The 68,252-nt window shown below is 40.3% G+C and overlaps 1 protein-coding gene across 1 annotated transcript; it reads right to left on the reverse strand.

The window, feature by feature from the left end:
• Positions 1-15,395: 15,395 nt before the first annotated feature.
• On the reverse strand, positions 15,396-60,589 carry LOC140653143 (mucin-5B). Its single transcript, XM_072864868.1, has 47 exons — positions 60,508-60,589; positions 58,540-58,795; positions 56,951-57,065; positions 55,494-55,581; positions 53,371-53,504; positions 52,742-52,967; positions 51,824-51,949; positions 50,946-51,063; positions 49,536-49,674; positions 48,831-48,932; positions 47,714-47,783; positions 47,331-47,468; positions 46,295-46,459; positions 45,336-45,430; positions 43,686-43,812; positions 40,332-40,584; positions 39,242-39,294; positions 38,750-38,850; positions 38,297-38,448; positions 36,294-36,432; positions 35,452-35,562; positions 34,484-34,663; positions 33,852-34,088; positions 32,782-32,938; positions 32,464-32,592; positions 31,937-32,021; positions 31,689-31,726; positions 30,475-30,630; positions 29,041-29,133; positions 28,112-28,353; positions 27,419-27,596; positions 26,864-27,114; positions 26,253-26,436; positions 25,507-25,699; positions 24,654-24,832; positions 24,060-24,129; positions 23,785-23,906; positions 23,388-23,419; positions 22,774-22,951; positions 21,665-21,769; positions 20,986-21,026; positions 20,315-20,437; positions 19,258-19,353; positions 17,938-18,066; positions 16,977-17,016; positions 16,146-16,269; positions 15,396-15,570 (listed from the first exon to the last, which is right to left on the reverse strand). Exons 1-47 carry the CDS (start codon positions 60,587-60,589, stop codon positions 15,396-15,398), a joined length of 6,327 nt encoding a protein of 2,108 aa, XP_072720969.1.
• Between the last annotated feature and the right edge of the window lie 7,663 nt (positions 60,590-68,252).

The raw sequence follows: 68,252 nt of genomic DNA on the forward strand, positions 1-68,252 counted from the left end.
ACATGTGCTAGGAGCATTATGTAACCTTGTTTTGTAAGAAGCACACCAATCTGGCACTGAAAAAAAAAATAGATGTTGACTGCAAAAATGGGAGAGCCAGAAATGTATTATACAGGAATACGTCTTGCCAAAGTAAGCAAAGTCCAAACATCCCACACTTCCCAAATTATCTTTCTTTCCTGCTAAATGCACTGTAAATGAAATTCAGTTGGACTTTGCCATTATTGTGGACTGGATTCAATCCCATTTATATTGTACATAGGTAGGAATTGATCACAAAATGATATTGTTTGAACAAATAGCTCACTTCCTTTGCAATAATTCTTACAATTGTTAACATATTAATGATTATAATAATGCGTTGCATTTATAATAGCGCCTTTCTTCACCAAGAATCCTAATGCTCTTATGAAATAAAGTAATTGTACTGTGTGTATGCTATCTTAACTGAAAACATATCCGACATCACAGGTCCTATAAATCATAGTTTAAAACATAAGGAGGTTAACTTTCCTACCAATTAATTGCATTTTCAGGGCCTTTTTTATTGTTAAATATGCCTTTGCTCATTCCTCCATAGAGCTTATAAAATGCTTTCCACCAAAATAAACATGTAAGAAATCTGCAGCATTAAGAAATCTTCCTAGGGGAACTCTTCACTTCTTTACAGTGCTGCAGCCATTCTAGTTAAGTTTAATTTCCCTTGATTTTTGAAAAAACAAGACAAAAATCAGTGGCAGAAAAAAGACTCCTTAATGAACAATATTAGTATTTCAATGGTTCCATTCAGCCATTACTGTTGACACTCTGGGTGTGCAGAAAACATGAGGTAAGCCTTCATTGTCCAGTCTTGAGTGAAGCAGGAAGGTGCATGCTGTTTTTACTCAAGAAAGGTATGTGAGGTCAACCCTGGGAAAAACACTCTTAAAAGTAGCTCATGCTGCTTAATGTCATTACACTATACATCCTAGCAATTTAGGCTAGGTATCTCAATTAAAAATAAACAAGCAATCCCTACATCTTTATGTAACAAAAGTCTTCTTAATTCTTGATTCAGTAAACACAGACAGGCTTCCAAGACTCATATAGTTTTGTTTAGGTCCACAGGGACGGTCACATCAGAAACTAAAACATGGAGAAGTGTTTAAGGGAGCAGGGTATTTCTTTAAATCCAAAAATAAAAACTTTCCAATACAAACTTAATATGAATGATTTCTCTTTCTCTTACTGCTCAAGGGTTAAACACGGATGCTTTGGAGGAATTTGTTAGGAACTGGACAGTGAAATCCTTTCCACCATGTATGGCACATAGCCATTGTAAATAGAGTGTGTCCCATCACTGCCTTCACTGCCGCAACATCCCTGAGCGATGGGGATAAGAGCACATAATCTGTGCTACTCACTGAGAAATTAACTTTTTTTCTCTCTTAGAATCTGTGAGTATTATTATTACCATTATCATTAGCCAATGTAGATAGTAGAATTAGTCAATATTGGCACTCCTTACAAGCCCAGTGTCAAGATTTAATCAGTCTCTGTTCTTCTTGGTGTAGATTTTTGTTTGTGATCTTAGAGTTAGTATGCTAATGGTACCTATTGGCCCTATTAATCATATCTAAAGATCAGAAAATAGGCAAAAGAGAAAGAATGGCAATCACTCGTCATGAAAACAATGTCAGAAGGAAAAGTCAAACTGCATTTCTGAAAAATAAAGTCTGGAAACTATTTTTCCAGTAAAAACAAAACAAAACAAAACAAAACAAAACAAACCCCAATTCTCTTGTTGGCCAAGCATGGAAAATGCCTATTCCTTAGGTAAATGTTTGAATAGTTAAAAGGATGAGGGAAAGATGGTGTTAGGTAAAATGTTTTGTGTATGGGTGATATAATGAGCTTTCTTTACCAAATAGATGTAATAACAATGCAAGCTGTAGGAATGCCCTGCCCTGTGAGTCAACAGACTGACAACATGGCTATTATTTGCCCGTTTAGAACAAGAAGAAGCAAATGATTTGGCTACAGGAGCTGAAACTACAGGGCTAACATGGGTAAGCAAAATGGAAGTATGCATGCTGGAATATATCCAGGATGCCAGGTTATTAACACTTCTACCTCTATGAAAAATACTATAAATACTGTATTGCCCACAAATAAGGAAGAATTGTAAATGTTGTTCAAGATTCCAAATTATTCACAGAAAGCATCTAGAGACTTAACAGCAGCAAATACATGTCTTTTGTCTCAACTGTTATCAGTTCTTGCGGGTTATGGAAAAACTGGCGGGTTCATGCTTGATGCTCTATAGGGCCATTAGCACAGCCCTTGTCTTCCAACCCTTCCTGTCTCTTTTGAGCATCTCATGCTAGGACTGACACTCGTTCCTTGTGTGACCCTGTTATCCCAGAATAGGTGTACTTTGTAGAGGAAGGTAATTCAGGAAAAAAAAAAAAAAAGCTTTCTGAAGCAGGAAAGAGTGTCTTATTTTGAATTGGCTTTGTTCACAGACCACTCTTAATTCCCAGATAAGAGCAATCACCCAGAAAGCCAATCAATGACAAGCAGCACAGTTTAAATTCTTACACACGCCCTTAATCCAAATTCATTTCCGTAAGGAGATAAGCTTTCAGTAAGTTCACTAATCAACCAGTATAAGTGGAGAAAGCAGAACAGGAAGTGTGGTGTCACTACTTAGTTTATTTTCCAGGATTTAAGTTTAATTTAAATAAAGGTACGTTTAAAGGGTAAAATGAGACAAGTGCTCCGATACTAGTTTCCATCAGAAACGTTTCTTTTTTAACAAGCCAGCATTTGCTGATAAACTCAGTTGAAAAAGTAAAGTGAGAACCAAGACGTAAAATGGTTGCAAAATTATAAACAACCATTGAAAAGAACAGGCTGAATATAAAGAGGAAAAAAAAAAAAATTAGGAACTTCACTAGGCAGCAGGTTTTCCAAAGCCAAGGGTGTCACTGGGAGTGGTTTTATTGTATACTTGAACCATTCAGGACATTGAGTGATGTGCAATACATCTGACAAGCTTAGAGGCAAACCCTCCAGCCACTAACATTTGGCTCTGCAGAGACTCACCCTTGGTGGGTCATCAACAGAAACTGAATTCTTCTAAAAAAATAAGGAATCTTTAGTAACATCACTGGGAGAAAACACGAATGCAGCTACTTTTAGTCCATTTCTTAGGGAGATGAGTCCACCATCTTTGCAACTAAGTTGCTTCTTTAAGTGTGGTTCATTTTTACAGTGGTCCTTGTCTAGCAGACCTGGGTTTGTCTCATTACTGCTTTATTAGCATCTCCAGTGAACACATTAAAAACCTTTTGCATCAATATCTTTTTGCAATGCAACTTTTTGCAGTTGTCATCTTCCACTGGACGTTTTTTGAACGACAGGCCAAAGGACTTCTCCAGACCCCATGTAGATCATCTGCTGCTCCCCAGGTAGCTCCTGTCACTGACACTGACATTGGCAATTTACTAACCTCCTTTGATGTGGAGCTCACTGGTACATGGTGAAAAAGACTCAGGATTGGACATGGGTAGGAAGAATGAAGTCCGTAGTGCCTTAAAAGCCATTTGAAAGCACTTGCTCAGTTACAGAACATAAAAGTTTTGTCTGATAGCACTTTGTCCTGTTTTCAGTAATGCAATGACTTTAAATTGTGCTTCCTTGTAATTAACTAAGCACAAAAGCTGAACCCATGGAAATTGTACAGTAAACACTACTACTCTACTGGTACACTGGAAAGAACAATGAGGGCACAGACTCCCATGCTAAAACCTAAGAGCAACACAATATACTGTATTTTGGGGTGATTCCATTGTGCTGGCATTTGATTTAGGGAGAAATAGTTGCTTTTGCCAACACAGAAACAAATTTTCTCCTGCCATTATGTTTGAGCCGCTTTTCACCTCTCCTGTGTACAGTGTTTGCTGAAGTCTGCCTGGCCAGTTAAGCAGGAGGTTAGCTGTGCCACAGCAGACATGTGGAAAGCAATTAAATGATTTATTACCTCTATTGAACACAGGTTTTGAAAAGCAAACATTGTCCAGTGCAGGAACATCACTAGTGACACAGAGCAGTTTGCTTCACTAATGTTTTCCTTTGGGACCTACCAAAGCATGGCAGAATACCACTGGAGTAACACTTGGTCCCACAGGATATGCTATCCTAAAAAGAAAATATGGCTGAGCTAGGAAGAAGGAAATACGGTCACCTTTTTTGCAGCATGAACACCCAAGACAGTCTGAATTTGTGACAGTGAATTTCAAACAGCACATGAATCATGAAACAGAGACAGTCTTACAAGCCTCCACATCTCCCTGTCAGGCACAGCAACAAAAAAGCCAGGTTACTTGATTTAACTGCAGGCTTTGAGATCGGCACATTCATGGTGAAGAAAGGGTCACATGTAAGATAAGGTGACATTCAGTGGCATTACCACAATTATAATAGAAATTATAATGCTAGTGCTAAAAAAATAGTGTGGGAGCTGGGTAAGGAACAGTAGCTCAGGACGTAAGCTACATTAAATGCCCAGTCTGGCAAAGGTCCTGGACATGCCATTGCAGCAATGATTTATGTCAAATAACGTACTGAAAGCAAGAGGATGAAGTTTAACTTGGCTCTCCGTACAGAAATACGCCAACGGTCAGGAACATGTTCAAACAGGCAATATGGACTTTAATGTGCACTAAAAGCATCAACATGGCCCTCCTGACTTGTGCCACTAAAAGTCATGTCCCTGGTCTACCCATGAAATTTGTTAAGAACCTCAAAGTGGAAGAGAGTTCTCAGGTCACCGGTTTCCCTTCTTGTATCTGGAAGGAATCACATCAGGTAATCTCTCATAAATTTATTGATCTCTACCTTAAACCCAATAGGTTTTTTGCCTTTGCCATTCCTTAAGAAAAATTGTTACAGGGCCTTTCACTTTTGATGGCTTACAAACTATACCTGATTTCAGATTAAGGAAGAAAAAGTAAATACCTCTGTAAAACCTGTTGATTATTCTACCCTTCTTCTATTGACTTTCTGGGTGCAGATGGTGTGTGCACCAAAATATGCAAATTGGCTCTTCATCCTTCACCTGAAAAAGCTCTGTCAGCATCAGATCTTTTTGGTTCTCAACAAACATTCATATTTACAGACAGAAGGACTATGGTTGTAAGTAGGAATTAGGAGTACTATAATACAGGATACATAAAATAGCAGGACTGGTATACAATCAAATGGATGTAGTACTAATAAATCTAATGCTTTAATGTAAACAAAAGAATATCTCTCTTCACACCATTTCTTTATTGTCTCACTAAAGTTCTGTTGACTTCAGTGAATTTTATTCTAGCTTATATTGGCCTAAGTAAAAACTGTAGCACCTGCAATAGCAACATAGGATTGTTTCAAGTGGACTTAAAGGGTAACACAATCAGCAGTACTTAATATTTTCTCTATACATGCATATGCTATGCTAAAACTGATGTAAAGTCATCCATAATAAGATGTTCCATAACTGATGATATAAAAGTATCGAGAGAATGCCATTAGTAAAATGAGTGCACTAGACCCTGATGCAAGCAGAAGAAAAAAAAAAGGCTACGAAAATACATGGTAGGAAGTCATAAATTATATCTAAAAAACCATTTAAGAATAGTTAAGTATAGCCATAAGGATTATCGATAAAATTCTCATCATGCTAAATATTCTGACATTTAATGAAACGGAAGGCCAGCAAGTAATTTATCTCCAGAACTGGTTTAAAAATATTTTTTCTCCATGTTTCTCTTAAATCAAAAAATAATTTCCAGTAAATCAAGAAAATGCTTACCTAGGATGGAGACATAGTCAAACTGTGGCTTTTTTTTCTTGGAATTTCACCTTTGTGGATGCAGTTTAATCTAATCCTCTATCAAAACATGAGAAAGCATCTTGGTACTTTTAGGTGTAACATAGACTTTCAGCTTTTAATTTGTTCTGTTAATAGCTTCATTGTACTAATCGTGCTCTCTAGATATTGTAAAGGAAAGATCAAGGCCTGCAAGAATGAATGAACTGGCACTTTATAAAGTTTCATTTCTGGAATGCCTACAATACCCCTGGTATAATTTAAAAGCCAGAGCACAAATAATATTGTGAATATAGCAGTATAGTAACCTAATCTAAGTCAAACAGTTTTAAAAAATTCACTTCTGGATTTTTTTCACCTTGGCAATTTGTCACATTTAAAAATACTGCAAAAGGTTCAGACCAAGGTTATTTTCTGACACATTATTGCAAATCTTTGCTCAAAGAAAACTAGGATTTATGTAAAATAAATAAGATGCCATGCTGAGTATTCATAGTGAGCCCAGGAGTAACAGTGTCACTGAAGGGGAAGCACAGACTTGCAAGAGGTTTCTGTTCCAGTGATGCAATTATGCATGAAATTTTTTAACAGCAAAAATTACTACAACTTGAACAACTTTTAACTCAAGTTTAAACAACTAGAAAGCCATCTGGTGTGCCCTGGCAGGTTAGAGACAGAGGCCCAGAGGACAAGCTAGGAGGGATTTTTGGTGGTGGTGGGAGGTACTGGAGTGGTTTCCTCTGCCTAAGAGGGATGCAGAGCACTGCCAAGCTTTTCACTGGTCTTTGTGTTTATTAAAAATAAAAGCCCCCAAAGTAACCATTACTGATTTTCAGTTTGGTGAAAATAACTGCTGTTTGTTGTACGTTCTGTTAAAGAATGTGTCTCTGTAGGGAAGAAGAACACTTAGAATCATAGATTCATAAAGCGGTTTGGGTTGGAAGGGACCTTCAAAGATCATCTAGTCCAACACCCCTGCCATGGGCAGGGACATCTTTCACTAGATCAGGTTGCTCAAAGCCCTGTCCACCCTGACTTTGAACACTGCCAATGATGGGGCACCCACAACTTCTGTGGGAAACCTGTTCCAGTGCCCCACCACTGTTATCATAAAAAAAATCTTCCCTATATGCGATTTAAACCTACCCTCTTCCAGTTTAAAACTGTTGTTCATTGTCATGTCACTCCAGGCCCTGGTAAAAAGTCTTTCTATATCTTTCTTATAAGTGCCTTTTATATATTGAAAGGCTGCTGTAAGGTCTCCCCAGAGCTTTCTCTTCTCTAGGGTGAATAACCCTCTGATCTGTTCCAGCCCTCTGATCATTTTCGTGGCCCTCCTCTGGACCTAACAGGTCCATGTCTTTCTTGTGCTGGGTGAGAATCATCTCCCTCGACCTGCTGGCCTTGCTTCTTTTGATGCAGCCCAGGATGTGATTGGCTTTCTGGGCTGCAAGCACGCATTGCCAGTTCATGTCCAATTTTACATCCACCGGTATCCTCAAGTCCTTCTCTGCAGCGCTGCTCTCAACCTTGCATCACCCAGTCTACACTGATATTGGGGATAACCCAATACTTGTTGCAGCCTAAAGCAGACCCTCTTGAGGAAGGGGAGATGGCTCCTTTCCTGAGAGTAACTGCACAGGCTTAGCCGGGAGAAGATTTGGGAGGGCAAATGAATCTAGACAGGTTGTGAAAGATATGGGATGAGCCTGCAACAGGAGTGCAGACAGGGAGAGAAGGAGGAGCAGGGGCTTTGTGCAGCCGAGAGCAGACCCAAAGCCAAACTTCAGAGGCAAGGGAGAGAAGGCGGCTTCCCAGGGACCCTGAAGAGACCTGGCAACCCCAGTGGCGCTGGCAGGGGGTGGACTGGGTGAAAGGACTCACTCTTCATGAACACAGCTGATGGGACGTATTTAATCAAACCTTTTAAAATCAGATTTGCTCAACAGCTCTTCAGTTCCTCTGCTGAGACTCATCCTGTTGCAGATTATTATTTTGTACTCTAGTAAAATACTGGGAGTATCTGGTATTTTTTTGGCATGAAAGAGCCCTTTTTACTTTAAAAACATTCCACTTCAGTAAACTGGCTGGCTAGGGAACCTGTCACACCACGTTTCTGTCACATCATAACACCGCTTTCCATGTCAGCTCATATCGAATGACAGATTGGGGTTTTCACAGAGATCAAGGGCTTTTCTCATTTTCAGATTCTGCTGGTGTAAGCATATATTTCACTCAAAAGGACAGTACTGACCCATCTCGTGTCTCCAGCTGTCGTGCAGACTGAACACATAACTAATTTGTATTTCCTTCAAACAAAGCTGTGCAGATGAATCAGGACCTGCTAGTCCAGTCAGAATCCATTAGCAACAAAGATTACATATTTCAATGTTTGCTTCGTTGTTTTGACTGCAGGAACAAGGAGAAACAGTTCTTAATTACTAATAATCCCTCGCATGCATTATTAACAGACTATTTTGTTCAAATAGTTGGAGGCTGCAGTGTTTTACAAGCTTCATGTACAAAGTATTCATCTTTGCTGATGATAATGAAAAACTTTGCTATTTATTGTTTTGTTAGGAGAATCTTTCTCATGCAAGGCAGCCCACCTTATGAGAGAAATGAAAACTAAAAATGTAGCTCAGTTTTAAAGCTGTAATAAAAAGCTGTGATTAAAAAAAAGATGATTCCTGGATTATCCCAAATTTATAAACTAGAAACTAGAAGAGAATCAGGCCCAAAGCTATTAGAAACCAGAGAATTTGAAGTGATTCAGTACCAGTAAAACGTAACTATATTATGGAATCCCCCAGTATCTGCGAGCAAGGGTGATATTACACAGTGATGTTCATCTAATAAGATAAAAACTAATTTCTTCAGGCTTTTTATAGAATAGATAATTTTGTTATCAGAAGTGCCATGCTATCCCAGGACAAATATCAGTCAGGCAGACCTAAGACACAGCTAGCACTCATGTCCAGGATGCAAAGAAACTCCTTTCACTGAGTCTTACTCTGCAATGAAAAATCAATGTCAAAAGCAAGCAGCTTAATTCATTAGTTATTAATAAAAACATGTCAGGGAAGTCGAGCACACTCTCAAGCACTGCTCTGAAAGCAAAATATGAGAGTGCTGGAAAAACTTTGTTTTTTTAACTTGGGGGACTTGGGGGGGGTAAGATTTTTTCAAGTCATTGAGCTTGAGGGAAAGGTGAATTAATAGGCATAGCTTCTGTTTCTGCCAGAAATCTTTGCATGACCAGTAGTCAAATACCTAATTATCCAATTATGAAAGTGTGGATGTAGGGTGAGAATGTGCTTGAAACTGCTTTTCCTTTTGCAAAGGCTATAAGGGTCATTGTCATAATCTAGTCTGAGCAGCACAACACAGGATACAAAAATGTCACCCAATCAACTACTTGCTACTGGAAAGGAACAGATGTCTTTAGGAAGGTGTCCAGTCCAATTTATTTGGTGATGGAGAAGAACAAGCATCCACTCTGGTGCCACGGGGGCTATTCTGGTTGTCAGTAAACAGCCTTCAGACAGGCACTTCACCATAGAGAGCAAGCATTGTAGGCTATAAAAATTCTTTGAAGGATATCCCAAACTAGTTACTTAGGAAGGGTGTGATGAATTGTAGCAGTTCTTGAAAATTTTCCCTGAGTAACAGTAAAGAAAGATGGATTTATAGCATATATCACGTACCCAGGAAATCTTTTCCATGCCTAACCTGAAATGACTGCACCTGAAAAAGCCAGAGAACATCATCAAGAGCTAACAAAAAGTGTAAGCAGGCAAGCTAGAAGTAAGTTGGGGTGCTTGCACTTTGACAGCCTTTTGTTTATAGAACAATGCTCACTGAGGGTCAGATTAAATTCTGGTATTAAGCCAGGCTTTTATGGCATTATGAGAAATGGTTCAGTCAATATAGAAAAATGTCTGGATATGTAAAGAAGTGAAGGCAAGATGCTGTAAAGGAGTGGCAATGGGCTTGCCTCATGATTATCTTTGAATAGCAGTGTAGGGAGAGGTGGTGACACGGAAAAAAAACATTTCAGAGCTGGAACACAGAAGGGTTTATGCACTTCTTCAGTGGCCTTCAGAAATTCAAGCTGAACTTAACTTACATATAAAACACATAGAAATGGCAGCAAACTCCCTGCCTTCTAAGTTAGCCCAATTTTAAGCTCCCTTTGATTTGCTGGAGTCATGCTAAGGGACATTGGTGTAGGTCAAATATGACTCACTCTGTGTCAGGGTTGAGAATGAGATCAGTTACTAAAGACTACATTTAAAAAACAAAAGGGAGTAAAGGGAAAATTCACAAGACCACTACAAATGTTAGAAGTAAGCAAGATGAAGCCCTCACCAAAGAACCTGTCAAAAACAATGAAACTGTTCTCAGCATCATTCTTATTAGAAATCAGGGTGAAAGGCTCTTTCACTGTGGATGATTGAGATGTTTAAGGCAGGACATAGGGTTGGCAGAATTTGCAGCAAATATCTGGTGCTTCCTGTTACAAATATATAAAATTGGCATTTGGGATCAACTTCTTACATTGCTTTAAAGGATTTAGATGAGATAGGGCTGTACTTACTTAGACTGCGTTACTTAGACTGCCTTACTCACTTAGACTGCCTATGAAGTCAAAAGAGGGAGAGGTGGGGGCATTTCCAGAAGACAGTTGAGCTCTCAGGTTAAGATGCATAGCAATTTTCAGTAACTACACAGAAAGACTACAGTGCCTCAAGTCCTAATTTACACATACGTTTTTTTACGTAGGTGGGATAAACCAGAGCCTACCCACCCAGTCCTCTTTGATTTCATCACTCATATCAATGGGAGATCTCACTGGACTGGATCCTCTGGAGTATCAGTAGCTAAATAATTTTCTTTCCATCAGGGAGGATGTTTTAAAAACAGCCTTCACAGAAAGCAAGCTCTAGTGAAACAGTGATATCTATAAAGAGAGGCATCAACCTACAGTTACAGAAAGCCACTGGACAGATTCCCTTTGAATTAAAAAAAACATTAAATTAAAGCCAGTGAGTATCAATTAAACTGCCTTAGAAACTACTGATGAAAACTGGGTCTTCACACCTAGAGAAAAGTAAAGTGCATAAGAAATTACAACCTCTCTGTAGCTTCATGATCAAACCCTGGCCTACTTTTGACACAAAGCCAATTGCCTGGGCACACCGCTGATGTGCGGTTGTTTTCCTGATGGGGTTGTTTTCCTGAAAGAGGGATTGCTGTTGTCAAAGAATTAAATGGATGTGAGAATGGCCTTGCACAAGGTAAACTGAGACTCCATTGTTGCCCTAAAGATACTGAATAATCAGATCCTTTGAAGTGTAAAAACCAGAAAGATTTTCACAACTGATACCTTTGTCTTGGTGTCTTTGGAAAATTGTCACAGTTCTTTCTCCTAAAGGATGCTTGGGATGCCTGACAAAACCGAGTGCAGCAGCTTCAGGTTTGCAAATAGCCTGTTATATACTACTGCAAAAAGGTTTTATGAACTTAGATGTTACAATCACATAAAAGAAACAAAGGCCTACCTTTATCCTTATCTTAGATCAGAAAGCAAATAGAACAAGGCCAAGAACATGTATTTGAGCACACGAACCTGTAGAAGAGTCAGGCACAGCTCTCAGACCACCCAGTGCTTGGTATCCCCTCTATCTGCAAGGTGATCCATCGAATTTGCCAGATTATTTTCTTTTCTGGTTCATTACTTAATCAGATAACTTTCCTGAGTGATATTTAGACAAATTTCTTCATGTTTACATTGCAACTTTCTCATTCTTATTGTTAAGCTGGTACGCTGAAACAAAATAGGTGCAACATTCTTTTAAACAATCCCTTCTGTATTAGAGGGCATTTACAGTTCACAGTCTTTGGTTTCAGCTCGAGATTCTAGATACCAGAATAGATTAGTATCGATACGGCACACTGTAGATAACACTAGAGGTCCGATTCCACAGCCAGGCGATCTGCTCAGTGGAAAAGTTGGTAAAAGAACAGTGCCTCTCCCCAAATAAAAATCCAGAGCACCCCTTTAATTTTCTTTTCCTCCTTGCAAACACCAATAATTGGTAACAAAAGCCAGACAAAAATTTAGCTAAATTACGTCAAAGTAGTGTTACGAACTGACCTTTCCAAGCCACAAATCAACAGGCAAGTCAGAGTTCATCTCATAATGGCAACACAGACTCAGAGCACAGCAGTGACATGATAAAGTGTCTTAGGACTTGCTTACCTGACACGAGGCAGTATCTGCAGCAAATATTTATTTTAGCAATATGGGACAGTACTTCCTGGTGTATTGCCTCAGAACTGTTCAGTGAGTGGGAGTACCATCCTTGCATGATAAGAAAAGAATGGCTACAGGCTGAAACCAGCTGAACCCTGGCCCAACTGGCTCAGCTGAATGCTGGTTCTCCTGGGGTTACCCTATTGAAGTGGATGCTGGTGTAAAGAATTCACGCAAAAGGAAGAAACAGTACTTGGAACAATGCCACTGACTTTTCTTGAGTTACGCCAAGGAAATGTTTGACTTGCAGAGACTAGTCACTAACTGGAAGAGATGGCCTGGGGCTACAGATGAGGGCTTGACCGTGCACACGTGAGAAGCAGCCACACAACAGCAGCAGCAGGATCATGGTCAAATAAAGCATTCACAGGGAAGCTTTTCCTGGAAGAGCTGCCTGTGTTCAACTTTGCCAGTTCTGGTGGCACCTTGTGACAACAGCTTAGAGAAGGACACACAGACTTTAGCTGCAGTCCAGCTTGTTCTGTGCAAGCGGCAATGCTGCTGCATGCAGAGGCAGAGCTACTTAGCAAGAAGGGCCAGCTTGCAAGTTGGCCATTATATCTATTTGCTTCCAGTGTACTGTTTTCCCAAGATTGAGCAGGTTTCGGGCTGATTTTTGTTTCTGTGTATTTGTGTGTGTGTGGGTGAGGGGAGATGTTTGACCCATTGACTATGTCTGAGCTGAGGGAGCTAAAAGTTCTCATTAAACAGGCTTTGCCTAGCTGGCTGCATCTCAGCTAAATAGGACCCTGGACCTGCGAACAGAGGACCAATGAGGTTGACTTTAATACCCGGCCATTGGAGCTGTAAATAGTGAGATGCTGGACTAAGTGAGTAAATTAAGTGCCAGAGGTAAACTGGAAATGTAGAAGGAGCATGTGAGGTTTCACATGATCCTCTGTTCAAAAGCACTCTGGAGATGGGAATATGCCTTTGGTTCCAGCATTTCACTTGCCTGAAAAGCAAAATGCATGCCAAAAATGAACAGGAAAGTATACCTTTAAATCAATGCCATTCTCAGTTTCTGTATAAAGTCTCATCATCACTAAAACACACAGGAGAACAGAAATCTAAGTACACTTGGTAAGATTAGATTGTGTTTTATGCCATTCTCCCACCTGAAGATAATGCAGAGATGGGAAAGGTTTCTGATCGTGTTCTTGCTAAGCCATCCTGCTGAGAATGATTGATTTGCAGGGTTTACATGAGTGTGTATCTTACTACTTACAGAGCCTGTTTACTCTTCTGATGACAAAAGCACTCAAGAATGATTTCTTCCCCCTCAGGGAAAGGCAAGGAGGAAAGAAAGGAATGTCCTTTTTTGCTGCTGTTCTTTGCATTGTAAAAGAATTCATGCACTTAATTTGTATCAGTAGGAATATTTTCTGGGATAATGTGAAATTTATACATGAACCTCACTGTCAAGCAATTGCAACACATGCCTTCCAAGGGAGTTGCATTGCACTGGCAGTTAACTGAATTATTTGGAGATTCCTATCATTTATAATCAAGCAAACTGGTCCACTGACTAGTGCAGCAGGTGGGAATGGGACAGTTAGGTTCAATATGATGATCCTTATGGGTCCCTTCCAACTTGAGATGTTCTATGATTCTATAATTCATTACTTCAGCACAAACACCTTGTTGGATTTCGTTGTCCGTGTTTCCCAAAGATACCTACAGTGCGCTTATTCCCACTGTGATTGTTAGGTACACCTAGCATCTCTTTTATTGTTTATAAGGAAACGGAATAAAAACAAAGGATGAAATTCACCTCCTCTGACTTCAGCTGTCTAAGCCGGCTACCCTGGCTCTCAAAATACCCAGTGCTGAGAAACTGATAACTTCCCAGGGACTCTTACACCAGCCTTAGGCTGAGACAATCATTCCAGAAAGAGGCTGGAGAACGGGTTAGTTAAGACAATCTGAGTTGAATCCTGCAGAGGCGTAACATGGACTGCCCTATTGCATCACAGCGATGACCCAATAAGCATGGCACTCTCAGGTGAGAGTGGAGAAAAACACGTACCATTCAACTAGGCCTATTCAAAGCCAAGGATACCCACAATTTTAAGATCAGTAACACCATAATGAAACAGTACACATGAAAGTAACCTGACATCAGCTGAAATGATTTATTATGAAAAAGTGTTAAACTGAAGATTACTTTAGGCTCAATAGCTGCAGCATTTTAAAACTGAAAGCTAAAGGTTAATGCACTTCATATCTACTTGGTCAGTTCAAAAGCACTCCCTTCAAAACAATTCCCAAAAGCCCACACACAGCAGGCTGCAGGACACTGCACTTTAAGAACTTCACAGTCCTCAGTTCTCTTTCAGGTCATGAAAGACCAAATTGCTCAAGTAGCAGAAGCATCTGCCTTCCTTGTGTACTCTGAAGGTATTGTTGGACCATTTTGATCCCTGCCTACATAAGAGTCTGTCACCAGTACCATTGGACATGCTAGCTGGGAGTCAATCGTTTATAATACAAATCATAGTCATGTAACCAGTAGCAAGACTGAACATCAGTCTCTCACCTGACACACAGCTCAGAGTTTGATGTTGGCAAATAATAAAAAACACCAGTGAGATAAGGACTCACAATAAGGGTGCAAATACAGTAATTTTGTAGTGTATTTGTAAAACATGTTTTTACACTCATGATGTAGTGCTCACTGTGCAGAAGGAAAAAAGCACCTTGCTTTCCTCCAGTGACCCAGAGTCACAGCCAAAGGTTCAGGACCACTGGGGAGAAGAACGCAAATGTGCCCCTGAGCTGAGTCCTGCCTCTCTAACTGAACCGCAGCGGTGGAAGTGATTGCTGTTTCCCTTCTAAGGGAAATGAAGTGATGTGTGTGGTTATGATTTTACAATGTGCACTTTCTTCAGGCAGGACTTTTGAAAAGCATTAGCTGTCTCTAGTATGTCTTGTAATAACCTTGGTTTATACACCACTATGGGATTAAAGACATTAGCCACCTTGCCCCATTAGCAGCATCACTGAAACAGGAGAACAAGTCCTCTTTGAAATGCAGTTTATTCTACAAACATTTAGAGTAAAATCTTTAGCTAATTTCCATAACCATGTATAACACCAGAAGGAAAAAGCACAAGAGACAAGTATGGTCATTTGAAGGTTACTCACAGCTGTTTTCTAAACTACTCACTTGCTAGGGAAGCATTAAGTGGGAGCTGAAATGTTTTCTTTAGTTTATGCTCATGTTCTCCTCTTTGGGCATTTTCTTTCCACACATCCACATTCATCTACATGAACATATGTGAATTGGACTGTCTTATGCTCAGAGCAAACCAGTTCCACCTTCACTTCGTGACTCCTTTTTTCATGGCAGCAAATGCATTTGTGTTCCATTTCACTAGCCTCAAAGGAATACCTGTAGAAATGAGATTTGCACATCAATCTGCTGCCTGTTGTCTTCCCGATCCAGAAAACCGATCAGAATTTGCTGCTCCAAATGGACATACTTCTAAGGAGCAGAGGAGCAAAATTTCCTATCTATTTTTCTGCTTATTCATAACAGTCTTTCCTCAGGATGCTACTAGCCATTCAGGGCCAGATCCTCTGACATCAATGGGGAAAATCCCAGTAATTTCAGTGGATTTTGGGTTAGGCCCATTCTGACAAGACAGAAAAGAACAAAGAGCAGGAATAAACTCCATTAAACACCAGAGCTGTTCAAAAACCACATAAGGACATGTTTACGAACAGGTAGTTAATAAATTTAGCTGATGTCCTTTCAAAGGGACCTATTTTCCTAACTAAGATACGGCACTCCTGTCGCACTAAAGACATTTAGTCACACTGCTAATGACTGCTGTTCTGCACACCCAGTTTCCTAACCAGGTCCTTTTAAACAGCGGGGAAGGTGACAAACAGCTGCAGCCCATTGGCAACAAGAACACAGGAAAACCAGACATGGAGGAGGACAGAGAAAGGTTTCCTACTTACACAGAATAGGTACTGCATGTCCCTTCACAAAAGGGCACTGAGACTGGAGCAGCTGATTTACAGTTGTCGTGGACGATATACTGCTCTTTCACATTGCGTTTGCATTTATGTGGCAGGTCGATACCTGTGGAGGAGAACACTTTTGTTAGACTTCTTCAGACTGGGGAGTAAATGTTTTGAAAGGTATCTGCTAGGAAACCAAGGGCAGATCATCCTACTAAAACTTTTTAAAAATGCATAACCAAAAAACCGAATGAGAGTGCAAAGAGACACTAATTCAGCAAAGCAATTTCCTGCTGGTCAAGGCACTTTTCTATTTGTGGACTAGCTTAAATGAAGACTTATGTATAAGTTCATGTAAAGATATTGTTGAACCAAGACCTAAAGGAGACATGAAAGGTTTGGGTTTTTTAGAATTGCTATAAAATGACATTAGTGACTTTATAACAACCTATGATTTCTGGGTGGATGCTACAGAAAAAAGACCCTTTTTTCCATGCAATTTCCATATGGAAGAATACAGAACATATTTTCTACAAATTTTCTTATCAGGACTATAGTTCAAACTAACAGCATTTCAGTTATTCAAAAGCACAGAAAAAGAGATCAAAGAATTTTAGTGTCCCCATTGGAAGAATGAGGCAGATTTTTAGCCTCAGCTGTGAGTGGATTTTTAACCTCAGCTGTGAGGTACAAAACAGGTCTGCTGCTGGAAGAACAGTCTTCCAGCCTGTGGAAACTGCAGACTCTCAGTGCATGCCGAAACAGGACTACAAGCAGGGGAGAACCTAACAGTATTGGCTTAGGGAATCAGTGATTTAATGCACTCACATGTCTTACAACAGCCATCTGAAGTCACATCAACTGTCCCCTGTATTGAAAGCAAACATAACCATAACAGTTCAGATGCACATATTGCTAAGCAGCTAGTAGCAATGATGAGAGTTCAGGTATATTCCCTCATCTCTAACCAACACAGATTCCTCATCAGACTTATTTGTGTACCAATTATGTATAAAACTACTTTAAAAAAATCCTGTAAGGAAGGGATTTAATTTTCTTAAAACTACATATCCTCTCACAAGCCAGGTAAGATGTCCTGTAATACATGCCTGACCTTATGTAGGTCCTATTGAAGCCAGCACAAAACCCCAGCCCCAGAGAACAGCAGCTGCTCCTGGAATTGAACAGCCTGACCTGCACAGAACCTACCCCAAAGCTAATTCAAGTCAATGGCTGTCTCCGTCCCTGCTTTGGTTTTCAGATCTGCTGCAAAGCCCAACAACGCTTCTGAAAGTTACTGGAAACCACTAATTGTGGAAAGCCAGGGCATAAATGATACCCCTTGCTCATTCATGTACCACTTCTTTGCTTAGTGGTCCACCACATATCAGAAGACACTGTGTTCATCGATTCCTCCAGGGGTCTATGGTGAGTTACCATTTGCTCAATTTTATTTTGTGACACTGGTGTTTCTCAAGTGATGAAAAATCCCACCTCGCTGTTGCCCCGACACTCTTTTCTTTCAAGTTCTAGTGCTTATCCCACAACAAGTAAAAAGTGTGGGTTGTTTGCAAATAGTTTTGTTTTACTTCCATGGGACACTCCATTCAGGAGTGAAATTCAGGAGCCCATTTCAGGGCTGAAAAAGTACATTTCCTTCAAACAAGGCTGATCAGTTCAGAAAGATCAAGAAATACTGAACTGGCTCATTCAAAACAGTAAAGAAAACTCCCAGACCAGCAGCAGGGCTCATTCCAGAAGGCTTTTTTTCTGGCTCTAAAATACTTACTGGGACACAGCTTGATTCTTCAAATGGTAGGCAGACCTTTACTGTACTAGTCAAGGAAAACTGGCCTGCTGATTCAGTGCATGTGTACTGAGTACAGTTATCATATGGAGCTTTATAACTCTTTCCAACCTGAATAAAAACAGGAAAAAAAACCCAACCCAATATAGTATAGCAATAAAAATAGAATAATGCAGCAGTAATACAGTCAATGAACTGGCAGAGGGAATGGGTTGTTCATATCACTCTGAAAGTGCTGAGATGTCTGGAACTCACATCTGCAAATTATGTACCAAGCTCACCCACTACCAGCCTATGCAAAATCCCTTCTGTGGCCACCTAGGTCGAACGAATCAAAAGATGGTGGCAGAATGAGCACAGCAGTATGAACAGAAATGCCAGAAGGTAGGTGTGTGAATGTATGTGGAATAAAATATACACAAAAGAAAAATAATTATTTTAAAGGATTTCAAGAGATTTTTAATAGATGGAAGAAAAGTAAAAAGTGTGGAAGAGGAGAAAAGTCTTCATAATAGAGGTTAATGAATAAATGCAAAACCTCCTCATGGAAACATTAAAATTGTATATCGGCACAGGAGAAGCTAGCTTGCAAGATAAATTAGCAAGGAGCAAAGATGTAGAACACAAGAGCTACCAGAGAAGCAATAGCATGTAAGACAATAGTCACTGTCCAGTGTCATTAACCATTCACAGGAGTAGCAGGCTGTAATAAAACCAAAGAGCTAACCTGAGGCTCAGCCCATGTCTACACAACGCTACGTTCATAAGACATGACGTATTACCTGGGTGTGTTACCAAGTCACACTACACTACAGCAGCTATGCCACTTTTGATTTCTGCCTCAGCAAATTCAGAACTAGTGGTGGTACAGCTATATCAGCTTGCTCACACTATTTAGCCCTGTATCTCCAGGACAAGATAATGACACTGTTTCCAGATCGGAGCAGTACGATGTGAAGCCAGCCCACGTTTCTCTGCAAGAGCAGTATTACACAATGTCACCATCCCCTCCAAATTATTTCTCTCTGTTGCATGTGAGGAGGATGGGTGGTAACATGATTTCCATTCCTGCCAGAGATGCATGATTTTCAACACAGTGGTGCACTGTGTTTCAACACAGTGGTGCTGTGAGATGCACACAGCAGAGAGGAGCTGTAAAAACATCTACATTTACTTTGGAAATACAGACATTTTTAAATCTCCTAGAGGTCTTCCCAGCCTCAAAATATATGACCCCGGTTCACAAAATGCTGATGTCTTTTTGACAATTCAGCCTTGTGTGCAGAGCAAGGGAGTGCTTACCTCAATGGTCACACTGCCAAATGGAAACTTTGCCACACATGCCTCTTGCTGGCACTGGCTGCAGCACTGACCCTCCTCTTCCACATAGCGGAAACCCTGTGGGAATAATGTTTCCATTTAGCCATGTTACCTGATGTCTTGTTCACGAGGCACCTTTGGATCAAAGCCATACTGGAGATTGCAGAGAAAATGAGCCAACCTTCTGGTTTCATTTCTGTTGTCTTTAGAAACCTGTTGGAACCACTTTAAGCCTGATCATCAAAGCTGACAATTTCTTTCCCTTATTGAATAGTGACTTCTGGGCACTTCAGTTACCATGAAGGCCCTGTCACTGGCTATTCTTCTTTGGGCTAACACACAAGTCAGGCCAAAAAAATTAATTCAGTGTATGATTACTTGCACAATCTACCACCAGTGTTTGGTCTGATATGATAATCCGCAAGAATTCCTGCTGTCAGACATGTGAAGATCATGCATCAGCTATTTCCTCCCCTATGTTTTGGGCATCCATTGGTCTCTTGGTGGGTGTAGGTGTGGCTGGCTTCAGGATAAAGGATAATGGTTTTATCCATTTTTAGGCTTGGTGGTGGGTCTGGCCTTATCTGGGCAAGAATGGAAAAGAAACCACACTTTGCTTATATTCAGTAATAGACTGAACAGTTTGTGCACACTCTCATCTCACAAGTACTGAGAAGTGTCTGGAAACATATAAATCACTGTGCAGTTTCTTTACAATCTTAATTTTTGAGCTGACAATGGGCAACAACAACAGAATAGCACAAACATCATCTTTCAGCAATTGGACTTCTCTGTAATGGGTTTGCAATCATTCTCCCTCAGGACATCTTTCCAACGGTAACCTCTTAAATTTGCTAGAGAAAAAATAACCAGAACCCTAAAAAGGACTTTACAAAAAACCTAATAGAAGATTATATCCTGCTATCTTTCAGTGAGGAAGCAGTTATACTATGCCAGTTTTACAGTACGTCCCCTCAACAGGGGTTTGTTGACCACCTCAGTTGTTTGTGGTCGAGGAGGCTGAGTGTGCAGCGCTGACCTGCTGACAAGTGGTTTGGCATTTCACTGGAACACACTGGATGCGGTTGGTCCGTGTCACAACATCCTGCTCATCTGTGCACACACAGTCTTCACAAGAGCTTTTAGGCACCGTTGCCCCAGGCTGGAAATACAGAGAAGAGATCAGACAGGCCATGGCAAGAATTCAGTGGGTTCTAGAATAAACATACATCCCCTGGACTATCAAAAATGATTTATTTTTGGAAGAACTTCCTGAAATGAATACCTCCAGATCTTTAAAAGCTCACACTGTCAGTATCACAAAATGAACACAAGGCTGACACTCCCAAGTGCATCAATCATGTTAAATGAGTTATTATATTGCCTCATAAATTCCATGCATCAATTTTCGCTCAGCTTGACCTAGTAATTAATCTTACAACATCCAATGAGAGTTAAAATTTGTATTCAGTCACAGTTATGACTTCTTGACTCTAAAACATAGGTAAGATCTCATTTAGTAAGCAAGCTACTGGTCTCTAGCATTACCTATTCAGTAACATTTCCAGTATTACGTAAGACTACTGGCAGGGAAAAATTACAGGCCATTCTAATCCTGCTTCTTATGTGAGTGTTGACAACAACAACTTCAGAAAATTCTGACTCAGGCAGCATTAACCTGTGGAAAGAAGTGTCTGGAAGAAGACCTACCTTAAATTCAACTCCTTCAGAAATACATACACCTTTTGGTACTGTAAGAAAATATAAAATTAAAATGATGTGCTAGGAATGGTGTAAACAGTTATTGTACTCATCTCTGAATTGCAAGTGATTTAGAGGAGACAAAGAGTAGAACTGAGCTTATTCACTAGCCTTAATAGCCCACACAAAAGGGGGGAAAAAAGTAACTAGTACATGGTGCTAATTGTTATTTGGACGCCCACATGTAACATCTGCTCAGATGTTATACATGAAGTGGGGGGTAATTCTATATCCTGGTATTTTCCATATGGAAAAATCTATTTACCTCATTTTTTTTTACCCATACTTGAAATTAGTTGAGCTTTTCTTTATTGTTAACCACCTTGCTGATAACAGAGCCAATGGGAAGCTGGGTCAGGTATGTGAATCTGGAAATATAATTTGGCAGCAGAGCTTCGGGATGGGTTCAATGTAACCAACAGTATCTGATCAATAGCTTAACTCACTGAATACTAGCTACAGAGAACCTGCACCAGTTACTCCACCTCCAAAAAAAAACAAACTAAAGCACCAACTGTAAAGGCTGAGAGGGAAGGGGAGGGGCTACTGCTTATGATTTTGACTAATTTAGAAAAAATTAAATAGTTCAAGGAATGAATAAAACACCTTAAGGAAACATGGTACTTACTACAGGAGAAGATAGGACAGCAACCATCCTCAGATATAGCAACCACTGGTTGGAAGCCTAAGTCACATGCTGTTTTGTTGATAATGCAGGTTTTTATATCGCATTCTGCAATGGACAACAGAGATAAAGTAAGCCAAAGCATCCCATCCAGCAGTGTTACTTGCAGACCAAAGCTTGAACATGCAAGAAATTGGGTAGAAATAGATGATCCTTGAGCAACATATTTTTGGAGTTTGGGACATGTTCAGGTGAAGTAGCTCTAAGCTTGCTCTACTGTAAAGGTCTTCCCTGGACATATACTTCTGGCCCTTGTTCCTGCTCTCTTCCCCCACTGGATGTCATCACTAAAAAAACTAAACACCCTCTCTTCAGGGAAGTGACAGAGAAACAAGTTGGGGTAAAGATAAATAAGTCAGAGACTGAAAAAAATGAAGAGGCAGTGGATGACAGCCAAAGATGTAAAGGTTGGGACATGCAAGGCAAAGCACCCTAACAGTGCCCACTGCTCCCTCAAGGCATCCAAGGAGCCTAATGGACCACTGCCTGGCAGCATGAAGGGATGAGGAACACAAAAACTTCCTATCACCATTGCCAGGATCCCCTGTCCTGCATCTTCCTATAGATGCTGGGAATGGCCAGGATTAGGAGCAGGCTGATGAGGAGGTCCAGTGCTGTGGTGGGCATTTGGGACTGGGAGGATGCAAATGGAAAGGTGAGGGCAAACATGCATCAAGAACCTCCACAGGAGGCCTTGGGGGATCCTGGAAGATGAGCATATCCTCCCTTACTGGATGGATCTCTATGCAAGGATCACTCTCTCATCTCAGAAGGAACAAGAGCCAGAGGATCCTGTGAAGCACCTGGTGGTCCCAATGGTCCATGGGGGATTTTCCAATGTAAGTATCTGGCAGTCATGGCACTAGTTTAGAATAAAAGCTGGACCAGAGCAGGTCTCTTCTGAAAGCAAGAGCTCCTGGCATGTAGATGGAAGAAATGACCACTCCAGTATGTTTATTTAAATCTGATACCTGTGGGGTACCAGATCCCACTTGAGGATTGCTGCTAAAGGCAAATGATGCTGCATATTGACATCTCAATTATCTACTCACCACAGACTGTCTCTGTGCAGCATGGGTCATCCAGACGTGTTTTTATTTTGCGTACAAAGCCCTCTTTAGTGCAGTTCATAGGTGGAGATTTAGCACAAGGGCGTGGGAAGCAAGAGATATTCAAGGTCGCTTCATCACAAGCACAGTATTGACAGTCGTGCTCCCAAGCCTCTCCAGGCTGTGAAAACAATAAGGATAGTAGTTCAGAGAGTGAAAACTAGAGACATTATATTAATTAATGCCTCCTGCAAGACAGTATAGGGCTGGGTTGCCCTAATTTATTATGTAAGAAAATCAGAGTTTAAATCCCAGAAGGAGGAGAAGGGAACAGTAAGAAAAAATGCTATTATCTGCCACCTTGCTTTGCAGGTTTATGTGTTTCCAGAAGGGAAGCCTAGTAGTTCTGCCAGGAAACAGTGATTCCCACAAACTGCTATTTCTGCTTCTGTACCTCAAGTGATCAATAAAAAAAAATCTGCTGTTTTCTTCCCTACTGTCATTGCAGTTTACTGGTATTTAAGCTTAGAATTAAAAGAAGAAACTCATGCAGTCATTTTTACAGGAAGTTGCAGCACCCAGCTATAGTATAAAGACAGTATTTTCCTTTTTCTTACCTGTTTCACTGACCCATCTTGTGCAGTGCAACCTATAAAATGAAATACAGATTCCTTTAATGATAACTGAACCAGGGAAAACAAAAGAAGCATGACAGGAATAGAAGGAAGGTCTTGAAATCTGAGAAACAGCCACAACGAGAGATCCAGAGTGCAAAGTCGCAGGTTGTGTACCCAAAACATCTTTAAAGATCCTCCTCTTTCTTCTTTTGAAAGTTACACTTTCTGCATAAGAGCAGGCAGAAACTGCCAATCTGAAACATTTCCAGCCTAACTAGAAAGGGTCAGTATCAACATCCCCCCCATTTCTTCTGTAGCCAGAACATCCCCCTTAATGTGCACTTCCAGTCAGGGTCTTATCCCCCCTTCCCATCCCACCATTTACATTATTTCTTACCACAGACAGAAACACAAATGCCATCATGATCATTCAGCAAAATCTTTCCATCAGGACAGTAGCATCCCTCAACAAACACTGGTGTGTTATTTTGGGAGGGGAGGGTGTCCATAACGACTTCTCTGCACAATTAGAATACAAACAGGAATGAATGAGAGGCAGAAATGTGCCCCAGGGCAATTTCGACACCTAAATCCCAGGGGAATGTGAACTTCCAGCCTTCCTCGGCAATTTTCAAGTTATGGGCTTGAAAAGTGGCTTAGGAAATGACCCACCTGCTGAAGCAAGTGTTTCTTTTTGCTTCCCCGCATGGCTTGTATACCTGATCTTGAGCACAGCTGGCCTCTGTGGAGCATTACAACACACGGGTTAGAAAGCCCAGACCCATGCGTACCCTTCGATGCACAACAGACGAACCTCACACACTAACGCAGCCCGCCCCACGGGTCCGCACAGCCCAGGCTCCTGCCCAGCGACGGGGTCCCTGCAGCTTCAGCAAAGAGGGGTTCATGGATTCAGCAAGGTGCTACAGTACTAGTAGTGCGTACCCCTGAATCACTGGGTCCCCCTGAACAGGGCAAAGCACGCAGAGAGAAGCTGTGTATTGCCATCTAGTGATAAAGCTCTAGGTAACACACAGGGCTCCTCAGCTGAGCTGCTCAGGAGAGACTATGGGCCTGTTTCTCACTTGTTTTGCACCGGTTCTGGACTGGAACAACCTTTTTGATTTGTTCCTGCTTTTTTCTCAGGTCCAGAGCAACTCAGGAAAGATTGAAGCCTGATGATGTGGAGGAACACAAACAGACCTGTACGTGAGGAAAGACTAGACCGGAGTCACTTCACCATCAGCAGGTCTTTCCCAGGCTTACCGCACTGCCCGTTCGCCTGCCTCCTCCAGTCCACACAGACTCCGTGGAGCCCACACAAGGCTGCGTACGTCTGCATGCTCTGGCACTCGGTGCTGGTGTGCCGTTCTAAGCATCCGCTGGCCACACACGCCTCATAGTAGGGCTGTGGGGGGACCATGCCATGGCAGTCAGTCAGGTTCCTTTGCAAAGTGAGGAGACAGACATGGCATTTCACTTCCTTGGGTTACTTCCGAGGAAGAATTCAACTCAGAATCCAGCCCATCCCAGAGGAAGCCTCAAGGTAAAGATACAACTACAAATTGCTCTGATAGGCAATATGCCCACACAGCTTAATTAAGAATGAGCGTTACCTCCCATTCTTTACAATGCTTTGAAAGGAAGCAATTTTATGTTGGACTGATATCTGCAAAGAAAAGTCTCCTGCACAGCTCACAGATATAATTCTACATGCTGACATTTTTATGTCAGCATGTTTGACAATCCTGTTTTAAACCATAACATTATTTTAAAAACACACACACATTTGCTTACTATATTCTGACTGTGTTCCTTTTCATCCAGAGCTTTCAGATACTGAATTATAGCTAGTTCCTGGTTGGCTTCTCCAGAACTGACAGGCAGAGGGAGTGCCAAGCAGCAGACACTATAAAGGGAGGACTGATTTTGATGATGCAGCTGAAAAATATCTGGCAAACTCAGGAACATTCACATATCAGTTCACTGCTCAGTTTTTCAAGGTATGCTAGACTTCATATTTTCATGATGTCCTATAAGCAGTTCACTCAAGTCATGTAGTGAAGGACAAAATTATCTTATGGATTTATTTTTCTGGCACTTTGGGGAGTTGTCTTACCAGATGATTTTACACAGATTGGAAGGCTCACAGTGCTGATGATATTCAATCTCAGCTGGTTCTGAGACACCTGGATTACAGTATCTGTTGGTAGGATCTGGGACTTTCCAATCTACTGCCATCTCTTTGAAGGACTCAATAACCTCACCATTGCTCTTCATAGCATCATCAGACTTCTGGTTGGTGCAGGTACCTGGTAGCAATATAAAAGCAAAGTGACAGTTCAAGGGCAGTTGGTGCTGATGAAGCTACTTTTAGAGAAAACCTGAAGGAAGTTCTCCTCCTTGTGGGAAGGTAACAACATGTGGGGTCCTGGATGAGTTCACAAGAACTGTTTATAGGAAGAGAAGGCTAGAAGAAATAGTTTGCCAGTTACTCATGAAAATCAGAGTTGACGTGTTGGTTGATGCATTTCTCCTGGTGGCTAAAGCAACTGAGATGGCTCTGTCCGGCACAGGAGTCTCCAGATTTCGTACATTCCCGTATTGAGTAGGTATGATCAAGAGGAGGGGCTTAGAAAGAGCCTATCTCCAGCCATCAACAGACTGTGAACAGAATGAAAGGAAGCGACTTAAAACTCTGTCTCCTGACAGTGTCTTTCCATCAAATAGAGATAAATTTGTTAAAATCTGTGAGAAATAGAAATCAGTGGAATTGCAAGCATTTAGAGATTTTTACAAGGGGACAAGAGAAAGAAGGAGGAAAATCTATTGCATTCATTACTGTCAGCTGAAGAGGACACTCACCACACAGTCCCATGGTATTGTTATAAAACTTTCCAAAAGGGAGTTTTATGTAAAATGCAAGTCGACTGTAGGAGACATAAACTTCTAATTCAGGTATTTCAACTATGACATACAGGCCAGAACTGGTTATCCTGATACCATTCTTGAAAGTGTCTGGAACAACTTTCTTATCATTAAACAAAATCTAAAAAGAAAAGAAACAAAAGGTCTTATGGGAATCCTTTGGTTTAGTAAGGTATACGGTTTGTGCAACTGGAAAGTGGAGCAGCACAAATTCAAACCTCAGGTGCACCAAATGAAGTCTGTCAAAGGTAGTCATTTAATAAGTTCTTTATGTTTCCTTTTTAATATGTTGTAATTTATATTTGAATACTCATGTCAGGAAGAAAAATACAACTTTCAATTATGTGATCATTTCCCAAGGTTTTAGAATATACAAATTTTTGTTGACACAAAGGAAAAAAGAGAAAGAGAGAAAGCAATGTAATTGCATTTTCTACCCACTCCACTTTTTAAAAGCTTCATCCTTTGTCGTGACAGGACATTTGGCAGTACAGTAATATAACTACAGCAAAATAATATTGAGAATTCATTTTAACACAATACTTTACCAAGTTTGTTTCTTTTCCATGTTCCATTGCTTGTGTCAGAATAACAACAGAGTTGGAGTGAAAAATGAGAAGGGACATTGAACAAATTGCTCCATCGAAGGCAGCACAGTAGTAGTTGTCTATGTGAATCCAAAAGTTGTGAGAGTCAGGATGAATTGACTTCACAAGGACGTAGGTGCAGTTTTCTTTAAAATGATAATATGTTCCATCAAAAGTCACATAATGCTCATTTCCCCATCCACTGCAAATACCTGGAAGACAGAGTGACAGACTTCAAGTTTGGCTTCTGAGCTTCCTGTAAGTACAAGCTGGTTTTAACTCTTTTACTCGCTTTCAATGAGAGCTGAAATAACCAGTTTGATAAAGAAAAATTAGCTTAGCAAGGACACTCTTATCTGCTCTTAACAGCCAATGTTTTAGATGGGACTTCTGTTCCATTACATCCTACTGAATTAATATGAACATAATATAGATGTTGACCACATAGACTTATCTTTCTTGAGGTCCAGCACAACGTAACATAAATTTCAGGAATTCTCTTCCTGCAGTACTTACACTGACACTCAAAGACTTCACAGCAACCAGTTTCATCATAGTGTTTTGTGAATGGGAAACCATTGACACAGAGTTTCAGTTCCTGAGGAGGGCAAGTTATGCTGGACAGTTTAATATTGTTTCCTTCTCCCAGGCAAGTGGCAATCTGACAATTTCCAAAGTTCCATGTTTCATTAATCTATTGACGGATTGAAAAAAGAGAGGCACATAACAAAGTAATGTAACAAAATCTTTAAAATCACACATAGCAGCTACGCTCCATTCAGCTAATTGTCTACCATGGTACTATTTGCTATCTACTCTTTCTCTGGAAACCAGGCAATATGAAATATATAGCAATCAACAGAGCCTTGATATCTGCTTCTGTTCTACAACAGTTGGTATAGGACTCAATATTAAGGTCCTGACCACTTCTAATGATGGGACACTGCCAGACGTGGATTCCTAGCCTTTGTTCAGCTTAGGTAGCTCTGCCCACATACAATTATTTAGATGTTTCAGGTGAACAGAATAATCTTTAACTTATTCCCTCAATTATTTTGGGGCTTCTGGTATACTTCTAAATCATCTAATTCAGCCACAACTACAGTCCAGCTATAGTGGTGGTTACCAGCATCAGAGGAAAACACCAGATCTTGGCTGCAGGCAATGCTGTAGCTGAAGAAATACATCTTCTTCTTTCAAGTCTCTCACCTTTCTGGGAGGAATGAGCCCAAGACAATCGCTCACAGGAGTCCCCGTGGAAGCAGGAAGTTGGCTTGTTGCACTGGGAGCAGATGTTGGTGGACAGGCTTCAGAGTCTGAATCACAGATCTTGAGGGCCTCAGTATGACCAATTTTACACTCTGACCAAATTAATTCAATCTGACACGATGCATTGCAAATGGAGTAAGCACAATGACCTGATATATTCACTGGCAGAGAAACATTTTCTCCTGCAAGGCGAAAACCCGACTGTTAGCACTGGACTGTGCATGAAACTGGCAACTCTCAAGGCCTATGTATCACAGATCGGTCACATACTTAGCCTTGCATTTAACTAGCTGGGTCTGCCTGCACCCAATGGCCATGTTCAGATGTGACTGTCTATCTGCAGCTCCTTGAGTTCAATGACTGAACCAGAGCTCAATTCATCCAAATGGCAAAGGCTGAGGGAGGGCCACAGATGGCTAATCTGAAATTCTGCTCTTAAATACATTAGCAGGAATTGAAAATAAGTACAAGAGGAAAGAATACTGAATACATCACTGAGTGCATCTGGTCGTCAAAAAGACAGGGAGCTAGATGATTCAGGAGCTACTAAGAGATGAAGAAGAGTCTTCCCTCCTCTGTTTTTGGAATATGACTGTGGATTACAAGCCCATGTTCATCAGTTTGTGCTGGAGTCCACTGAAGTTAGCATCTGGTATAAGCTTCCTTACACGAGGGATATCCAAACCAGGGCAAAGTTATAGGATATGGGAGTTGTAGTTCTGATGGTGCTAGTTACAGTTCAAAGATGTAACAACTTGTGGTAAAGTGTAACTGCAGCAGGCTGAATGAGCACTTGCTGAAGCACCTTTATCTAACAGTACATCTTCCCACATCAATAGTGCAGAAAAATAATTTGCTTGGTTTCTCACCCATTTGTATCAATTGTCCATTGTCATTGCAGAAGCAGGGAGCAGCTACCATTGATGATGGAGGTGCAGATGTTACAGGTTGCATATGTGGTTCTGCAGGAAATTAAATCAATTAATATTCAAATCCTCTGCTACTCTACTTTCAAGCCCTATGGCATCTATTACATTCTCTACAATCACAAAAAGAGGAAAAAAAAATCATTTTTATACCCCCACCATATTCTGTACATGTACACATCAAAAACATCCTCTCTGTATTTATATACACTCTCTCTATTATCATGTATGCTACTAGAATAATATACACCCACCCACCCTTGTAGTTAGGTTTTTTCTATATAGAATAGAATGAACCACCCTTCTACTGTCGCTTATTCATTCCAATTTAAGGTTTCTTTGAACCTTCTCATGCTGCAGGACTTCACCTGACTTTGGAAAGGTGATTTCCAGTGGTACTCCATTTTGCCTTTTAATGGCTTGTTGCAAAGAATCTGTTGGTTTAAATACAGACAGATCATTTAGACATTTTACTATGCCACCTACACTCTGCTTTCAGTAGTCCTTCCTTTCCTAGCTATGACTCCATTCTACTTCTTATCCACTTGTTAACACATTTAGTAAATACCAAACACAGGGGCTCACAATCAAGTCTTTAGTTCTTCCACTCACTTGAGGTGCTTAGGGACATGGTATAGTGGTGGTCTTGGTAGTGTTAGGTTTACAGTTGGACTCGATGATCTTAAAGGTCTTTTCCAACCTATACAATTCTGTGATTCTGTGATTCTGTGAGTAGAGAAGCTAACTTTTAATTTTCCTTGTCCCCTTTGTATAATTTGCTACCAGAATAATACACAATTTTTTAGCCACTTATTTTTCTTTGCTAGAATCCTGTGGCAAAACTCCACCTTTTCTTTATTTATTTTTACTTCCTATTTTCTGTTCATTCACATCCCCTCACCCTGCAACTTCTCTTTTGGGAAGGGAGCAAACCACCAGGGAGCTTTATTTTCTTGCTCCAGTGACCCATTTGAGACCAACTTATTCCAATGCAGTAAACAGTACAATAAGAACCATAGTGTGATACAGGTGATGAGAAGGAGAAAAACAAGGTTTAAAAGTATGAATTATTGAGACTAACAACACCAGAGTGTCAACTGCGGTATGCCCAAAGGTTATTGTAAAAGCTGTACCAAAAATGGCTGAAACTCTCTATTCTCTCTTTACCCCATTGACAGTAAGAATCTATAAAACTTACATTTTTGGTCCCCACCATGAGACCCACAAGCTCTGACCCCTCATTCCTGAACCTTCAACTGCCTTAAATTCAGTGCTTATCCTAGACATGCAGTAGGAGTCTTTTTCCAAGGTGGAGGAATCTTATTCCCATTACATACTTTTGTAAAATCACCACCAAACCTCTTATAAATCTAGTACCTTGTGCTGGTGTGGACGGTGTTCTGCAAGGGATGAGTGTTTTAATGATCTCTCCATTAGGGGCGCAGACAGCATCACCGCACTCGGTCCCATATACTTGGCTGTATACAGTTTCATTTAAGGTGTAGGTCTTTCCATTGTAGCAGCAAAGGCAATCTGAGGCACCAAAAGAGCAAATGCCATGGTAACAGGGGACACTTGTAATAGAAATACAAATGAAAAGAAAACCAAACTCTGGATTTACCCTTCTGTAGCTCATATCATCAAACATGAATTACCTGGCTGAAAAGCTTTCTCAGTTTCTACTTGAGAAGTTGCACTGGGAGTCTACCTCATTTATTTAAGGAGTGTTGGATTTTTGTAGTTGCTGGTGTTTCTTGGAGTCAGCTTGCATAGAGGAATTACTGGCTGGTGAAGCCATCAGAACTGGCACTGTCCTCACTTAGCATGGAGCACAGGTGCATTCCCTCTTGGCAGGGAACGTGACTGGGATTACTGCCTTGCTGAGTGATAAAACACTGGCTCAGAAGGTATTGCACAGCCATTTTAATCCATTAATGAGGAACATGTAGTGATAAACAATTTCATTTAAATATATGAGAAGCTCTCCAGTTTTTGGAGAATGTACATTGAGGAACTCAAGGGAATTACTGTAACAAAATCAGCAAAGCTGAAGATGTGTCGTCTGCTGGGTCACCCTGCATTTTGGGATATGGTTTCTCCCAGATATGTGAATGAACTGACACATACCTTAAGCAAATGTGTCCTTTAGGCACACAAACATGTCTCTCATAAGCTAGTTGTCTAGGCTTATTATGAAATTAGTAGACAGGAAATAGCACCTCTACAAGATTTGCCCTGTTCTAAAAGTGTTTGTTAAAACCAGTACCATGAATGGCCTCCTTCAGGCTACTTTCTGTCTGTCTTCACTGACTACCAAGGAAGTGTAAATGTGAACAAGTGGTATTTACCCGGGTGAGATGAATCTCACATTTCACACCTCTCTCCTTCCTCCCTATGATTATGCTTTAGACACTTCTTCAGGTCAAAGGCTGCATTTTGCTATCAAAGTATATCTGTACTGCTGTGCATCCACCTATTGAACTAGCTAGCTGAACTCCTATTACCAATGCACCTGTAGTAACATGTGATGTTGGGTTCTTTCAGTTCTATCATCACTCAATGAATGGTGAGGGTGGGTGGTGAAAAGTTACCTTTGGAGTCTTCAGTACATAGTTTCTCTTCACGATCGCTAAAGATAAAGAGAAAAGGAGAAGATTTTTCTTTATTGACTTGAATCAGTATGTGGCATAACAATATCTGCAATGGTATCTACTTTTACATAAAACCCTACTCCTGGAGGATTTAATTATAATTTCTACTGCCTATGAACATAAACCAAACATTGCGTAGCTTGTCCTTTCCAGTCCTATTCTACCTCTCTTACCATCAACTGACCTACCATGAAGTGCAGTTGGGGAGGGAGACGCACTCCCTGCTCTCCTCATCAAAATATGGCTTGTCAGGACTACACTCCGGGTAACAACCTGGAAAGTTAAAGTAAACAAGGCATTCTTAGTCTGCTTTACATAGATCCAGGGAAAACACATAAATACCTCTATCAGATGCAGATTTGATCCCAAAATGAATGTGATCTCAGTATGAATGTTCTTTATACTACCAATTATTTTTCCACGTCCTCTTTTTCCCTCTCTCCCAAAAGTTTTAATTAACTCTGTTTGCCAACAGATAATTATTCTTTTCAAATTTAGACTGGATGACCTTTTATCTCTCCCCAGATTTAAAGGCAACAGGCAAATTACGCTACGAATAGCACCTTCATACAGGGAATTAGCTCAGGCAAGGCATGGTCAATGAGTTTCTGGGGCAAATGGGATAGCCTTTCAGGAACCTTGATGCTTAAGACATTTTAAACCAGACTAATAGCTTCAACTCCCATAAACTGCATCAAAGTCAAGCAAGAATTACCTTCTAAACTGTACAGCAAGTTCCCACACTTCCCTTGTGGGTTCCTGCAGGTCTTTAGACAAGGGGCTCCACAGGGTTTATAGAACCACTCATGTTTGTCAGGTGGATTGTAATAATCACAGAACACAGCTGGAACAGAAGAATAAAAAACCTCCAAGTCTCAGACACTGGGCAGGGGTTATTTTCTAAATCTTGTAAACAAGAGCCTGTTATGTCACCCCTGCACAGAAATGTCAGAATTCTGCTCTTCTTTCTCTCCCATGTGCCTGACTGCATGGAGCACTGCTTTTCTCTGTGCATTTTCAGTGCAATACTTACGGCAAATGGCAGGTGTTCTCCAGTCAATACAGACACCAGCTCTGCTACAGCTTCTTGAATAAGCAGCAACTGAGGTACAAAAGCATTCACAGTCTCCCACACTGTCACAGCCACAGAAGTCAGAAATACAAGATTCATAATATGGTATTGGGTTCACCTATCAAAATACCAACAGATCTGTTACCACAGAGGTACCTGCTGCACTGCGTTTTAATCAGAGAAAGGGCTCTGAATTTCTACCATCCACTGGCAGTTTCTTTGGCAGAACCAAGATGAGTCTGTGACAGACTGGGGTTGTCATGAAGGAACTATGATATTTTACAACAGGTAGTTTTCTATTTTCACCTGCCTGGTAGAATTGGACTCTAAATCTTCTCATTCTTGTGTGTGTAATACTGGCATTTATGCACAAAATCTCTTTCCAGTGTAATTTCTGCAGGACTAAACTACCTTGCTTTGGGTTAGCACAACTATATAGTGTGTGCATTCTCTAACTGAGGGAGAGTGATTGAGTATAAAAGGAAATCCTATTTCCACTGAACTTCACGTCTCTTGTGTTTTAACCTATGCCAACATGAACTAACCAAGGAAATTAAGCCAAGTTTGCTTTTAAAATGGCTTATTAAACTGCACTGAAGCTTTGTATAGACATTCTCATTAAGAATTAGTACCCTTGTTTCTGTTTAGATTAATTCAATTTGTGTCTAAAATAAACCAAATAATTAATCTCTTTAGGTTATTCGAATAAACTTTCCCAAGGATCCCCATACAAACAGTCCTACGCTAACTTATCTCTAGATTTTACAAACTGATACCTAACTTTTTACTTCCGGTGGCCAACTATTATCCTCTTTGTCTTCAGTTGCTCAAAACAGGCACTGCTGTTTCCTCAATATTGTGCAACAGGATTCAACTGGCATAGATGTAAAGTGAGGTTTTGTGAGAGGTAGCCCTTGTACTCAAGGATGCTGTGTAATAGCCTTTAACAGAAAAAAATTGTGTGCAAATGTGCTGCATAATAGCAACAAATACCTAGTGTGAAACTACTGAAGATGAGACAACAAGATTACCTTACTGTGACAGGCTTCAAAGATGTTACTCTTAATGATGCTGCAGTGTTTCTGTCCCAGGACAGACTTGAAAGGCTGATCAGCACACAGGTCCGTCATGTTTATATTTGAGCAGGTGCTTGTTATTTTCCAGCTGTTTCCAAACTCCTGGATGCTCATCTCCACAGACTGCCCTCTGGTTGTGAAGTCATTCCTTGAGCGGCCATCAAAGTCCCCACAAAGACCACAGACTTTTCCCTGGGTAATTTGAGTAGGCACAGTAAATGGTTTGGTTATTTTGAGTGCAGCCCACTGGTTGACAGAAATAGACTGTTGAACAGGCCAAGGCAAAATAGCTGCAAATTTCTAAACAGCCATCAAAATACAGCTTAGAAAAAGCCGGATTTCAGGTGACAAGATCACTCTGTTAGCCCTCCAATACTGCAAAGTGTCTGGCTTTACTTCTAGTTCCAAATATTCTGGAGTGTTTCATACTGACTGAACAAAAATAAAACACAAGACATGGCCTGCTTGCTTCTTTTTGTCCACTGAACCGAGCACTTTTCCAAGCCTTGCTTTTCAAATTGGGGCTCCAGTTCTGCATACATAACTTTGAGTTTGAAATCATAACCCTCAGTCGGTCTCATACCTACCTGGAAAGACGGTGCCACGTGAACAACAACAGTAGTCTTCTGGTCCCACATGAAGTTCATCCCTTGATTTGTTTCAATCACAATATAACCTCCTCTGAGATCCACTTTGTAATTCTTCTCAGCTCCTGGATCAGTGGCTATCTCCTGAATTCTTCCTTCCAAGAGCCTAATTTCACTGCTCTACAAGGAACAGATACATTGCATGGAAGGAAACTGAATAGAAAACTTAGTGTAACAGCACTGGCATTCTGTCTCTTATTTTTCTTATTTCAACTTATTTTTCATCTTATTTTTCATCTTATTTTTCTGTATTCTTTACACTACATCTTGGTCTATCACCAGACACGTGAGCTACAGACAAGACCCACTGAGTACAATGGGAAACGTCTGCTCTTGCATGACAAGTCTTACCTCACGGCCACAGAAATTGGCCTCATTCTAGATGAAATCTGTTCTGCTGGCACAGCAGCTCCTGAGTGCGCGGGCAATTGCGCGTGCTGGAACACCCCTTGTCACACTGCTTTGTTTCACCATCCCTTCACCCCCCGCCGTGGGAGAAATCTCATTTGTGTACACTTTGGGGAAATGCTAAGCCTGAGATGGAGGAAAGAAACTCTTCCCTCTGTGGTTACATCAGCCCTGTGCTCAAACCATGATACAGAAACATGCTCCTCTAAAAACTTTACCATCACTCCTATACCACTAATGTCACAGATGCAAATACACACACACGCATATACATAGAGTGCTGTTGACTCCCTGCATCTATCCCCTCACCTGCAGAAGTATCCAGCCCTGTTAACACCAAATACCTAAACCTTTCCCAGCTTGCCTGCCTCTGCTTTCTGGCTGTTTGACTTCCATAGGTACTCTCTAGCAGCAACTGAGTTGGAATATCAGGGGATACTACACTAACTGCAGCAAAATCAAGACTACAGCTCCTCAGTTATAACCAATTCTAGACAAACCTCAAAAATCAGTGTGATCTTTAGGGAGCAGATGGAGAGTGACTTCCCACAGGCATTGTTCTGAATTACAATTCGGAAGGTGCCAGCATCCATGTTATTGGGGCAAAAATCCTTAGAAAAATAGATAACGTTGTATTAGATCCTTTCAGGCAACTAGACCAATCTTAAACATTTTCAGGATCTCTAAATGAATGACACTCCAATCTGATTTCTGCTATTATGTCACTTTTTTATTTACCAAAACTCTGGGTATTTTAGAAGAATCTAGTGGCAGCTGACCTGGTGGCAGGTTCATACTTAACCGGGAATTTCAAAGAGAAAAGTTAAGGAAAAAACCTGAGCTTTTCATAGCACCAGTCCAGTAAAAATTTTTTTCTTAAAATTAGCAAAGCCAACTGTAATTTGGGGATAACAAAATGTTTCACTGAGTACTGTCTCATTACATGCAATGAGCATAAATGAGGCTCACACATTAACCTCTACACTCTTGTCACAACAAAAATACTGTCAGTCTTGAATGGCTGAGAGAAACTTAGCTTTTCAACACCACACCAATTCCTTTCCCTTGCAGATGCTGGAATTACATCAGGAAAGGGTTGTCCAGTCCCGGAGTTAATAATTTAGGATCACACAGTGCCCTCCTGTGACACTTCTGAGGGTTAATTGCTTTGCTTTTATATGGAAAATCTCACTGTATCTGTTCTAGGTACAAGAGGAGGGGAGTAGGCTCTGCTCATCAGTGTTGACTACTTTGCATGGGATAGCCCTTTAATTACTCAGACTGAACCCTGCAGTGTAAGCTGTGAAAAGCATATGGATAGGAGAGTGAACAAAACTGATACCTGAGCTAGGATATAGTCACAGTCTCCCAGGAAATCAAACTTCTCCCCATCAAAGCTCATGTAATGCCCGTTTCCATACACAGTGCAGGTTCCTTTGCAGGGATTGTCTGTGCAGTTCCACTGCCTTTTGTTACAGGTGCTGGGAGGCGAAATACAAAGAATCACAATCTTTGTATGAAGCGTGGTTTTTCCTTAACCCCAAACTGGGGCAGAGTAATTCGAAGGTTTGTCTTTTGTAGTACTTCAAAGAAAGCAATCATCCCTCACTCTTCTAGGCTTATCCTCTCAACTGTTCTGAGGCCATGCCTTGAGATGGCTTACTAATCAGAAAGTTCATGTTTACTACCAAGACCCATTTGAACTTTGTCTATTTTTATTCTTTATTTTCCTTCAAATATCTTTTAAATCATTAAGTCCTGGCAGCAGACAGTGGGGATTTAGGAGGTAAATTCAAGGTGAAGAGCTGAATATTTCAACCATTTCTGAATAGTAATCTGTGAGGTACCATGTGGTCAGTTCTATTCCTGACTACAGTGGTGTAAACCAATATTATCCCTGTCTTTCCTTGTATATTGGGTCTGGCTGAGATGGAGTTAATGTTCCCTACAGCAGTCCTCATAGTGCTGTGCTTTGTATTAGTAGCTAGAAAGTTGTTGATAACACAACAGTATTTTGACTACAGCTGAGCAGTGCTCACACAGCATCAAGACTGCCTCTCCAACATTCTCCCCTCACCAGTAGGCTGGGGGTGGGCAAGATCTTGGGAGGGGACATAGGCAGGACGGCTGACCCAAACTGACCAAAGGGATATTCCAACTCATATACTCAAGGGATATTCTGCTCAACAATAAAAGTTAAAAGAAAGGGGGGGAAGGGGGGGGAGGCATTCATTATTACGTCGTTTGTCTTCCAGAGCAATCGCTATGCGTACTGAAGCCCTACTTCCCGGGAAGTGGCTGGACATCACCTGCTGATGGGAAGTAGAGAATAAATCTTTTATTTTCCTTTGCTTCCACATGTGGCCTTTGCTTTTGCTTTATTAAACTGCCTTTATCTTGACCCACGAGTTTTTTCCATTTTATTTTCTCCCCTCCACTCCATGCTGTTGAGGAGAGGAGTGATAGAGTGGCTTGGTGGGCAGCTGGCATCCAGCCAAGGTCGACCATCACACCTTGACAAACTTTGCCTCCAGTTCAGGGGGACCACAGACAGAAAATTTTAGTTGTTGTACCCTTGACGCAGAGACTGCAGTTTTTTCCCATGTGTCCTGTTCTCATAAGAAAACAAAGCTCTCACTGCAATAAAACCTCTTAATGGCTTCTGTGATATCAACAACTGCTTATCAGGGTTTGGCTTCACACGTTAAACTTGATTGCTTCTACCAGTGGTGATCAGACCAAAGTGTTTCTGGCCATTATTTTCTGTGCATCCGCTTGGCAGGACTGTACAGTCTCTTCCTCACTAAATAATGGGTGAGGATTCAAAGCATTTTACCCACGATGATCAGTAATAACACTGAAGTCTATGGAAGAGTTATACCAGCAATTGGAGCAACTAGAGCATTCATTTGTCTTACTTGAGAGCTATGCACCCGGAAGCACCGCAAGTCACTGGAAGATCATTGTGATTCCTCCCTCCTCTAAATTCAATCCTTTTCTGGGGTTCCGCTGTGCCCAACAGACACAGACTCAGTTCTCCATTGTGGAATGACCAGCCACAGACCAACCTGGATGAGGCTGGTACTTCTAAAGCTGGTGTGGAAGCAGTTTGCAGAAAAGGATGGAAATCGTTTGACAGAATATCTCGGTACTTGTTGTCCCCAAGTGGAGGCTTGTGCAGCGTGTTACAAAGAGGAAATATTTTCCCTTTTATTTTTACTAGAAGCCTGATGGCTCTAATAATGAAGAGAAAGGCTTCAAAATACATCCTGCCCCATGGGCGCACTATGCACTGACAATTTTAACAGCCTTTGTTATAAAGCAAGGCTCCCTGGAATAACATACCATGTGTTGCAGTCCACTTTGATGGTTTCCGTAGGTTTATAAAAGTGTCCTCCATAGACACATGGGCATTGATCTTTGGGAATACAACCTCCACTGCCATCCAATACTAGCCCATCAGGACACATGCAGCCAGAAACACATTCTGTGACATACTGTGTATATAAAGATACAACACAAGGCAACTCGTTAATGCACAGAAAGTAAAGGGAACCAGCAGAAGTGCTATCTCTGGATGCCAAACTTTTGGATTTTTTTTTAAATCCCATAACTGTAAGTTAGTGACAATAAAACTAAAAGTATCACAGCTATGTGGGTAGCTATAGCTGCTGTGTAAAATCAGTAAAGTAGTTGGTCTGTGAACAGCGTAACATGTTACCATCAGCGTTTGTTAAGGACAATCATACATGCACAGTCATGTTGTCCCATGCTCCTGCTAGGAGCTGAAGTCCTTACACAATGCATGTCCTGAGTCTTACAACTTTTCTGACACTCTGATCCAATTGCACCGGGACCCGCAGAGCTGCAGTTGAAGTAATACATAGGAGCCGGGCAATCTATAGGAGGAAGAAAACATTTTAGGAAGGTAATTTAGTGAAAACAATAAGGATGCCGTCAGCAATTGTAAAACAGAATGGAGCATTTCAGAGGACAGTATGTGTGTCTCATTTACAGTTTCTATTAGCTTTTGCTTCTGTCTACCAACAGTGCGGGGAGAAGGAGGCAGATAACTTCTAAGCTTTGGGAAATATCTTCATCGTTTAAAGAATTCAGCAAGTCTGGTTACATTTTTACAAAGAAGACAGCTATTATCAATAACCAGCACATTTCAGGGAGAAGGTGAAAATGTGCAGAATACTGAAATGTTACAGAAAGTGAGAGAGAACACAGAAAAACATTATGAATACTAGCTGACACCATAATGCCATTATTTAACAAAAATCTCACCTTTTACCAGGACAGTTTCTCCAATGCAGTCTAATCTTCCTTGAATGCATTTGCTAAAGAGATTCCATAAAATGAAACACATCAGCTCTTTGCGCATTTCTCTCTCACTAGAGAGAAAGGCACTGCAAAGCTTCACTAGTCACACAAATAACAAATTCCTATCAAAATGAATATTTGGTACAGTGATCAGGTTCACAGACATGAATTACCATCCCCAGAAGGAAGATTAAGACACCTAGCTCTTAAACACTCTTTCTTCATCTGCCACTGGTTTACTGTGTGTTTTCCCTAAATCAAGTTTTTCCTAAGCATCTATTTTCCACTCTGTGGGATGAGACTAATACTTTCTTAAATAAGAGATCTCTTAAATTACTAAATGAATCTGTGTTTATAAAATAGTCTAGAATCCTCAGGAAAAAATATGGCAGTTGGAAGAGAGAGAGAGAGAGAATATGTAGACATCTAAAGATACAAATAAATTGTTTGAATAAAACAGTCTTCCCCTGGTATTTGTTTGCATTGCTGCCCTGAATTGATTGACAATGAGAAAAGGACCATTGTTTTTCACTGCAGATGCAAATTAATTATGTTATTGTTAGTATTTCCCCCAAAAATTTCTCTCTCTCTTTTTTAAAAAACTCAGTTTAAAAACTGAGATTTTGGGTTTTTTTCCTGGACCATTCTTATATTTTAAATAGTCTGCAGGATGGTGTGTTGGAGGGTGTTTTTCACTTTGCTTTTTGATTTCAAAGCCAGAAACTCCCCCAAGCCCCCTATCCTCTAGAAAACTTCCTTCCACTGTATATGGATATTTTTTACAGAACAATGAACTTTGCATAGAGATAGATTGTAAACATTACTCTACTTAAAATGTTTTCAGGTTCTTGTTTGCTAGCTGGAATATAGGATCTTAACCTTTGCTGTGGCTGCACTTCCTGCCAGGGGAATATTTGCTTTGGTACAATCTAGGAGAAATTTGTCATTATTCCTTACGGAAAAATGACACCATTCAGGGATTAGAGCAGGGACTTCCCCAGTGAGCCCTGATATCCCCCAGGTATGCAGCCTTTGCATAATCAGAGCAGCTTACCACATCAGTTTGTCCTCTTGGAAGGAATTGCCAGGCTGAACAATCCTGCCTTTGTAGTAGCAGGGACACTCATCTGGAGTTACACATTCCTCCTCGTCATTAAGGTAGGTCCCTTCAGGGCAACCACAGCCCTCCATAGGAGCGATCTGAACTTTACACAGCGGATCAGGTTCATCCAGCGAGCGGCAAGACTGGTTACAGTACTTCACGCTATAGTTATAAACCATAGTCTCAGGACACTCCTCAGAGGGATCTTTGCAAGAGAAATAAAACGGATGTATGGCCTTCTCTGTGCAATCATCGCTCATGCTGTTAATGCAACTTTCTGCATGTTAGTAGCCATAAATGTGCTTCTTTCAAACTAGAAGACCTAGTCTCCCAGTGGTCTGGGGGAAGTCTGCTCAGATAGCCTAAACTACGTGACACTGAATATTGAAATACTCAGCAGGGTATATTTTGACTGAATAAGGGAATCAGTATAATTTCATAATTTGTACAATTTACATTTTTATCTTATGCCAAGAACTGAAACCAATAACTTCTGACTTGTCCTTGGAGTTAAAAATTAATTTTCTGTCCTTTACTAATTGTTTCTTTGGCTGGGAATAATTTAAGAAATGAGCATACTTTGTAAGGGGTAAATTTTGATGTTAAATGGGCATTGCCAAGGAACTCTACTAATCATTTAATGCTACCAAAGAAAGTGTGTTTGAATTCTTATAGATATCTTGAGGAAAACTCTTGCTGTCATCCTCCGGGGAAATGAGAAACAGTTTCTAAGACATCTGGGTGGACCAAACAGTTAAATACCAAAATCTAAAGAGCTCAGCTGACCCTGTAAGACAGTGAAAAGCTGATTAATTTTCACAGGCTACCAAAAAACACCTTCAAAACTCTGCCGTAAAATCTGCAGTAGTGATCCATAGGGATGACATCAAATTTTATCAGGAAATATCACCTGCATTAAGACTGTGTTTTTCGAGAAAGCCTGGCATCCAGATTCCTCTGAAATTCAACAATAACTGGGGATCTAGTAATCTTGGACCTCTTTCTAACTCACATGCACAGATGTAACCCCACAGCTGTTTTTCAGATACAGACAAACGTACTAGAAGGTACAGGGCTGTTGTTCATGGGCAAGTGTGCTAATCAACTTTGCAGCAATGTTATCACCATATCGGCAATAGGTTCCATGCTTAAACAAAGCTCTGTAAGGTTTTCCAGTCCATAACCACAGTACACTTTCTTAGATTAGTTAGTGTGCTAGGTTTGTGTACACATTCAAAACCACCACCTCCACCAAAAACCCCCAGTTGGTTTCCTGGTCTTAGCTGGAGCAGTCATGGTATCCCATGTACAAATCGGGCAGGCCATATTCTCCTACTTTCTAGGCATACTATGAAGATGCAGCAACTGGTATTTGTAAATCAAAATAGGCCAAATAAGAAAGATATTAATAAAGATGTTGAACATGAGTTTACATCAGATTTACCTGAATGGGTGTCTCAGTTGTTAGCTATTAATGCAATAAAAGAATGTGTTTACTTTCTCCTTTTAATTTTTCATAGAGGAAAAAGATCAATTTTGGTAAAGCAAGATCTGGTAAGAAAAAGGTTATTTGATTATAATACTCATGATCACAGATTTGTAATCTTAGATTACATACATCACAACTGGAGGCATGAGTGCAGAGAACATGAGCGTACCAAAGACAGCTTCAAGTTAGCTTGCACAAGGAGTGCTAGAAAAACAGTGCCATGACTTAGCAGAGGCTACTAACCCCAGTGGTCTTCTGGGTAACCAGTAACTCAAGTAACGGTTCATGCTTCCACTAAAGATTGTGTCATGTACACGCACTGCCATCAGTTAGCTAGTAGGGTTTACTTATTTCATACACTCTACTGACTGCAATGCAGACATCCCATTAGGATATAACCTGCCTTGGATGCTGCCTGCAGCCCAGCACAGCTGGACACAGCTGTAGGAGCTGGAAGAGCCTTTCCAAACCCCGTAATGGGACAGACTACTGAGAGTGACTTTTCTGGTCCATTTATTCTTTCAGTCATGAATAGCGCAACCTTCAATCTTATCACAGGCATGTTCCCGAAAGATTATTTCTTCTTAAATAAGGCCTAAAATGATTGTGCTCATTAAGCCATTAGCATTTTTTTCCCAAGGTTACTGCACTGTTTGAGTCAATGTTACCTACTGTGTCATGAGTCCACAGATTTCAGTCTAACCCATGCTGCAAATCTGTCTTGCTTTGGCATAAAAAATGTCAGTAATTCTATGTCGATAACAAAGCTTTCAATAAACAGGGACTGTGTCTAGTACATAAATCTGCATGATTCTAGGATAATTTGCTGTGGACTACACTGTGTTCCCTTTGAATTATTTCAGCACAGGTTTGTTAAATTGTTCTTACTGCAATCTTAAATGCCTTTGACAAAGCACCATACCGGTTACATTGTTTGTGTCTATTAAATATCGCAGCTAGCCTCTAAGTCAGGCAATTAAATACATCATAGCTGCATCAAAGCTGTATAAAAATAATTGTTGTTATGTTTCCTGTTCAGATGTGTTATTAGTCAAGAAACCCATACATCTATTTTCATGTTGATATTGGCAAATCTCACTTGAACCATCTGATTGTCGATGGAAAAATGGAAATGTTGAAGTAAAATTCAGAAGCTGGGACTTGTGAGTTTTATTCTCAGTGCTGATACCATCTCATAATAAATTCTGGCAGTGCCAAAAAAAAATAAATACATATGTGGACTCTGAACCCAATCTAAATCCTTAGTGACAATGTGTATGTCCAAGAAACTTCTATTCATTTGTTAACAGTCCTGAGCTGCAAATGCCTGTAAACACTTTCACATTCTCAGATATCACCAACATATATTTATTTTAAAAAATTACTATTTTACTGTGACATGGAAAAATGCAGTTAATGAGAGTGATACCATTTGTATGGGCAATGCCTGAGACAAGAGGGCTGAGATGAACTGCAAAAAAGGTATCAGAATTAAAATACATGGGGAGGCCCATGTGTTCGAAACTAACCTAAATGCTACTCCTTGTTGTGATTTGATTAATACACGCTATACAGTTTTGCTTCTCTGAGTACTGAATTCACCTAATATTTCATACAAGGAACGTGCATAGTAAGAGCATGAAGTGGACATGAACTGATTTTGGCGGGCAGAAGTTTTTTATAGAATATATGCTTATTCTATTTTTCAAAGACCCACTAAGTTGATGACTAAGCACAAAAGATACTGACTGCCACAGATTGGGCTCTCCTAAAGCTGTTCCCCCATATCCCTACCCGAAGTATTTTAGGATGCATACCACAGATGCCCTGCCTCCAGCCCTTCAGGGACACGCCTGCTGTAGCACAGTCTCTGGAGTAAGTAGAGAGCACACTACACAGTGCAACTTCACTCTTCTCAGCATTACAGGTGTCATACATACATTTCTAGGGGACAAAAAAGGACATGGGTATTATTATGCCCAGCTCACAGAAGAAACAGAGAAACATATAGCAATTAAAAAAGTAGTCAACCAATGTATTTTTTAAAAAGTATTATTACCAATGAAACTTAATTTGTAATATATCTAAGAGAAAATGTATGCTAATGGAATACTATGCAAACCTTAAAAATAGGAAATCAATTACAGTCAAGTAACTGCAATGATGTTATGTCTAACACTTATGAATAGATGAATAATAAGAATATTAAGGGCACCTATAGTTCATTAAAGCACTAAGAAATGTCTATGCCAGCCTTCCATGAGGATGTGCAATCTAGGACATGTCAAAGTATGTCATCTGAAAACATACAGAACTGAAAACATTGCACAGCGATGACTGGCACTTGTGTACCTATCTAGTGTGTAGATAAGATACACTGAATTAAGTGACAGGTGCATAACAGAAGATGGTTTAATAGGGAATCATATGTAATGACATTGAAAGAACTAGTTAGGTAAGTATAAAGGGGATTTAAAGCTCAAGTTCTTTTAATTGGGTGGCTGGACAGAAGAACCCAGACACAGCCAGTCACTCAAGAACAGTAGGGTCATACTGCATAGATGGTGACTCATCCTGCCATTACTGTTGTCATGGAAAATGCTTCCATAAATCATGGTTTAAAATCCGATGAGATCAGCAGGAGTAACAGACATATTAATAAAAAACTGGTTATTACTTTTCCTTAATTGAAAATTGCAAATTCCTATTTTACTTATAGTTAACATGAATTCTCAAGCAGATATATTGTCTGAGGGAAACTTGGGAGAGGTAAAGCATAAGGCATATTTTTAAAGGTCCTTGAAGACATATTAAATTTTAGGCAAAATTTCAGGCTCAGGTATTTTCTCAGTAAGTTGTATCACACACATCCCCTACATGAATTTTCTGCGTTTTTGAAGAAACTCCTTTACTATTCACATAAATGCGGCAACTCTCTAGCTCAGCCAACTTCCTCAACAGCATTATAGAGCTGTACACCAAGAGTACTTATGGGCAGCTTCTTGCATTCTAAATACAAGGAGACTAACATGATTCCACAGTAATAAATGGGATTTAAACAATGTAAATATAGTATACATTCTCCCCACAGACATGAACTTTAAACCAAGTCAGAGGGAATCCATGGGGCTGAAAAACTCTCACTTTAATTCCACACAGAAATACTGATTTGGCTTTTCAAAGAGTGAACAGTTTTCAAGAACAGTAAACCCATTTTTTCCTATTTTGTTTCTGGATCATGCAACAGAACTGTCAGTGATGGCAGTTACTTAATATTTTCAGGGCTGCAGCCGAAAAGGTCCATTGTATCTTGCATAAACTCTCATTTTGTTATTTTTCTCATCAGCATGGGTGAACTTTGCAAACAGGCATTACTGTAAACTATTTCACTCCCCTAGGCCAGGCTACCTTCATGGCAGATCAGTCTCTGGACTAGATTAAACCACCCATTTAGACCAGTGCCTTACCTTGATGTACACAGAAGGGTCTACAACAGAATGGCAGGCAGCAAACACACTGCTTCTATTAGACAGAAGAGTACACCAATGCTGGGCAAATTTTTCTGAAGTGGGAAAAAATATCATTGTCCATAGTAAATTAAATCACATTACTATCTAAATGAATATTCTTATCAGGTATTACACAGAACTAGAATGTCCTGAAATGTTCAGAAAATGCCAGAAGGAAATACGGGGCATTAACATATCAAGGTGATAAGCATAGTTGGATGGGTAACCAGCCATCTCCCTAAAAGAAAGGTTTCACCTTCCAAGTACTAACATTATTACTGTGGCTGGATTTGCAGAACATCCGCAAAAAATCCCCATTTTCATTATTTTCCATCAAACTTTCCTAATTCTTTGCAGTCAGGCAATTCTTTATAGTCAAGCAATAACATCAAGCATGTAATAATCAGTGAGCTGTGTGGCTATGAGCTGCAGCTTTAATTACATGTGGCAATACCTAGGAGAGTACAGTCTGAATCCTATATACATCTAAACCTAGTCAAAGTGCGAAACCAGACAGGGCACCTAGTACAGTACAATGCTTGCTGAAGTCAGTACTGTTGATAAGTTATTCCTTTTGACTTCAGCACAGCTGTAACAACCTAGATTGGATTAAGATCTTGCCCAAATATTGACAACCAAGTATGCTCTGCCTTAAGCCTAAATTGTTCTCATTGATGCTGTGTGTGCTTTTCAAGTGATCAGTGAAGAATATGTTGGCTCTTTCTTGAGCAGTGCAGTCTTTTTGTTTTAAAAGAAAAGCTGTCACCTTAAAGACCTGCAAAACCCAATGTGTTCTCGCTAGTAATAGCCTCAAAGGCAGTGGCTTTTGATATTTATGAGATTTCTAAAGCTTTTTTGGTTATCTGTCATGTGAAAATTATTTAGCACTGATAATCCAGGGATGAAAAGCCTGCTACCTTTATCCACACTGTTTGAACAAGGATCTTCAAAGCTGTCCTCAACATCAAAACAGCTGGCTCTAGTTTTCCATGAGTTACCAAAAGCAGAAGCTGAATCTTCCACAGCTCCAGTGACTGTTCTGAAGTCGTCAGTCTGGATGTTATTGAAATTTCCACAAAGACCTTGTGTGGGTGGCAGAAAAAAAAAAAAAAAAACAAAGAGAAAAGAAAAGAAAAGAAAAGAAAAGAAAAGAAAAGAAAAGAAAAGAAAAGAAAAGAAAAGAAAAGAAAAGAAAAGAAAAGAAAAGAAAAGAAAAGAAAAGAAAAGAAAAGAAAAGAAAAGAAAAGAAAAGAAAAGAAAAGAAAAGAAAAGAAAAGAAAAGAAAAGAAGAAATCACTACATGACTGGAAAAAGGAATGGCTTCTAGATGAATACTCTTAGCTCTATAATGGACCTTGCCTGAGAAAAGCCCATTTTCCTTCAGAGACTTCCTGATGTTCCCACAAATCAGACAGGACCCTGTCTTTAGAGAGTAATTATTATTTTTCTGCATTACAGTAGCACTTAGTGATAGCACAGAGATTGGAAGCTGCTTAAATGTGCTTCAGTAAACACTGACAGACAGAGAAGTGCCTTCCCCAAAGGCTTATAAGCAAAGGAAATCGCAAAAGCAAAACAAAACGGGTTGGAGAGACAGGATGTAATCCCATTACACAGATAGGATATAGAAGCACAAAAAACTTAAATGATGTAAACAGGAGATCGGTGGCAAATCCAAGACCATAGTCTGCATCTCACAAGTCTCTGATGAAGGCCTGCTTTTACAGATAGAGTCTAAAAGACCTGCACACACTAAACATCACAGAGATTATCTAATTTTCTTCAGCAAATTGAAGGGTTTAGCCAATGCTTTGTTTCAGAAAGGTTATAGATTTAACCAGGGGTTTGAACATATCAAAACAATATAAAATCAAATAATTTGTTCACTTAAAGTGATAGACAAGCAGCTATAACTCAGTTTAGGGCAAACTGAAAGAGCATGATGTGCCCTACCAGATGTGCGATTCTGATAAGAATGATCAACTGTTATGGAGAGCTGCATTACTGGTTTCATTTGCACTCGAACCCATACTCCAGTTGAGCTTAAGATTTTGATGAAAAATGTAGAGGGTCTGAAGATGGTGATGCCATCTAAAGAGGAAAAAAAGAAAAAAAAAGATCTATGCACCCACAAAATCTTTATGAAGCTGAATAAACAGGAACTTCCGTTTACCAGTGCGTCCTGTGTAACACAGGAATTCCCAGGGAGTCCCAAACCTAGTATCCACGGAAGTCAAATGACCTAACAATGAGCAGGATCATGTTCTTTTCAGAAAGAACATGATCTGTAAATAAATGCAGGCTAGCCTGGGGAAGATGTGAAGAAGGACATTTACCCTTGCTTACTGGCAGCTTCACAATGAAATTGTTCATGTAGATATTTCCACAGGAACATATTTTTATAGTCTGCAGGGAAAAAGAAAAAAGAAAAAGCCCACAGTAGTGAATGCATATGACGTGAGACAGACAACAGCAACCTGACAAGCCTCATTAAGCATTAAGAAGTAGTGTCTTCAAAACTTGATCACCTCTGGTGTCAATGTAACTCAGTGTCTGGATGATGTACAGCAACATAGAGCAAATCTCTAGGCCATGACAAAAAATGAAAAACCCTCTCCATAAGCAACAGCTTTGACTGAGTGTTCTCACATACCTAAGAGGTTAGTTATCTTTCTGAGAACCACATGTGACATGTTAAGTGTAGGTTTGGATCCATCTCATTGGAAACGTAACATGCCCAAAATGAGAGCTGTCTGACCCAAATTCCCTCAGTAGTCAATGGAGGGAGACAGGCCCCTCCAGAAGAACACCTCATACCTTAGGTGGGCTGACTTGTCCTTTGGAGATCCCTGTCCTCCTTTATTGACTGTAGAAGGAGGTTAGGATGTTGGATCTCCTAACAACATTAGGACTGCACCAGTTAAATACCTGGTGGACAGAATGAATCTGTATAACTTTAGGAGTGCATAAATATCAGCCCTAACTTGGCTTCCACTGAATTCAGTTTGAATCATGGCATAATCTTCAGTAGGAGAAGCCTCTGGCCTTCATTTGGAAAATTCTGCTACTTCACTCATTGCATTAGGAAAAATGTCAGGAATTAGAACTGTTGTAAAAAGAAGGGGATCTTTTCTTGTAGAAATCTCAATCTTTCAAAAAGAAACAAGTGAAAAAGTTTGAAGCCATGAAAAAGAGAGGGAAAGCTGAAAGGATAATTTTTAGCCATCTACCTCTAAAGAAAATGAAAAAGCCAGAATCCAAAAGAACTGGAAAGGAAACAACTATGATAGAACAAAACCAATAAACACATGCACCGCATCATCTGCTGGTATTAATCTTGCAGTCTCAGGACTGCAACAGACCAAAATGCGTCCACAGTGTCAGAGAAATCCCATCTTTGAACCTAAATAAAAGTTACATATTATGTGTCACTAATTAAAGAAAGTTACTTACCGTTCTTCCTAGTGTGACTAATACATTCTTTAAACAAGTCATTGTCTTTGATGTCCCACACTGGATGATCTCTCCAATCACCACGAATGTGTCATCAGCATTCTGAAAAGATATGAGAAAAGGGATGTGCAGACATTGTTAGCATGTTACATGAAGGGAGCTAGAAGAGAAAAAAGGTGTCTCTGAAAAGGCTAAAATGGAATAATGAAAGAACTGGGGCATTTAATCTCTAACTGCAAACTGGTTTATTTGATTGCCAAAATCAATAATGTTCATTGCGTTTCCTCTGCACTCTGTTTCCTTGCTATCATCCTGTGGATCACATATTTACAGACAGTCACGTGGAATTCGATCTTTTTGCAGGAAATTTTGCTCATCCACTTCCTTTTGACAGTCATGCATGAAGAAAGCTTAGAGAGAAATGCTTAAATCTACACTAACACATCCAATAAGAAAAGTAATTCATTAAAAAAAAGAAGATGTAAAACTGTGTTGAAGCTGCAAAACTTTAATGCGAAACATCAACCAATTGACTTGCAATTCATTGCAAATGGGAAAATTTATGGGGTTTAAGACTGAACATGTTTTGAAGTGCTTTGCTGGATTGGTGCCACTTAATTAAATTAAATCATATAAAGCTCCAGCACAGCTTAATGCCTCATACTACTCAAGAGATTTAGGAGTGAAATGGGAGATTGTTCATACCTTAGCTAAGACATAATGGCAGTTGCCATGAAAATTGAATCTCTTATTATCGAATGTTGTTATATGGAATCCTCCATCTATATTGCAACTTCCAGAACAGGGCAGAGAGATACAGCTCCAGTGGCCTCCTTTGCAAGTACTGTACAAAACCCAAAAAGGAGCAGTTAGAATAAACATAGCTTTAAAGGAGCAAAGGTGAGATAACATCTGTATCTGAACCTGCACAGATGACACCCTCTTTGTCTTTTTAGCTTGTTATTTGGCTGCTTATTAAATCCCTGTGGGAGGAATACTTAATATTACACCCTTAAAGTGTGAAGGTTGAATGCCTCTTAATGAGAGAGTTAACTGCACTGGGCTTCAAACTAGCTCCTTCAGAGACACACTGAGTTGATTAAGCAAGAAATGTTTTTCAAGGCCTAAATTATTTACTTGACTTTTTAAAGAAATAAAGAAAAACCTTTTCAAGCAGGCTCTTGCAACATTTTATGTTACTGATGCAACTGTTCAGCAAGTTGCTGATGCAACATTTCAGCAACTAATTGTGCAGGACCTGAGATAATGTGCAGTTACAATTCTTAGAGCTGTGCACACAAGAGAAGAACAGCCCGGCCACATTAGCTCAGGCTTTGTGAGGAGTAAGTGAGGATGTGGCTGGGTGGGAACCACTCAGAGTCCATCAAGTTCAGTTCTTCAAAACTGCAGGTTTTGAGGAATATTTCCTCAAAATGCAGGAAATATTCTATCCAAAGGAGTTTGCAGAACATCTGGCCTAGCCCACCATGCACCACAGCATATTTCATTCCTTCCTGTAGTAAAGGTTAGGCCTATGGTCAGGAAACGATGCTGTGTCACAGGAGGTCAAATAACATGTATGACTGTTTATTCACTAGATGGATATCAGAGTAAGAAATAAAACTGTTTTGAAAATAATATACCTAAGGTCTTACCACCATTCACTAGTGCAGAGTGGAGATGGGTTAAAGCTACAGGTTTTTTTCTAAATCAAATCATTCTCAAGGATCAGGACTTTTGAGATCCAGGCCTTGAAACAGCCTTTTGTAGATCTAGAGGTGGTTGGAAATGTAACTCATTGACATGGTATGACTCCTTGCCTCACTTCAGTAGCCAATGCCTCTGAACTAATGCAAAGAGTCTCATTTTTCTGCATTCTGAAGTCCTGAGCTCAGTTTTTGCTGGCAGTTCCAAGTGAGGTTGGTAACTATGTGAGGTTGAGGACTACCTCTAAGTTTTTCTGTACCTTTGAAATTCAGACCCAGGTTTTGCATTATTATTTAAGACAAATGTTAGGAATAGGAAAAAAAAATGAGAAAAAAACAGAATGCAGCTCATCAATGCTCTGAAATAAATGCCTCTGCCTTGTTAGTGCAATCAAGTTCACAACAGTACCAGTTTTGGCAGGGAGTGGAGTAAGTCCCTCCAGATGAGTAGACTTTGCCTTGAAACATACAGGGGCAGCTGTCTCTGGGGATGCATTTTTTGCCACCGAGGTCATCAAGGATAGTTCCTGTTCAGACACATTGGCTAGTTAATATTCCTTTGGTGAGTATGGGAAACACCATCAAGGAAGAGTAGAGTAAGGAAAAATCTGGAGTATTCAGCATTTCCGTAAATGAATGGGATACGTTCTAAGGAAAACACCACACCAGGCCCTTTCAGGTGTTAATGGATGGGAAATATTTCTTACCAGAGCTCAAATGAAAGCAATACAAACCCAAAGAGTATCTCTGCGTGTTACTGGAATTTGTCACTGCAAGCAGGATTATCAAGTGCCAGATTGCAAGGATGTGAGCCAGTTTCCAGTTTCCCTCCTTTCCTAATAGTGAATCTAACAGAAATCAGATCCTCATCTTAGCCTCTACTTCCTGTGCAAAATTACACACGCATATACCTGGCAATACATTTATATTATGTGTGACTTAAGCTACAGCAAGACCTAGCCTCATAACAAGGAAGCACCTCACCAGACGTCTTCACCTGCATTCTTACTGTCTAGAGAACACCTCTCCTCTTTTCACATCTGTATCATCTTTTTCTGTCTAGTCCTTAGAAATCTTTCCCTCCCCTCCTCCAGTGTCAGGATCTTGAATCTTTAGAGGTCTGGTCTTCCAAGAAGAAAGTTGTTAAATTATGCTAGAAGAAACAGTTTATTCATTGGTTTTAGTGTAAAATGTTAAAGAAAAAAAAGTGCCACTAACTGAAAGGGAGCAACCTCCCTCTTTGTCCCTTGATATGTGTGACCCATAGGAAGAAGTGAACTCCCTTACCAGGAGGACAGAAACAGCCATCTGTACACAGGGCTTTACAAATCTTGCTCCTTTCTGGGTCAGCGCATGTGTCAGCACAGGAGTTTCCACATTCCATGTACTCCATGTTGTTTGGGCATTCCTGATCTGCAAGACCAAATGAAAATGGGATATGTGAATGATGTATTTATAAGAGCTTTCAAATCATTGTATCACTACCCAACTCCTTCTTCTTCCTTTCCCCCATAACTTGTAGTGCAAAACTTTCTATCCAGATGTGTCATGTTTGTTTAACCTCTAAAGGAACTTTTTATTGTCACTTTTACTTCTTCTTTGGAGAAAGCAGTACTGCTGGGAAATATGAGTTATTTCACATTATTTTCCTAGCTCAAGGTTGGCTGAAGTCATGATACAAGCAAAGGACACTGGAATCATTTATGGAGTCATAATAGTTTATTTTTGCCTGAAGTATTAGTCATTCTGGCATTAATTTTCTATCCCAATCCACACCAGCAGATTGGGAGAACTACCTGTAGACTTCTCCCTGGATTTACAGTGATTTCCTGCTCGGTAGCTGTGACTACTGAGTATGAAAACACAGGACAAACACATTAGAATTCTCAGTGACTTCTTCTGACTAGATGTCAACATTTAAAACAAGGCTATTTATGAGTTAACTATGCATGGCAAAATTCAAAAAAGAACTGGATAAAACTTAGCCATAAGGAGGAGGAGGACAATATTAAGATACAGTTCTCATTTAAGGAACAAAATTAAGTTAAATTTGTAGAAGCTTTTCCATTAACAATGTTTCTGTCAAAGTACTTCTACAAATTGATGCACAGTAGTTAACAGAGCTCCTAGCTTTGCTCTGCTGGGATCAGAATACATGTGTATATGTCTAACCTGAAATAAATCTCCAGAGCAGTAGTTACTTACAGCAAAGTTCTTTGGTTCTCCATTCCCCAGGATCTCCCTTCCTGAGGACACAGTCTCGAGAATACTGGTTTAAAGTGCTGCATATGCAGCTGGAAACCAAATCAGAGTCAGAAGAATTAACTGCACAGTGGCACATATCGTCTGTGCAGGTCTCTACATAGTCATCAAATGCAACCACTTTGGGACAGTTTCCAAAACGGGACATAAGTTTCTTGCACCTTTTTTTCTGTGAAAAATAAAAGAAGGAAAAGAAAAGCAATACTTGACATTTTACCAACTTTTAGGTTTATGGATGTGCATCCCAATTTTTGATGACACAATTCCAGAGTCACAGGATAATTCAGGTTGGAAGGGACCTTGGGAGATTATCCAGTCTAACTTTCTGTCACGAGGTCCTGTTTTCTTGGGCTGCAAGCTGTAATGCAATGGTGCATTTTCCCACTATCTATTTCTTTAACATTATAATAGGATATTCTTTCAGCTATAAGATCACCATTTTGCTCAGATTCATGGGTAGACTCCTGAAAAATTCAGTTCAGTGCATGCTCTGTAATTAACACTTGTTTCAGCACAGTGTCTCCAGGGCTGTAGTTCAGGAAGGTTTATACTCCTTGGCCACACATACTTACATATTTACTGCATCTATCGTCTTCCCTCCTAGGATGTCTTCCAGTGTGGTCATCTGGACTCACATCAGCACACTTTTCTGATGGATCCTCTACTTTGTGGAAGTTCCCAAACTGCCTCGGATGCATTTTATACCCTGCAAAATCCCCAGATGCATCTGAGTAACTGCCTGCAATTCTTTAGATCAGTTAATGGGCTATAAAGATGCACTCAATCTTTGGGCTCCAAGGCAGTTTGCTCTTCACCAAATGCCCAAATTTAACCACAGCATCCATATTATAGCCTGATGACAGCTTCATAAAACTTCTGTTGAGCTAGAGCCAGGAATCTGGCACACTTGTATCAAGGCCTGCTGTCAGCCTGGGTGCTTATAATCACATGAGACTCTTGATCTTTCTATTGCACTTCATCACAACCAAAGACTTCTGTTTGTTATGGGTGTGTTTGATCTTACAGAGTTTTGTTTGCATGTGTAATGGTCACACGTTTTAGTTTGCTTTCTACTATCACAACCTAAAGTACAGCCTTAGGTGCATATGTTTGTAATCATCTGGAAAAAATTTTATTACTTTTTACAGGCTAGAGAGGAAGGGAAGACGGAGCAGGAGGAAGACAGGCACACAATACATGTATGTAACCATTACACTAGCTAGAGGGGTGCATTTTCCCAAAGCATTACCAGAAACTTGATCCTGGATATGAGAAATCTTCCTGACAAAGTTTGAAATTTACATATTTTTATGCAGAGTATGCATAAATTGCCATTCTCTGATGTTTTGGGGTTTTTTTAAAATGGTGTAATAGACAGATTTCTGACCAGGTCTATTGTCCTACACTGGTTGAGTCCCTTAACTAAGTGCAGGCCTGAGAGAATGACTTCCACAAAAACGTTGTTTTCAACTTTTCTGGAAACAGCAGCCCTTCTAAAGCCCTGAGCTGTTGGAGCCATATGATTTGCCAAGGATCTCAATTGACATTAAAGAATATAAAGAATAAAATTTCAAGAAGAGCTACTCCATGCAGAAATGGGATTTTTCTTCCCAATTATTTTTTTCCTCAAGAGAAAAGAGTCTGAAAGTGAGAAGAAATTTTGGACCTTTGTGTGCAGTGGATCTTAGCCTGGGCAGGCAGACTGACTGCTACCTGCTCAGCCCAGGGAGAAGGATGTGTTCAGAGCAGAAAGGAGGGATGTGGGAGGCCACCTGGTCCCTGGGTGTGGGAACCTGTTATCTGCAGAACCAGATGCATAAGAGAATAAAACATGCCTGTTTTTCTTAGAGTAATGCTTCTCAGTAGCAAACTGTTTCTTCAGAAAAATTTGAGCCAGCTTTAGTTTTTACCTATTGCATTTATGAAGTAAAGGGCAGAAACATGACTAAGATGCATCCAAAAACTTAATATGAAATATGAAAATCTATCACTACAAGTGGTATTTTCAATCAAATCTCAGGATTCTTTCTGAATGGGTGAGGTATTTTTCTGGGGACTTAAGAAGCCCAGGCATTACATGAAGGGATGATGTGATAACTTTGGCTTCAGTCCTGCAGCTAATATCCCAGGCTGCACAGGTTTCTTTCCGCTCATACAACCTGCTGCAGGATTGTAGCCTCAGCTGTTTGCTGTGTTGGCCTTTTTCCAGTTCAGTGCAATATCTGAAGGTGTCAGTGGATGGCACCACTGTTTCTGCAAAGATGCTCAGTGAAATCTCTCTGGCTCAGTGATGATGCTTTCATTTCATTACAGAAACAAAAATAATCACACATTTGTACCCAACTGTAAAATGATGAAAGTGGAAGGACAGAAAATGCACTCGTGCCTCATTTGAGATGACAAGTTCCTTAAAGTTTGCTACTATCGGTGGAAAACCTGGCAATGTTGCTGCATGATAGCCAGGCAATTTATTTGCATCAAAGAGGTTTGAGACTCTTGCAAGTTTGCACACAGCAGAGGAACCTAAATCATCCCAGAATGTTTTAAAATACATCTCCTGTATATGGAAATGTTCATGTATTTCAGATGGTCTGTCAGGAAGTCTGAAACCCTGCTTAGAGGAAACAGATATCGAGTTTTGTGTCACATATTAACAATTCTGTTCTATGTGGAATATGCTGTATTCATGGCCTACCATCCAAAATCAAATCATTCTTCTCACTGCCATCATAGTTCCCACAAAGACCACATATTTTCTCTTTATATGTTTCTTCCAGGTCCAGCTACAAAACAAAAGGAAAGAGGAAACCCAGAGTTTAAAGGCTTTTCCCCACATCAGCAGCACATGCTACAAAGTGAGGCACAATAGAAAAGCACAGGAGTAGAAATGCTCATTACCAATTTGTAACTGTCTCCTTTTCCGTTACAAACCTGCCATAAAACTTACCTGCAGACAGGTTGAATTTAAATGGAAAGATAATTCTCTAGCAATTGTCATTCCTACCTACTAAAGAGCTAACTGAAGCATGCTGAATACTGGACTAATTCTTGGACTAGTGTCTCCCAGTATAGAGACATTGGTACATAGACATGGGGTACCTCTTGCAAGGTACCACAGCTCCACTCTGGGCAGGTGAGATAACTGTGCTCTGATGCTGGATGCTGTGAAGAAGCAGTTTCTGGTCAGCTTTTAGCCTCATCTAAAGCTTTTTCTAGTCCATAGGCTAAATGGAAAACTTCATAGCATTTCTAGGGGTGGGTCTGTCCAGTGTAACTTGTTCTGCCCATACTCAGGGGCAATGAAGAGGCAGGTTAGCACACTATTGCCTTGCTAGATAAAACTATTGCACGTAATCACTCCTACACGCTGGGAGGGAAGTACTGGTGTCACTCAGGTCCACCAAAAAAAGGTGGTGCTTTTTCTACAAGTGTGGCACCCTAAAATTGTGTCCACTCTACAGGTGGTGCCTGTAGAGTATTAACCAGTACAGGGGAAGAGGAGAAGCAAATACTTAATTAAATCAGAATTTGAATACCACTTGATTGCTTTCTGATTTTTTTCCTCTCTATTCACTTTCTACCCTCTCTCTGTCTCTCTGAACTGCAAAACATGACATACAACTTTCATTTATTTAATCTCAGTACTGATTGTCAAGGATAAGTGTTCACACCCAAAAGTGTAAATACACTGTTGCAGAAGAGGATATTTTGGGGTGGATGTATAAAAGGGAACTCCCACATAGCAAGACTTTGGAATGAGAGAGGCCAAGGTCTGAACTGGCCACACAGATTAGTTTCCCACACACGATATCCATCGAGACAGAGGGTAACTAACAAGTCAGAGCTGGAGGGACTAGCTGCATTGCTGCCAGTGCCCCGTAGAGGAAGCAGATAACTTCAGAGGTGGTATCTCCAGGGTTAACAGTGGCACCTTTTGTCACATAAAATTAGTTGGGAATGCCTGGGGGTTATGACTCCATGCCCCTGCCCCATGAAACTATGAGCTAGTTTGGTATGTCCCTATCAACTTATGGATACAGTGATACCTCCCCCCCAACAATCTCTTATATCAACACGGTGCCTGCATCCAGCTCTGCTTTTCATCATTGATGAGGTTCACCAAAAGAAAAACAACTAACTGGCTGTTCATACTAGGAGAGTGTCAGCCCAGTTCCACTTGAGTGTCAGGCCCAGCTTGGAAGTGACTTGGAAGTAAGCACAGGTGTCCTCAATCAGGATGCTCTTCAAGCTGAAGGGCATGGGGATCCTGGAAATTGGAGGCAACAAAACAGATTGCATTGAAAAAAAGTCTGATGAAAACCTCTCGGAGATATAGGAAGAAAAACTAGTCAAAAGGAGCTAAATAAGGCATGGGGACATTCTTTGCAAGGTCAGCCTTCATTCACACAATGCATTAAATTTAGGTATGATCACCTTGTCCACTGTGACCTTTTACCAATGTTAATCCATGACATAATGTATTTTGATAATGAGTGTGTCAATACTACATTAGCCACTTGGCTGATACCAATGCAGCTCAGCTTGTTTACATATCCTGAGGACCTAACCCAAAAGGTTATAAGGAGCAAGATCATAATACTGGGAAAATGGCCCTCCGCATGAGGATACTGCAGGTTCTCATCATCCCTCCAGGCTTTCCTTGACATTTGGGATTCACAGAGGTGCGAAAAGAGGTCTGTTCTGTTACTCATGTACTAACATGACTCAGACCTACATTACATTTTCATCTCACCAAGACAATTACCGTTCATTTTCCCAGAGCCTGAAAAACTTAGAAAATCAGAAAATGGCTAAAAGATAGGAGATTTCTTGCCCCTTTGATTTAGAAGGTACATCAGGGCTTTGCTGCTATAATTACAACTGAGTGATGCTATTCTATATTTGGTTGTTTCTAGAAGGCTGTCAAGAGAAGACAGCCCATATGCTTGCAATTTTCTCTTCAACAAGATTGTGAGGGTTTTTCCTAGAGTCAAAGCTTGCCTTGGTCCTTCATACCTATGTGCTGGGAGCAGGCCACTGCCCTTCTCATGAGGACTGCCCTTAAAATTGTGCCCAACTTTCAGCTACTATTACATATGACTTTTTACTTATGGAGTATTTTTACCCTTCTCTTTGCAGTTTGCTTTCTGGTTCATTTCAAATTGGAATTAAAGGTGTGGATTTTGACTTCTGAAACTTCTGTCTTTTGTGTAAGCAGATCCCAAAGCAAGCTGTGATCTGCAAAGCAGTGCAATTTTCTAGACTAATCTATCTGGAAACAGAAAACTTTTTCTAAAAGGACCATCTGTTCCTGAACAGCAACATACAACGGTAGGGTTAGTACCACAGAAATAATGTTTTGAGAAAAAAATACAAAGTTTCTACAAAATCAAAATGTTCTATAAATAAAGTGTTGATTTTATCTCCTTCCATCCACTCCTCCCTCCCCAAATCATAGCAACATTAAGGAAACCTACACCTTCTGTTTTTATAACATACACATTGCCTTTTGCTTAACATTTTGGTGTTGATCCCTGGGAGATGTGGTTTACATGCTTCTTGCCTCCTCCACCACTATGGGATGGACTCTTCACAATACCCTGTTCAAAGTGCTATGAACATATCATACACAACCATTTGCACCTCTGCAGAATAGGACCACTTTCTAGACAGACCACCTGTTGCTAATACATAGCAATAAAACTGCTGCACAAGAAAACAACAGTATGGTCTTTACTCACTTGTTCCCATTCACTGTGATGCCTGTCTCCTTCACCTCCAAGATCACTCCATCAATGGTCACAGTGAAGTAGATCAGGAAGCTATTCTTGTCACTGCGCCTGATTTGGATGTTAAAGTCCTGGTAGCTGTCATTGCAGTGCGAAGCGAAGACATACGTGCAGGTTCCAGGAAAAGTGAACTTAACATGGTCAAATGTATGAAAGTGGAAATTGCCCCAGGTGGCACATTCACTCCTACTGACAGTAGAGACCTGGACTAAAGAAAGAGTCATAGGGGGGGAGCTTAGAAATTCACCCCACATGAAATGCTTAGCTTTTTTTTGTTGAAAAACATTAAAGGAGAGATTCTCAAAGGTAAAAGTGTTAACCCCTGGCAGATACTAACTTATGGGAAGGAGTTTCATCTCACTGAACTTTTGAAGTCCATGCCAGAGATACCTCCAATGTGAGCAGATGAGTCCAGGCTCCTTTGAAGTTAACAGTGAGAAGCGGAAGAGGTTCAGCTTCCCTACCTTACATATCTACCTAGGAAGAAGATGCTCCAAGACTGCATGTTTCTCTCCACTGTCTATAAAGGCTTCTGAGGGGTGCCAATGTAGATGGCACCCCTCAGCATTTATACTGTAGATACATTTACACTGTAGATATCTAAAGCGATGTGAGGGGAATCCCATCCTGGCTGCCTAAATCTCATTTCTACTTTTGAAATCCTGCTTCTTAACACAGGCAAGACTTTGGTCCAAAGTCTTGAATTGAGTCCTTTCCAGGAGATATCACAGGTGGCATGACTCTTCAGCAAAATGGCAGCTGCTGATCTCAGCTGTTGAGACTGCCACCAACTTCAGAAGTTGGCTCAGAGCTACTTGTTTTTCATCTCAACCAAAACTCATGTCTTGGACCTCTGAGTTGTACCTCTGTCAAAGGTACATACTTTACATACATACATACATACTTTAAGTGCATATAAGACAACACTTCAGAAAGTAGTTTTCATATCACTGAGCTGCACAAAGCCAATATGAATCACCTTGAATTAAATAAGATATGCTTGCTACAAAATGCTTTTAGCATTTCTTCTAGGCCCGTCTGAAAGAATGACAAATGAAAATGGGCAAATTTATTTGTGTTGTTTATGTAACACATTTAGGAAAATCAACATAGCAACATCCATCACAGATCTAATAAAAAACAGTCATTAATGTAATTAGTGAACTCTAAAATATTATTCAATATTCCTACCTATGAACCAGCAGGGGAAACACTGAAAAATTCAGATCTTGATGTTAGAAATGTGCAACACAAACTCAAGTGCCAAGAAGTCCTCACAGAAACAGCTTTTTAAGGGGACTGTAATTTGCCGTAGGTGTTTGCAGCACTAAAGTGGAGTAGGGTAATTTAGCACTTTTCTACACAATAATGAGGGTAAATGAGAAAGTTTGGCTATTCTTGGTGGTGGAGTTGCTAGAATTACTAAGACAGCAATAACTGTCGCATCAACTGTTTGTGTATTAAGTGACTGGGAAAAGTGTAAGACATTCAAAACCAAACCGGGAGGTAACAGTGCAGCAGACCACAAAAAATGTGATTACTCCAAATGCAGTATTTCATACGGGTCGATCAAACCTAGCAGGCATTATGGTAACATACTTCTTCTATAAAGAATATATGTGAAATATGTTGAAAAGGCTGTCACCATTTTTTAATGATGCACACTGCATCCAGAGAGTCTCCTCTTTAAGATTAGTCACTTAGGACATAAAACAGTTGATAAACTACCTAGTAGTGAAAGACAAAAAGTAAAATACTTAAATGGTTGACATTAAGGATGAAAATGCACAATGTTAAACAGTATCTGGCATGCCTACAGCTCTTCCATGAATATGTTACACATTTTCATTTGACAACTCTATTTGTCACCTATGGAGGCAATACGTGAGCAAATAATCTGAGAATTAGATTTTTTCTTACCTATCTGAACTGGTTCTTTGGCCTTGCAACAACTCCAAATTAGGCAGAAGATCCAAAATGACCTCCTCTTTTTTATTTCCATCTTGCCATGAAGCGGTAACTTGAAAATCCTTCCAGGGAAGTGTTTTTTTCTTGGCTTATAAGCAGATTTTTATAGTCCAGGAATTTGGCGTGAGAACAAAACATTGATGGCAGGGTCCCTGAAAGGTGGAGCTTCATTCAATTTTCTTTCAGTGGTTCATGTTTAGCACCCAGCAACCTCTTGTCTTTCAGACAAGACAGGTATCCAGTTCTCTTTTGCTTTATGTGGAGAGGGAAAGCTGTCCTTTTCTTATTTCCTTTCTTTAATATAGGTCCCCCCACCCCCCAACCCTACAGTGTCGCTTTTTCTTTAGCAACAATAGTTTTTCATAACATCTGATTAGTAATAAGCAATCATTGCCCTCTTTCAGATTTTTTCTCTGGCTTGCACATCAGCACAGTCCCCCAACTCAAGAAAAAGTGTTTGTTCCCTCTGTTAGGTTTATGGCAACTTCTAAATGTTAGAGCAAAAAATATTGTAAGGTCAGACATAATGCGTGGTTTAGTTAGAGCAAAAACTTTTGGCAGGAAGGCAGTGTCCTTTAAGAAGTTTATCCAAAATATCTTACAAAAAAGGCCAGAGATTTACTGCTTTAACAGACCAGGAATGACATTAGTCCACAAAGTGCAAACTTCTCACCTCTGCTGCACAAATGGGATTTAATTGCACCAGTCAGACATGGGAAGTTAATTTATTCTTTATGCACACAGAGGTGGTGGTTTCTCCAAACAGCATAAGGGAGCAGTGCCCAAGTCCCACCAAAATGTAGACCACAATTCATTCCTTCACCTCCTAAATTACGCTGCTGCAAAAGGGTCCCTCAGTGCTTTCAGAGTGCTTTAATACCCTATCACATACCCATAAAAAATCCAGCGGGCTCAGTTATGAGCTGATCTACATTCCACTGTAGGACAGTTATTAGGTATCCTGTCTCAGATGTTTGATGTCAGTAATTTTAGGGTCTCTTTTAGAGATTTACTTGCTCTGTTGGCACAAGCTGACCTAGCATTTCTTCACCTTATCTGTGCCATGGGGGAACTGCCTCTGACACAGAGGAAGCCTCTCACCTAGTCCCAGCAAGTCAAACACGGGTAACAGATGTTCCCACAGTTTCAACTGCTCCATGCCCCTTTGGGAATACACTAATGCCAGAATGATTGCCAATAGTAAGTGGGCACAAATACAGTTTAAAGTGGACTTCGGTTTCATCCTTGTTGCAAGTCCTCAGGTTGAGCCTGTCCATGCACTCACTGGGGAATATCCATGCCTTTTTATCTGGTTGGCAGACAGTAAGATGGTCCTTGAGAACTGTGTCTTGCTTACTGCTTTACCAAGCTTTCCAGCATTTACAAAGTTAAGCGTCCTAAAGCTAGCCCACTGCTTCTTTCAGCTGTTCCCCCTACACAGTTATGAGCCACTTACTAAGTGGCTTATAGAATTGCAAGTGCAAACATCTGCCAGATGAAGATTTGCTGCTGCTGTTGCTCTTAAGGAAATCCTACACTAGCAGGTGAGAGCATTGTGCAGTATGTGAAACATGAGTTCATGTTACCCCTTTCCCACTGCCTGTGCCCCATTAATTCCATTGTCAGTTGCACTTGAGGCAGGGCACTGGAAGGTAAAGTCTGTTCTTGAAGCCCTGCCATTTTGGCTGGAATACAGAATCAGCAGACTTTACGGCACTGGTGATGGAAGTAATAGGCTTTTGCTGCTTTTCCTTTTAATTTCAACACATCTTCCCTGCTGATCGCCATCCAAATAGTTACAAAGTAAGCCAGCAGAATATCTAGCAGATAAACTGAACCATGAGAATATGACATTGTAGATATGAGGATGATCTGAAATCAAATACAGTGCAATAGTAACACTCAAATTCAGCAGATTCCCATGGTAACTTTCAAATTGAGTTCTTGTTCAGGCCACAGAACAGTGTTAATGGCAGGTGTGGGGAAGGGCTGTGAAGCCCAGGAGAAAAAGCATACAGGTCAGTAGACCACAGACACTGACAAAGAGAGCTTAGTTGAAGCTAAAGATGGAACACTGAAACCTATTAATTTTCCCAAATCAAAGCTAGTGTCAAAATCCAAATGCAGAACTCTGTTGAGATAGCATCCATTTTTTTTAAATCATGGTCCTCTTCCTTTCCCATTCCCACTCAGGCAATCAAGGCACCTATTTCATTCATATTGGTATGAGAGCAGAAAGAATAGGACTCTAGGAGTATGATTCCTGACCCTAGAAAAAAAAACACCTTTATTTCCAGCAGGCAGCACAAAAGCAACAGGAACCACATATGAACTACTTGCCAAAGATAGATACCCTTCAGGCTGGAGCAGTCCTTAGATGACAAAGACATGGTGAGGCTGACCATTGCAACTCCCAGCCCTTTGTCTCCTACACGTGGGGTGGTTCAGGGGCATGCTAGGGTGGGCAGGAGGGATGAGCTAAGGCATGATATTGCCCTGAAAGCCCCACTTAGCACTTAGGGGCCTGGGAAGAACATGAACAGCACATGTTAAAACTGTGTCCAAGGAAAAGACAGAATAAAACAAGTAATTCATTGAACCACCATCCACCTCTGCTCCACTCAGCAGAGAAAGTAGTATCAGTCATCTGGCATTCTCCCCTGAGAAAAGCAAGAGTACATCTCTTGCTACTCAGAGAAACAGGAAACCCAGTCCTCTTGCGCTGTACCTAGCCATTTTCTTACCTCTGCTTGTCTGCTCTGTCATTTTTGCCATTCCTTTGCCATTTCTTGGGGAGCAGAGTTCCTGTCAGTGACTAACCAGAGCTGCTGCTTCTGGCTTCTCTGGAGAGAGTGCTGGCTACATTCCTTAGAAATCACTGGGTGCTTCAATCCCTTGCAATGATTTCAGGGCTACTGACAGGGGAAGGATATTTCCATTCAAAGAAGTTTTTATATTCAAGTGTGGCATCACTGAGGTTTTCAGAAGAAATACATGGCCGCTTTTCAGAAGGAAATTCAGACTGACAGGAAGCTTGTGAATATGTTGATCACTTACCACTGAATCATTGCTATTGCAGGCATGCAAGTTATAACTATTCCCCCTGCAGTGACATACTGGGATTAATAACTCTTCCCTTTATTGGGCCCTGCAGCATAAAAGGCCTTCATTCTGCTGCAGCTGTACTAGCAAAAAGAACAATTACTCTTGGCCCCTTTACAGCCCATTTCATGGATCATTTGCCATTAAAGGTTATGTGATTTTAGTAAATACAATAGGTAAATATTAACTCAGCTTCTTTATCGCCACTGACTCACTGGAGATAAACTGTCATGAAGCTAATGTAATACACCACTGACTCACATCTCATATTTTTGATACAAACTTGGTAAAGAGGCACTCAAATTGGGGGCATGTGGTGGATTAATCCCATTCATAGCCAGCCACCATACTGAAGCCTGGCAGCTGCATTTGTATCTTACCCTTCTGTCAAAAGGTAATCCCATACGTACTGTAAAGCATTAAGGCTACCAAGACTTTTGTAACACACCATCCTAGGTCAGCCCAAGGCACTAGTGGGGTTCAGCCTGGAAATCCTCTAATATTCCAGTTCATTTCAGGCAAAGCTGGTACTGCTTCTTAAAATGTGAGTACATTATAAAATGGTGTTTTATAAGCACTGCCTAGATAATAACTTTAGAGAAATGCTGTGTACTTCATTAACAAGGTAATGTTCACTAGGAAAACAATTTGAATTTGGTGTCAAGCTCTCTTGTGCTGACAATCCACATGATAAAAACATCTGAAGGGAATTTGGCAAAATACTTTACATAACTGATGGTTACAACACTATTTTGCACATTATAAATTGTCAGAAGAATTCAAGGACAGCATGGAATCTATTTTTATCCTTGGTATAATCCCATCGAATTTAGGAAATTCACAACAAAGATTTATTTGATCTATCAGGTTTGCATCCCCCACAGTTTGAAATGGCTGGCAGTAAGTATAAGGTGATCTGTAACAGGCAGAGGAAAAGCAGGGAATGGATCTCTGTCATTAATTGTCAATTAAAATACTTGAAGAATGCCTTCAGTATTTTAATTCTGACAGGAGGTGGTTGGGTATTTTCTTACATTTTGCCTTAGAATGAACACAAAGCTCCTTCACCTCTCATCTTGCCATAGATTCCTCGACTTTTCCCGAACTAATCAAGGGCATTAGTTACTCCCGTTTGCAAGGAATCAGTTCAGCTGCTGCTTTCTGTTTTTTGGTTTTTTTTTTAAGAAGATGTAGAACTTTCAAAATCCACGTACAAGGATTAATGACATGGCTGATTGGTGTTTGTGCATACAGGTCTCATTGACCTACTGGCACTTCCTCACATAAGAAAGACTCCCTGCATAGAAAGCCATCTCATCAGGAGGTTGGGCCCTTGAGCTTTTTCTACTTGAAAGATTTTTCTTTAAACAACCTTCCTGGTGAAAAACATGGAGTAGTAGAACAAAAGGAACCCAGGGCCCCATGTGGGGAAGGATATGAACATTCTGCTTTAAGAATTAGAGCTTTATGGGTTTCAGGCTAGAACAGATTCCACCCCTTTTCTTAAAAGCAGTTTCTTATTTCATGGATGCCAAGACAATTCAGAAGAGGACACTGCATACTTAATACTGAAGTCTGCATAACCCTGAAATTACAGGAAATTACATACCCAGCAACCATGTCCATCATGATTGAAAGTTACTGCAAGGCAAAAGAAAGGCAGAGACATGGGGCAGAGAACAGATTGAGGTGAGAGGCTAAGCAACCCTGGTCTGTTTTTTATCCTAAATTGGACTTACTTACACTATGTCCCTATTAAGGACCTGCTCTAAAATTCTGTTAGAGTATTTCTACTGGACTCATGAGGTTGTGATCCTTCCAACATGAACCATGATATTTCGCAGTAAGCAGCTAACTTTTCGATGTCATCCAAGTTTCAGAGCTTGCCTTGCCTTGAACTCTGTAGCCACTAAAACCAAAGCAGTTCTGTAGGTGGCTAAATACCAATTTTCTTGTAAATTCAAATGACTATCCAGAGAGAGGAAAAACAAGACAAATGGGGCCACGGCCTTTCCCCAGGCCTCCTCTTAGCATGCTGCAGAAGTTAGAATTAGCCACCCAATAGCTATCTGCCCTTAGTGTGCCGTGTTTAGCTCAGGCTCCCTGTGTTTTTAAGGAGAAGAATGAGCATACAGCTCCCGTAGATGTTGCAAAAAAAGTGCAAGAATTGCTCAGCTACACTAGTCTAAAGGACAGACTATTGAAATTTCACTGCTGTGTCAGGTCACGGGGACTGTGTAAAGCCACGTTCCTTGATCACATTTTCTGTTGCCTTTTGTTACTGCTTAAAAGAGAGCTGCATGAAGCAAAGGTGATCCTTCTCAACCCCAGCTCTGCCATACTTTCTCTCTACTTGATTTCTGCCAAATCGGGTAGTTGTATGTATGTTGCTTCACTTAGTATCCAAGGTTTCTTCACCTTGTTCCCCATATACATGCTAATCTCTGCACAATTTGAAAATCTGTGATGCTTCTCTTATCATTAGGTCAGACTGAGATTAACGGCCTTGCTATAGTCAGGCGATATCTTCTTCTGTATGCAAACATTAGAATTTGTGTGACTAACTAAATTAGGCTCTCATGACGAGTCCTTCTGTTTAGCCTTCAAAGCAAATGAGAAGGTTTTCACCTGTCAAATATACCATATAATATGACCAGGAACAAATTTCCAGAATGATTGTTACGAGCTACTCTTTGTAAGAGTAATTGCTTAACACTGGAAGATCTGTGATTTCCTGGAACTAAGGAAGCTCAATGGCAGTTGGGAGAACCCATTTTTTTGTCAAATGTGGAGAGAAAGCTAGCCAAAAGCATAGCAAAAGTTGACATAAAGTGTTTTCTGTCTTTAAACCACTCTGCAACAGAAACACGTTCTGATATAGAAGTTATTACGCTGAAGCAATATCAAAAATACCTTACGAGTTCTACTATGTTTGGTGAATTTTCTCAAAGTCTTGGAATAAGGAAAAAAATACGGTGGCATTTTTCACTGTTCTAGAGACAAGTTTGTGAAAGGAATTCAAGTATTTTACATATGAATGCTAAAAAACTGGAACATTAAAGGAAGTCCAGTTTGAACAGATCAGATTTTAAAAGGGTGATGCTGAAAAAGAACTTACAGGATTTTCTGCATTAGTGGTGGGAATATGGCTTACGTAGCCTGGTTGGAAGTTAGTCTGGGATGCTGCCAGTTAAGAACACAGTTGTTTGTGGTAGCCTGAAAAGACTGAGTTAATTTAGGAAATTTGGCCTAGGAAGAGTGCTACTTAACTTGAAGAACTTATTCTGCCTTAAAATACCCTACCCCTCAAAGCTTCTGCTGGGAGACAAAATTTCAGAAATTGTATATCAATGTTACAGTTACTTGAATGTATTTCAGTTTTGTAGGACCTAAAGTTCACAAGAATTTTCTTTCCTATGATATTAGAGTTTGTAAGTCTATTTCTGCCTCTTTTCCCAGTATCTGAGTTTTCTTTGCCACACAAGTTCAAACAGTGTATAACAAGCACAGTAACTACATGATTATTTACTTAGGGCTTTGCCTTTGCTGAAGTCCTTTCATTGGGGCTTATGTGCAGAGTTGCATGTGCTTAGTTCAGTGAAGTGTGGTTTAGCAAAGTACAGTCCAACAGTAAACATACTGAAAATTTTATCTTACTCTTCCTCTCCTACAGCACAAAATGATAATGTTATAATACATAGTTATATCACTAAACAAGGTAGTTATTAGATCAGAAATCCCTACCTTGTATTATTTTGGGAGGGTTCTTCTTGGTTTGCATTCGGCTTTTTTTCCCCCTTCTGAATCCCTTCTGCCTCACCTCAGATAACAGCAGTGATTTTTCCATATTGTTAACAAGCATGTTCCTTTCTGCTCTTGGTGTTCTCAAAATATTTGTCCAGTAACGGTTCATAAAACAACTGTGCTCACTTTATCAGCAAATCTTCTGAGAACTCCTTTCTAACTCCAGATGAAAGTTCTCACTGTATTACTGTAGAGTCATATGAACAACATTGAGTTTCCAGTGCATCTCCAGGTAATTAGGAAGAAATTGTCTGAGCTTCAAACTACCTTGGAGAAGACTACAAATGGGAATGAAACCCATGTACTTCCACAGAAAAGGTGCATGCCACAATTGTCTTGTTTCCAGGGAAGCATGTAACCTACCATAAGGAAGGCTCAGGGTGCATCTAAGGGAATACTTGTGTGTGTCCCCCCCAAATGGCCCACAATGAAATAGGACAATGAGCTTGTTCTTTTTGCTTATTAGAGTGGCCAAGTGTGTCAAGAGCTGCACTGGAGGCCCTCAGCTGCAGTACTCTTTACTTGTGTGGCAACAGCACCTTCCCTGAGCTGCAGCCAAACCACTCAGGTTTGCTCCAACATTTGGCAGTGGTCTTCTACAGCTAGCTCTATGCTGTGAGGAGCTTCCTGTAAGACTGGAGCTGCCTGGGGAGGATTTGCTTGAGCTTCCAGCTGCCTTGGAGGAGCCTGCACCTGAGGCAAGGAGTCAAAATCACAACCTCTGGCAACCAAGGCAATAATCATGCTACAGGTAAATCCCAGCTACAACTTGTACTTGGGAATTTCAGCCT

Source organism: Ciconia boyciana, chromosome 6 (assembly GCF_034638445.1).
Source record: "Ciconia boyciana chromosome 6, ASM3463844v1, whole genome shotgun sequence".
NCBI classification, from domain to species: domain Eukaryota; kingdom Metazoa; phylum Chordata; class Aves; order Ciconiiformes; family Ciconiidae; genus Ciconia; species Ciconia boyciana.

Bases quoted from the DNA above. Each gene is read 5' to 3' on its own strand.
- LOC140653143 (XM_072864868.1), bottom strand. From the start codon at position 60,589: ATGGAAATAAAAAAGAGGAGGTCATTTTGGATCTTCTGCCTAATTTGG. The intron at 52,968-53,370 runs GTAAGTATGTGT...TATTTTTCACAG, and splicing joins ACGATAGATGCAGTAAATAT to AAAAAAAGGTGCAAGAAACT. The intron at 28,354-29,040 runs GTGAGAAACCAA...TTCGCCTTGCAG, and splicing joins TGGACAATTGATACAAATGG to GAGAAAATGTTTCTCTGCCA.